The sequence below is a fragment of the Pyrus communis genome, chromosome 5 (genome assembly GCF_041283825.1).
Source record: "Pyrus communis isolate YQ-2024b chromosome 5, ASM4128382v1, whole genome shotgun sequence".
Classification (NCBI taxonomy): Eukaryota; Viridiplantae; Streptophyta; class Magnoliopsida; order Rosales; family Rosaceae; genus Pyrus; species Pyrus communis.
Window position 1 is genome coordinate 34,641,728 of NC_142569.1, and position 70,199 is coordinate 34,711,926.

At 37.0% G+C, this 70,199-nt stretch overlaps 6 protein-coding genes, 1 long non-coding RNA gene, 1 other non-coding gene and 1 pseudogene across 14 annotated transcripts; 4 read left to right on the top strand and 5 right to left on the bottom strand.

The window, feature by feature from the left end:
* Nucleotides 1-382: 382 nt before the first annotated feature.
* Nucleotides 383-11,967, top strand: LOC137726614 (ACT domain-containing protein ACR3). 4 transcript variants are annotated; one of them, XM_088695087.1, is made up of 11 exons: nt 383-676; nt 904-971; nt 2,214-2,283; nt 2,829-2,948; nt 7,895-8,003; nt 8,178-8,223; nt 8,460-8,574; nt 9,351-9,418; nt 9,655-10,275; nt 10,837-10,941; nt 11,465-11,967. In XM_088695087.1, the coding sequence occupies exons 5-11, from the start codon at nt 7,933-7,935 to the stop codon at nt 11,786-11,788; spliced, it is 1,350 nt and encodes a 449-aa protein (XP_088551213.1). In that variant the 5' UTR covers nt 383-676; nt 904-971; nt 2,214-2,283; nt 2,829-2,948; nt 7,895-7,932; the 3' UTR covers nt 11,789-11,967. The 4 variants fall into 4 exon arrangements, with proteins under 4 accessions (XP_088551213.1, XP_068321652.2, XP_088551214.1 ...); XM_068465551.2 differs by lacking the exon at nt 2,214-2,283 and having other exon boundaries at nt 469-676; XM_088695088.1 differs by lacking the exon at nt 2,214-2,283 and having other exon boundaries at nt 538-676; nt 904-960.
* Nucleotides 11,968-21,671: 9,704 nt separating this feature from the next.
* LOC137726465 (F-box protein SKP2A) lies at nt 21,672-25,669 on the top strand. 4 transcript variants are annotated; one of them, XM_068465399.2, is made up of 5 exons: nt 21,672-21,840; nt 22,563-22,929; nt 24,103-24,454; nt 24,542-24,683; nt 25,080-25,669. In XM_068465399.2, the coding sequence occupies exons 2-5, from the start codon at nt 22,640-22,642 to the stop codon at nt 25,451-25,453; spliced, it is 1,158 nt and encodes a 385-aa protein (XP_068321500.2). In that variant the 5' UTR covers nt 21,672-21,840; nt 22,563-22,639; the 3' UTR covers nt 25,454-25,669. The 4 variants fall into 4 exon arrangements, with proteins under 4 accessions (XP_068321500.2, XP_068321501.2, XP_088551216.1 ...); XM_068465400.2 differs by having other exon boundaries at nt 21,703-21,840; nt 22,553-22,929; XM_088695090.1 differs by having other exon boundaries at nt 21,839-21,925.
* Nucleotides 25,670-26,241: 572 nt separating this feature from the next.
* On the bottom strand, nt 26,242-30,752 carry LOC137722819 (chaperone protein dnaJ 10-like). Its single transcript, XM_068461918.2, has 11 exons — nt 30,706-30,752; nt 30,524-30,630; nt 30,109-30,168; nt 29,929-30,011; nt 29,318-29,471; nt 28,776-28,905; nt 28,063-28,221; nt 27,806-27,984; nt 27,457-27,537; nt 27,045-27,185; nt 26,242-26,886 (listed from the first exon to the last, which is right to left on the bottom strand). Exons 2-11 carry the CDS (start codon nt 30,608-30,610, stop codon nt 26,806-26,808), a joined length of 1,155 nt encoding a protein of 384 aa, XP_068318019.1. The 5' UTR covers nt 30,611-30,630; nt 30,706-30,752; the 3' UTR covers nt 26,242-26,805.
* LOC137727166 (U5 spliceosomal RNA) lies at nt 26,250-26,366 on the bottom strand. Its single transcript, XR_011067737.2, has one exon. It is a non-coding gene; the product is annotated as a U5 spliceosomal RNA (small nuclear RNA).
* A 1,753-nt stretch (nt 30,753-32,505) lies between the features above and the next one.
* On the top strand, nt 32,506-34,834 carry LOC137724501 (uncharacterized). The gene is made up of 4 exons (XM_068463243.2): nt 32,506-32,644; nt 33,087-33,393; nt 33,634-33,755; nt 34,319-34,834. The coding sequence occupies exons 2-4, from the start codon at nt 33,135-33,137 to the stop codon at nt 34,481-34,483; spliced, it is 546 nt and encodes a 181-aa protein (XP_068319344.2). The 5' UTR covers nt 32,506-32,644; nt 33,087-33,134; the 3' UTR covers nt 34,484-34,834.
* Nucleotides 34,835-34,982: 148 nt separating this feature from the next.
* Nucleotides 34,983-37,465, bottom strand: LOC137724503 (ras-related protein RABC1). Its single transcript, XM_068463244.2, has 6 exons — nt 37,321-37,465; nt 37,130-37,198; nt 36,828-36,893; nt 36,616-36,737; nt 35,755-35,883; nt 34,983-35,296 (listed from the first exon to the last, which is right to left on the bottom strand). Exons 1-6 carry the CDS (start codon nt 37,463-37,465, stop codon nt 35,189-35,191), a joined length of 639 nt encoding a protein of 212 aa, XP_068319345.2. The 3' UTR covers nt 34,983-35,188.
* Nucleotides 37,466-37,639: 174 nt separating this feature from the next.
* Nucleotides 37,640-42,331, top strand: LOC137724500 (ATP phosphoribosyltransferase 1, chloroplastic). Its single transcript, XM_068463242.2, has 10 exons — nt 37,640-38,901; nt 39,000-39,113; nt 39,816-39,881; nt 39,969-40,076; nt 40,210-40,293; nt 41,089-41,190; nt 41,325-41,438; nt 41,519-41,599; nt 41,750-41,869; nt 41,975-42,331. The coding sequence occupies exons 1-10, from the start codon at nt 38,635-38,637 to the stop codon at nt 42,068-42,070; spliced, it is 1,152 nt and encodes a 383-aa protein (XP_068319343.2). The 5' UTR covers nt 37,640-38,634; the 3' UTR covers nt 42,071-42,331.
* An 11,830-nt stretch (nt 42,332-54,161) lies between these two features.
* Nucleotides 54,162-62,256, bottom strand: LOC137725109 (disease resistance protein RPM1-like; annotated as a pseudogene).
* A 3,496-nt stretch (nt 62,257-65,752) lies between these two features.
* Nucleotides 65,753-67,146, bottom strand: LOC148697221 (uncharacterized). The gene is made up of 2 exons (XR_015963206.1): nt 66,885-67,146; nt 65,753-66,101 (listed from the first exon to the last, which is right to left on the bottom strand). It is a non-coding gene; the product is annotated as an uncharacterized LOC148697221 (long non-coding RNA).
* Nucleotides 67,147-70,199: the final 3,053 nt, after the last annotated feature.

The window sequence follows — 70,199 nt, forward strand, 5'->3', positions numbered from 1 at the left end:
TATTGCCCATCCTTTAAAATGTCACTACTAAAATCATTTTAGGCACATTATGAATCTACCTAAAACAGTCCGTACCGCTTAATTGTACGAGCATTAGATACTTATATCGAAATCTAACTGTTAAATTTTTAGCACGGAATATATAAATCACTTTCGATGAGCTTCGCACACTCCCAAAACCACTTGCAAAGGGTTACAAAAATTGGTAGGAGAAGTAGAGCAAGAGCTGTTTGGTGCCGCATCATTTTATGGACGAAATTGAAATGATTGATTCGTTCATATTTTAAGGATTTAAAAGGATTTCCCCCACTATTCGCCACGCCATGCCCAAATGTTCCTTTCTTTTTTATTATTTTTGAAGAGAGAGAGAGAGAGAGAGAGAGAGAGAGAGAGAGAGTGCGAGGGAGGGAGGGAGAGAGAGAGAGTGGTAATCCAACGTAGAAAAGCATAGAGACACCACCATAACATACAGACACTGCAACTTTACAACAAAAGACTGCATCCAAACAAACACTTCTCAATTTCTCTCTCATATATTCTACTCTCAACTCCTAATAATCTCTCTCTCTCTCTCTCTCTCTCTCTCTCTCTCAACTTTCATCATGTTTTTCTGATAAGCCTTTTGATTACTCCCTGCCTCCAATTCTGGAATTTGATGAAACTTCTCAAATCAAAGGTAATTCTAACGGCGCTTCAACTTCTTCAGATACCCTTTTTTCTTCTTCTTGAATTGAATTCTTGAGAAGTCAAGGACAAATCTAAATTCTAATGCATGAGTGCTCCGTTTCTGTTTTTTTCCTTTCTTTAGTTTTCGAATATTATCCAATTAAAGGAGTTTAATAGAAAATAGAGATGTTGAATCAAAATTTACGTAGATTTGTGTTGTTTAATTTCAATTTGCAGGTTTTGGCTCAAAATCTGGAGGCTGTTTCTGCTGAAGTTGGAAGGGCGAATACAAATGTACATTTCCGGTACGATTTTTTATTTTAAAATAAAAGGATTTGCTGTTTTAAGTTTAGAGTTTGGATTGATAAGTTATGGTGCAGAGAACTTACACTCTTACAGCCTCACAGCTTGTTGAAAGGAATAAGAACCAGTGTAGTTTGTCAAAACTATTTTTTTTTTCTTTTTTACTCAGTACCATTCTCTCTCCTTATTCTAATTTATTTCTTTCAAAAATAATTTATTGGTTTTTCAATTAAAAGTTTGGAATGGACGGTCTTGATGCATTGACATGTGTTCATGGGGGGTGTTGTTACTCTTGGACGGTGGGGATTCGGATGATGGTGGATAAAGTTTAGAATCAAGTCTTTATGTCACCTCAAAACGTTTTGGGCAGTACCACTTGTTTGAGGGCTTTTATATCTTTTTTCACTTTAGAAACGAAACATTCATTTTCGGTTTATTTATATTTTTCTGCAATTGTAAATGAGAGAGATCTTAAATTCAACTATCAGGAATGCATGAGAATTTGATATCCCATTATTATGGTGAGGCCATCGCGTGATGATTTGCCATGGTTGATCTAGTTTTCAAAATGAGTCACAAGTTTTAATTTTGTCTCATTGCATCATGAGATTTAAAAGTTGTAACAGTTTACACTTGTCGTTTCTTTGACGTCTAATTCTCCATCAAAATGTTAATTTTTTTTCTTTCTATGTAGTGCAAATATAGCTTAGACGAAAGCCCAAGTATGGGTATCTCGCTCACTATGTCATCAATTTAACGAAGAATCAATCATTCAATTAGATTGGTGATAAATTTCAATATGTTATGGTTCAACATGAGAGATAATTTTGAAGACCTATTTTAAAAATTACTCAAAACCTGAAATGTGAAATGGGTAATTTGACAGAGAAATGGTTTTCTCACACTTGTTTTCTTCTTATGCGTACACCTTGTTTATATATGTCTCTTTAACCATACGATGTAATATTAATATACAAATGTTGCACCTCGATACATAATTCTTATTAAATATGAGATGAAGTTCACACACTACGTGTATAAATATGAAAGATTTATTTTGTTGTTGGAAAGCATTAAAGAGAGAAGTTGGAGAGAAATGTTAAAGAGGGAGGGAGTGAGGGACCGAAAACATGGGGGTGGGGAGGGTGATTTTTATTTTTACTAGCAAAGGTCACGTACTCTTGTGTGTTGAGAAATATTTGTATTTTAACATGTTTATGAGCGGAGTTATTTGTTTTTAACAGGTTGGCAGGCATCCCAAAAAACTAGGGGTTGGCTCTTAGGAAAGAGAGAGAAAGAGAATGAGCTGAGAGGGTATGGATAAACTGATATAGCGGTGAAGTTTAGAAAAAAAAACAGTAAAAACCTGTTTATACAAAATTACTTTAAGGCCCACATTATTTTCTTTTCTAATATCTTCTTCCAGTTTTGTATTAAAAGGGTTTAGTAGCAATTTTATTAGTTTTTGGTTGACAAACAGTGTTTTCTTAATATGTAGTTTAGATTTTTTGAATTAGAGACATGTTTTGATAACATGTGGATGAGAAAAGAAAAAAAAAACAGAGTATTTTTTGTGCAAAATTACTTAATACCCATGATATTTATTTTACGATATTTTCTTTCAATTATGCATGAAAGGGTATAATAGTATTTTCATTAGTTTTTATTTATTTATTAATAAAGAGTATTAATAAGTAGTAAAGATTACTTCACGCGATGGTATGACAATCTCATGAAATAATATCTCATAATTCAGATTTATTTGAACATTATTAATGCAATACATTTCTTGCTTTGTTATGTGTTGCAAGCGGTAGTTCTGAGGCTGCAGAACTGATCCATTGTCATTTTGTTTGCAGAATTTGGAACCACCATGTGAGGCAGTGAGAGTACTTATCAACCATTTCAGAACACCTGCACTCCTTGGGCTGATTTTATTGTTATCTACCAACATCCCTTAGATCTCTTTTTCACCTAAGGTACTCTCCTTAATATATTCAATGCTATTTAGTAAGTTACCTTTTTTTTTTTGGGTAAATAATTTTGTTGCTTTCCCGTCCACCCAGTAAATTAAAAATGAAATGAAATTTGCAAGCTTTGATTGCAACCAGGGCCAAACTCTTCAACCTTTTCGTCTTGAGTTCAACCCCTCTAATCTTCATTTCTCAAGTATGAATTAGTATAGAATATCAGTTGTACTAAAAAAATAAAAATCAAACAAATGACGATTGGTCGAAATGGGCCAACAAAAGTAAAACAACCGAAAACCCCAATCTTGACAAAAAGAAACTCCTTCGTGACTTATTAGGTCAGGTCAGATACACAATACAATGTAACATAATATGAGGTCACTTAGTACTACGATATGGTGATCTTCATTTTCACTTATAAGTGAGAGATCTTAAGTTTGATTCTCGCCAAAAGATAATTTGAACCACATTATTGCTAGCCTATTATGAGACTAAGCTCACCTCCCCTAGTGTAGATAATTTCGTTTGTTCCAACAAAAAAAAAATATTATAATTTCAGTAAAATTGTAAAACCCCATAACAGTACTCCAGATACACTAAAATTTACTCTTAATACAAGGTGTTGTTGCCACTTCTACGGTATCTAACATTGAGTTTGAATCTCTCATTCCATAAAAGAAGAGAAAGAATAGAAAATATATAAGTAATTAGAAGTGATTCACGTAAGAAAAATAGTAACACTCATCATTAATTACGAATTAATCTTCTCATTAATTTTTGCAACTAATACTATTTAAAGTGGTATTTCTCTTCATTTGTACTATAGGAGTCTCATGTTCGATGCAAATAGATGACGATAATCTATTTTATTTGTGTTGAGTATAATACTTAGTAAGTAACCTGCACATTATGTGATCTAACCCAATTCTCCTTCTCTTAAATGTAGAATATCATTGTATATAAAAAAAGACGATATCACTAATTTTTTTCTAATGAGAAACAAAGAAAGCTAGGCTTGTTTCACTAATCTCCCAAGAGAAACTCTTATACAACAAAGCAAACTTTATTGATAGAATAAAGATACATTAATCAAAGCTCTTATGAAAGGGGCATCATTCCATGAGTTCAAATTTTCATAACCAAAACTCCTTATAGACTATATGTGGCTTATTTAGTTGAGTGACATGTGTCATTTTGATTTAATTTTTTTTATTAAGGAAATAAGTTGAAGAGTTAATACTGGTAAGTAAGATTTAAATAAATGATCAAGTGTTAACAAATATGATAAGTCACAAATAAGTCACATATGGTTTTGAGTGTAAAAGATTTGAACTCTCATTCCAAGGATAGCACTTGTCCACCAAATATGGCCTTCCTTTAATTAGCCGGCATGCACCGTTCGGTATTATGAGCCACTCATATTTCTTGACACAATTAGGTTTGTCTCTTAGTTGTAAGTAAATGTCAAACCATTGATGTCACATCCCGGCCCGAACGAGATCACTTTCCGGGCCCGACTCCACCGTAACACGATATTGTCCGCTTTGGGCCCCCAGCACACCCTCACGGTTTTGTTTCTGGGAACTCACACGAGAACTTCCTAGTGGGTCACCCATCATAGGAGTGCTCTCGCGCGCTACTCGCTTAACTTCAGAGTTCCAACAGAACCCGAAGCCAGTGAGCTCCTAAAAGGCCTCGTGCTAGGTAAAGATGAGAATATACATATAAGGATCACTCCTCTGGGCGATGTAGGATCTTACAATCCACCCCCCTCAAGGGCTCAACGTCCTCGTCGGCACACATGCCACCAGGCTTAGGCTCTGATACCAAATTATCACATCCCGGTTCGGGCGGGACCACTTCCCGGGCCTGACTCCACCGTAGCACGATATTGTCCGCTTTGGACCCCCAGCACACCCTCACAGTTTTGTTTATATGAACTTACACGAGAACTTCCCAGTGGGTCACCCATCATGGGAGTGCTCTCGTGCGCTACTCGCTTAACTTCGGAGTTCCAACGGAACTCGAAGCTAGTGAGCTCCCAAAAGGTCTTGTGCTAGGTAGGGATGAGAATATACATATAAGGATCACTCCCCTGGGCGAAGTGGGATCTTACAATTGAGATCCGTCTTCCCAATCAAATTTGCAATAATATTGCGTGCAAGAAGAAGATGGTCTAAACTCAGAACATAGCAGGTTAAAGAGGAAGTCTTTAACTATTAAGACAATCCACCACTTGTCACATGTCCAATCACTCAAACTTTAAATAAATTATGGGTTGTTTTATTGACACCTCACATTTTGTTGAATACATCCTACTTAAAATGACATATATGCCTTAATATGAATTGACTATTTAGGTAGGTTTTTAAATAAACTTTTATAATCTGAATATTAATGAAAAAAGTTCATTTTTATGAATGAAATATCAAATTGAAAGTCTAAAAACTTTACATGACGTATGACTTCATATATTTTTTTTCATTTTGCATTCAATTTGAATGTTGTCTTACTGTTTCTAAAATCCTATATCCCGATATTTTCAGTAGATACCTATTGAAAAGGGTGCATAGTTTTGTTATTGACGTGCTGAATCACCAGTTCGGTAGATGCTTGTCGAAAATATAAACTTTGGCATCTCCAATAAAAATTTACATTGCTTTGGTTAAAGCTACTAAACTTTTAAAAGAGTACACTATCATTTGACCTCCTAAACTATATTTTCAATAGATATCTATTGAAAAGGATGCATAGTTTTGTTATTGACGTGCTGAATCACCAATTCGGTAGATGCTTGCCGAAAATATAAACAACTTTGGCATCTCTAATAAAAATCTACGTTGCTTCGGTCAAAGCTACTAAATTTTTAAAAGAGTACACTGTCGTTTGACAAACTATTATCCCAGTTGAAACTGACCCCCTGAATTATGTTTTTGGTAAATTAACTCCTTTAACTTTTTGAAATTAACCAATTAACCCCTCACTGTTAGATTCGATAAAATTTCATCTACTTTGTCGTAAAATATAGAGTAAAGGTGTGTTAATATTTGATGGTAAGGGGTTAATTGGCCAATTTCAAATAATTCAGGGGATTAATTTGACAAAAATATAGTTCAGGGAGTCGATTTCAACTAGGATTAGAGTTCAAGAGGTCAAACGAAAGTTTACTTATTTTTTTAAATCATTTGAGCCAATCCCCACTATACATGGGGATAATGTGGGGTATGAGGGTAGCTTAGGTAAGTAAAATTAGTGTTTTTTTTTTTTTTTAATTTTTTAATTTTTATAATAATAGATGTGTTTTTAACAATTAAAAACAAAGGAACTTTAATGAAAAACCATATTTTTACAATAAAAAGTCAATCTTGGTACTATTCACTTTACCCTTTATTTTGCCCTTATCGTTAAAACTCAAAGTTTTCAAACATTTTTCATTAGTTTTCCTTAAAAACAATTGTTAGTGTCACCAAAATTCAGCTTATTTGCGAAAATTGTCACTGTCTCTTTTTTCAAACTTCAACTTATTTGATACTGTCACCAAACTTCAACTTATTTACGAAAATACTACCGCTTTTTTTGTTGTCTCTATAATAAAAATTCACTAAGTGTTTTTCATTAAATTTTTGTTATTTTAAGCTATTTTCATTAAAACCTCCGATAAATCATGGTTGTTAACACTCCAATTCCAAAATTTTCCTTTTGCACTCATTTGAGTGTTTATTCTCTAATATTTTTACATGTATTAACTGGATGATGACTTTGTATTAGAGTGTTAATTAACTCCTTAAATTTATGTTAGGTTCAAAATATGATCAAACCTAAATTGGAATACGATTGTGAAAAGAAAAAAAAAAGAAAAATAATAAGGCTCATAACCAAAGATTTCATTTATCTTGTTTTGTAAGAAACAAAGAGACATGATATTTGAAGCTAGGTTTACTTCACTAATCTCCCAACAGAGAAACTCTCATTCAACAAAGCAAGCAATTATTAATAGAATAATACATTAATCAAAATAATTATGAATTCCAGGGATAGCACCTGTCCACCAAATCAGGCCTTCCTTCAATTTGCCTGCATGCACCATTTGGTATGATGAGCCAATTACAATTCTTCACGCAGTTAGGCTTGTCTCTAAGTTGTATGTATATGTCAAACCAGTAAGAACCGCCTTCCCAGTCAAATTTGCAATAATATTGCGTTGAATTCCAAAAGTTTGGTCGAAAATGGAACTCGAAGGACCCATTAGGGGGTATCACATGAACACCAACATCATCATCCGCGGACTTACAGTGAACAGTAAGGTCGCGACCATTACGCAAATAGTTAATGATTGTGACATGAGTTTTGGGATTGATGATATCGGCGTAACATGTACTTGTTAGCATCAGAAGAAATGTTAACACCACTGAACTTTTAATATGCACAGTCATGCTTGTTTGCCTGTAGTCTTAGTGGATGAAATTTATGAAGGGGCAATGTTCGTTTTCATACAAAATTTCGATTCATGTATGTCTAATTTGTTAACATGCACAGCTTCCTGAAAATACAAATTTTTATACAAAAAAGGAGAGAAATCTAGGCCGTTATGGTATAGCAGTAAAGCCTTCCTTAAATGGCAAGGTCAAAATCAACAGATGAACTGTTTCCTTCTCTAGAAAAATTCGGTTCATTGTATGCTTTGACGTAGGTCAAGATAGTTGTATCATAACCCCATATCGTGTTGTGCTAAGCTCATCTCTTTTATTAACCTTTGTCACTCCGTGTATATTTAAAAAAATTTATGTCTTTATTAAGATGTAATTTTTGCTGTGCCGGGGGACAATAACCCTTTTCGTTTTTTGGTGCAAGCATTAGTGTCAGCGTTGAGTTCAATAGAATGTACAAATATAAAATTGTTTATTAACCAAGTTATAATTCGTTAACAAGGTAGTCTGAGCTGTTCTATGTCACAGGAAAGAATTTGAGGTTGATTGAAGAAGTGGTGACTTAAATGGCTAGAGTTTGTTCGCCATACTTTGATCCTGAATATGAGAACCTGAGCACAAGAATCAATCCCCCAAGGTATTCTCTCTGTGTGCGTATGAACTATTTAATCAAAATTTTATTCAGGTTTCACCGTTTCATTCAGCGAGATTGTTATTTTTTAGAATGTGTGTGAATATTTTCGAATAATAATAACAGTTCCATATATATTGTCTTCTAATTATTTTATGTCGCTGTACGATTTGTTTGCAGGGTCTCCGTAGACAACTCTAGCTGCAGTGACAGTACTCTAGTCAAGGTGATTTTTCCTTTTAATCTTAGAATTACGCTTTCTGCTGACACCAGATTCTCGCAGTCATGTATGAAATTCATAGGTTAATTTAACTCTGAATGGAATACGTGTCTTCCAAACTCCGGGAAAACCAACCAAAGACGGGATTTAATTTGCTTCCTTTTTAAATTACACTCAGTAAACATATATTAATCCAGCCATCATGTTGAAATTGGTGTGGGGGGTATGAAATGCATGTGTAGGTTGATAGTGTCAACAAACCAGGAATTCTGCTTGAAGTCGTGCAAATCTTGACAGACCTTGACCTCATAATCACCAAGGCCTATATCTCCTCAGATGGTGGATGGTTCATGGATGGTATGCATATTTTCTGATTGATTTTTCTGTGATACTTAGTCGTCTTGGCTCCAAATCCTCTTTTGAACTGGTAAATATTTTACTTATTTGTTGGTCCTCTACGGAAAAAAAATTGCCTTGTTGAATCGACAGTTCTTGATTTAAACTCTTTTAACAAGTAAGAGGTCGACCTTTGAATCAACAGTTCTTGATTTAAACTCGTTAACGCATAAACATTTGATTTGTTAACCTGAAGTGTTCATATAATTAAAACACGCTAGAGTATTAACCTGAATCGCTGAGTTCCAAAGACATCTTGTTCTTGTTGTTTGTTGTTGAATCCCTCCACACGTGCTAACAAGAGTTCGTCTATTCGTTTCTACACATTAGGTTACAATACCGAGTAGGGAATATTAGGTGATTATTAGGTGTAACGTAGCACCAATAAGGACCCTTATTTGTATAGAATACATAACCCTGATCACGTATGCGCATCATAAGCCCATTAGGAATCCTTATGCATCTATACTTTATTAATTAAATCCATAATATAATAGGAAACCCCTTTTGCCCATATTACTCAAATTCACTAAAACTTAATGGGCACAAGATATGCTAAGTTGATATTTCAAACCCCAACTGGATTTCCAAGCAATTCACAAGTGACTTGGAGACCATAGGTCCATAAGTAGGATAACTATTCCAACACGATTATCCACCGGGAGTCCGCAACAACTCATTATGTGCACGCGCGTGTATACTAATGAATTTGACATTTTGTGTTCCTTAATAAACAGTATTTCACGTCACGGATCAGCAAGGAAAAAAAGTTACAGACAGCAAAACCATTGACTACATAGAGAAGGTAAGCTCCTTGGTGCTTTTTTAATGCCACATGCTTTCTTGTGTTTATGCGATCATCATCTGCATCAAGATTCTCTGCATTCCAAATTTTGCTTTACTAGAAAATGCAGGCTCGTGAATTGTCCGAATAGCACCTTGCATAAGGGGTTTCCGCTTTTTTCTTTTGGTTTTTATAAAGCATTTCTTTCACGTAATGATATTAAGAGCGATGTTGTCTATGATTTGTGGCATGCATAGGCTTTGGGACCAAAGGGCCATATCACAGACGTGCTGAATGCTTGGCCAGGAAAACGGGTTGGAGTGCACTCTGTCGGGGATCATACAGCCATTGAGCTTATTGGCAAGGACCGACCAGGTCTCTTATCTGAGATCTCTGCTGTCCTTGCCAACCTTCACTTTAATGTAATTGCTGCTGAAGTATGGACACACAATAGACGAATAGCTTGCGTTGTGTATGTCAATGATAATACTGCATGCCAACCTGTGGAGGATAAAACCAGATTATCTACTATGGAGGAGCAGCTCAAGAACATCCTACGCGGGTGTGAGGATGATGAGAAAGTTGGTCACACTAGCTTCTCTATGGGATTCACTCATGTTGATAGGCGGCTCCACCAGATGTTGTTTGCTGATAGGGATTATGAGGGTGGTGGACTGGCAAATGAAGTTGATCACTTTCCTCCCTGCTTCCAACCAAAGATCACCATTGAGCGTTGTGAAGAAAAGGGGTACTCGGTGGTTAGTGTGCGGTGCAAAGACCGTGCAAAGCTCATGTTTGACATCGTATGCACACTCACAGATATGCAGTACGTTGTTTTCCATGCCACCATTTCATCTGATGGCCCATACGCATCACAGGTACATTCAATCTCATGCTCATCTGTTTACCGATTTTCAAGTTCTTGAAACTAAGTTTCTACAACAGATCAATTTTAGGTGGTTGCTTTTCTGTTTTCCTGAAATTCATTCTATGGCGTATGAAAAGAAAATATTCTTTTATACATTATGAGAATCAAGGCAAAATGGGTAAAGGAAGACCTAGGAAGATTTGGAAGGAGACCGTAAAAAAAAGACATGGAATACTTATGTCTAACGAAAGACTTAGCGCAAAACCGAGTGCAGTGGCATTCTAGAATTCATGTAGCCGGCCTTACTTAGTGAGATAAGACGACGTTATTTTTATTGTTGTATACATTCCAAGGGCTTCAAAATTCCATAATCATTAATTTCTTGACTGAGTTCTTATGCTAAGTCTCTAATTTTTTTTTTTTTTTTTTTTTTTTGCGGTTTGAAGAGTACTGATTTTGTCTTCCAAGAGCTAATAAACGGAATGCATCATCTTGTTGACTTCACCATATATTGAAACTGCTTGAGAATAATGATTAAAGTACCTTAACTGATGCATATAGTTAACTGCAGGAGTATTTTATTCGTCACATGGATGGTTGCACCCTCGATACTGAAGGAGAGAAGGAAAGGGTCATCAAATGTATTGACGCTGCAATTCGGAGAAGAGTAAGCGAGGTTAGTGAAAAGTCTATCCAGAATTTAACACTCGTTTAATGCTTTTGCTTCGAGTTAATGCACATTTGAACTTAAGAACATATTTTTTTTAGCTAATCCTGGACTTGCAGCTACACAGCATAAAAGGTAGATATGCATTTAACTTGTATATGTATTCCTGCAATATTATACAGGAGATCAAGCACATAAATTCCTCTGAACTAAATTGTTTCCTCCAATTAAACACGCAATATCCGAAGGAAATTTCTTTTTATTTGAATGAATCCCTGATGGAATTCTCAAAGAAAAAGGATAGTGCATGGAAAAGCTGTTACATAATTTATAAATTCATCCATTAAACCGGGCAAGTGATTGCAACAGAAGAGATCATTTTCTGATTTAAAATTGAAAGCATTAACATATCTTCATAATCCACTGCATCCAATTCATATGAACCAGTATTTGTAAACTTTACTTTATGTTGGAAACAACGAGGACGTGAGTTCTTGATCCGTTTAGACGATTAAATTGCCATGAAATTCAGGGTCTAAGGCTAGAGCTGTGTGCAAAGGATAGAGTAGGCTTGCTATCTGAAGTAACAAGAATTCTGAGGGAGAATGGATTGTTAGTTACAAGGGCCGGCGTCACAACAATTGGGGAGCAAGCAATGAATATCTTTTATGTTAGAGATTCTTCAGAGAATCCCGTGGACATAAAAACAATAGAAGCACTTCGTAAAGAAATCGGGCATACAATGATGTTCAATGTGAAGAAAGTCCCAACAAATTCTGCTGAGGCACCTGAGACTAAGGGATGGGCTAAGACAAGCTTCTTCTTTGGGAACTTGTTAGAGAGATTCTTGGCTTGACAAGAGGTCCATATGACTATGAGGTACATTGAAAATGTACAGAAGAATAAGTCTGTTCAGGAAGTTATCTGGACAGAGTTTCTGCTTTTGTACACACTATATAATATGTATGCTTGTAACTTTGTAATTTATGAACTTTGCGCAACACTTTCTATTTACTTCGTTTTGACATTTGATCCTTTTCTTGATCAGTCTTATGATTATACTTCCATATGCCGCTTTGATATGTCAATCCAACTCTTCCATTATAACTCTGCAAATTTGACTCGTTTAGATAAAAGTTTAGACCTAAAATAAGAAAATTTTGTTCATTCTATATCTAATTGATATGTCATTGAATTAGTATTATGTATCATAATGGAATGTAAGACAATGTATGCGTGCATCTTGTTGAAGTGTGAGATAAAAAGACCCTTATTATTGATTTTATCAATTATTTGATGCTTATTAACCCTACTTTTAGTGGGAACTTTTGATAACCATTTCGTTTTTAGTTTCTATTTTCACCACTGTTATAAAATCCCTATTCAACATTGACTAGGCGTTAGGCAGTTGATCACCGCCCCAATTATTCCCTAGGTTTTAGAAAATTAAGAAATGGCACCAAAGCCTGCTTAGGTGTCCGTCTAAACTGCCTAGACCCGCCTAGACCTGCCTAGACCCACCTAGGCACTGGGAATCTCATTTAGACATAAAATTAATAACTTTCATTTTGCATTTAATTTTTTTTTAATAAAATGAAGAGACTTGTTGAATATTTCGATAAACACTCATTATATGCTTGTTTCCTATGTTGTCAATATGTTCTAATACTTTATAGTTTATATGTCATTTTATTTTGCAATTTATGTATTCCAACACAATTATATATTTTTTCAAGTACAAATAGACACTTATTTATATAATATACAATAAAGTTACTTAAATCCGTTTAGTCCGCCTAAGCCCTCACCTAGCCACCTAGGCGCTGGACCCCACCTAGCCTTCTAAGCGGTAGACCCCAGCCCACCCCTGGCTAGCTCTTAGCAATTTTTAGAACCTTTGGTTTTCACTACTTTTCTTCAAAACTCGGTTGGAAGATCATGGAGTTATCTACACAGTTTATACAATTGTACATGTACAAGAAAATCCATCAATCGACATCAAATCAAGGGTTATGAAGAGGATATCTACGATTGATCCGGCTAAAGGCTGGTTTGGTATTGCTGTGCTTTGAAAAAAAGCTGCTTCTGCTGTGCTGTGAGAATAAGCAGCTGTGAAATAAAGCAGCTGTGAAATAAAGCAGCAGAGTGTTTGGTAAACTTTTTTGTAAAAGTGCTTTTGAAAAAAAAAAGCAGTATTAGAGTGTTTGGTAAACTTTTATGTAAAACAAATGTGAAAAAAAGCCAGTTTTTCAAAGTTAGGTTTTGCAGCTTCTTGTTTTTGGCTTTTTTTCATCTAAAACTGTGAAAAAAAGCTGAAGCTGAGTGTTTACCAAATACAAAAACAGCTCCCAGCTTTTTTTGATAACAGCTTTTTTCAGAATCACCTCAGTACCAAACCAGGTCTAAATCCGGCTAGATCGAATCGTATGAGGACCCCAACAGACGTAGGGCACAACCAAACCTTGCGAAAAGCAAGAACGTGTGAATTTTTTTTTTTTAAATTTTTTTTTATAAAAGTTAAGAACTAATAACAAAATAGTTCGTAAACTGTGACTAAAATTGTGGAGACTCGATTTGACCTAAGAATATGATTAATGAGCTTATTCTTAAATACGTTGAAAGTAATCAATCAAGAAAGGAAGATTTTAGAATTTTTACAGAAAAGAAAAATTACAGAGGCATTATTATGAAATTGGTGTCAGCTAGGATTTAAGTGTTAAAATAAAAAACATGCATTCTTAGAGATATAATGCATGTATTCTGCTTTAATGTGTGGTTGATGAGATTTCTAGCTTAATAACGTTTTTGAAAATTTTAGCTAGCTTTTTAGGAGTTATATTGTAAGCCTTAACTTCCTTGTCTTTTCCTATTTCTCACTTTAAGTTGTAAGCCTATACATACATGTATTTGTAATGCAAAAAAAGGTAAGAAGTTGTTTGAATTATCATATTGGAATTTGATCATAAACTCGTTTTTTTAAGTGTCATGCTCTTGTTTAAGAGTTTGTTGCTTTGTTCTTTTAGTTGTCTACATCGTAGACTAGTACTAGAAGCAAATTTGAGATTTCAGGTCTCTCTTTGCAATTAAAGATAGTGGATCTTACCTATCTGTACTATCTATTCATACATATTTTCCACCACGCTGCACCTTGCATCAAATTACATAGAGAAGCCTCTTAGGTAAGAAAGGTTACAGAAATCCCAAAATTGAATAGAACGAGCCTCAATGGTGATTCAATGACACCAAGTGGATTGGTCAAAAGACACATGACCAGTCCCGATTAAAGCATCAGTAACAAAATTGACTCCACCGTAAATGTGACGAAAGGACACCTCGAGAAAGTCGCAAGCAATCCCCTGAATGTGAATAGACGCCAGGGGTTCGGGATAGATGCCAAAGGAAGGTTTTAGTTGCTTGCAACGGAAATTATTCTTTATTTATTTTATTATATGGAATTCAGCCTATGCACTCAACTTTGAGGTTTGCAATGCAATCAGCCATGCACGGCGGAGTAGGATTCTCTTTTTTTTTTTTTTTTTTTTTTCCATCCTCTTCTTATTTGAACGATCACGGTTAAGTCATGTCAATATCTTATATTAATTTTTTATACCAAGAAAAAGACAAAATAAAAGAATGTGAAAAGAAAGAATGAAAAATGATGGAAAAAAAAGTGGAGAGAATCCTAGTTCATGCACGGCTCTAGCTGGCCTCAAGTTGATAGCAGACACCCCCATAAGAAAACACATAAGAAAAGAAAATTAAAATAAACAAAATGTTACCCAAAATACATAAAGTGGTGCACGATTGACTAAATAATTCTTCGCTGCTCATTGAATTTTATTATTTCACGCATTAAAACCGAAAGATGGTGACTTATTTATTCCTGTCAAAGAGTACAAAAATACTAATCTAATTCTCACACGCAAACCAAATTATAAATGTAACATTAAAAAGACCAAATCATGCATAATGAGATAAATCAAAGAAAGGACAACCCCTACGCAACTAGTTATTATAAGGGTATATACTATAGAACTCTACTCAATAATTGTCACAAAAATTTGATAAAAGGTGAAAGTACATAATAAATGCATGGTATTTTATTTTTGAGAATATTAGAGTAATAGTTTTTGAATTTTAATCCAATTGAAGCTTTGATTTTGAACTAAACATTCGTAATTATTGGTCCTTAAATTTATCAAAAATACGGAATATTAGTCATTTTCATTAACTACGTTAAATTTTCCTTCCAAACCAGTTGCAGACTACAGTGGAGCAACATGAGCTTGATTCCAAAGATTTTCAGATTTTCAAAAACCCCCTTCAAGATTTTCACTTCGTTAACTTCACTATCTCTCCAAAAACTCACCACTCCTTCAAGTACCAATGACCGCGGGTATTTAGTCAGGGATCAAAGTTCCAATTGATTTAAAATTCAGAGATCATTTCTCTAGTTTCTCTTTATTTTTTATTTTATACGTACTTGCTTAAGTATGTTTGTTGCTTCTATTTGATTTATTCAATTCGACTGTCAAAAATAAAAGAGTGTGCATGCATGAAGAGGAAAAAAATGCATGTGATTATCTATTTTTAAAATAATAAAATATATATATATATATATATATATATATATAATTTTCATGGACTCAATCATGCAAACTTTTTCATGTGTAAAGAAGATGATAATAGAATGTATCAAGACGAGAAGGTGTGCAGGATTCATGAACAAGATAGTAAATAAAATGTCTTCCCCCTATAAGGCTATATGGAAGAAGACACAAACACAAAGATATGATATAAAATGTCGATGAAAACTAGACAAGGGCAAAAGAACATACCAAAAGATACGCACGCAATATGCACCCACCAAAAATAATGACCAAAATTTTGATTTCTGACATGCACTAGAAGCACCACTCAAGCATTTCTGAAAGCTGAAGTGAAAGGAGATAAGAATGCTTTCAGTTTTTTGTCCAGGAAAAGGAATTATCTGTGATTTAATTTGTTAAAGTGTGAGACCTAATGATCAAGCATTGATCGACGTCGTTTTGTCGCGTCTACACCAATCTCGCATCGGACTTTGGTAGGATTTGATTTGTCTATCAAATACAACAATTCCACGTCCAACCGTCCAGTCAAGGAGGAATAAAAGTAACCATTCAAACAATTATTATTTTAAAGAATACTTAATTTTTCCATCTCCAGCTACAAGGGTTAAATTTTTCCTTCCCGGCTCGAGCTGCCTACATGCCTTGGTTGTAGGTGGCTTAAGTTAAAAGAACTTCCTTTCTACACGGTGAGTTCTTAGTTAAAACTAACATCTCTATTGCTTGAGATTTGTCAATAACTAGAAGGATAATACATCCCTCGTTTTCAAGAAGGAACGAAGTCCTTATTTCTTGCTAACCTTATATTATTTGACCATTAAGGGATGAAGGTCTCTCTTATCTGCCACAATATTAACGTCAGTAGTCACCAATTTCTAATGGTTGCGCTCTTAACTGAAAAATAGACACTATGGCTCATATTATTTTTTGTATTTTGAGAGAAGCGAAGTCAATGTATATCACGTGCTTTGCTTCCCTATTTTTGACGTTATATGCTATATAGTCTTATCTAAAGCAAAAACAAATGAACTGGACTTGGTTGCTGCAAATTCATCAGCAGCTGTTACTTGCATCCAATTCCGATTAAACACGTATTCAAATTTTGATTTTTTTAATAAAAACTCGAATTCTTCAGCAGTGAAGTTAAATCCAAAACAAAATAAACTAGCTAGCTAGTAATACGATCTGACCTCCCAAGTTAGAAGTTGCTTTTGGTTTCTGCCAACTGCAAAATGACCAGAAGTTTGCCTATTTATCCCATCAATTTGCAGTCTGCTAGTGATTTTTCTCCTGTTGCCGATTTTCTCTATCAACTATATCAATCGTCATTTTCCGCTACTGCATTGCTTACCGTTATCTAATATTCCATGCAAAAAAGTCACATTTTTGTCATTAAGTGTGTTTCGTTATTTGTAAGTTAATATTTCATTTCTTGAAATTGGACATTTTAACAAAAAGTAGGTGAAATATTGTTAAACATGATTTTAGGTGGACGATTGCCCATTAATAATAATTTAGTAGGAATTTTATCAATATAAAAAGTTCAAAGAAAAAATGGGAATTGAAATACAAATTTAAAGAAAAAAATTGGCAAAATGCTCAAAGAATGTAAATAATTAAAGATCAATTGAAAAAGGTGGAGATTTCGTCTTAGTGACAATCTATAAGGCAGCAGCATAATGCATGGGATAATGCTAGGGGGGCTAAGACTAAATTTTGTAAATTAAATGACAAATTTAGTCTCCTTAGTATTACTCTTAAATTATTACTTAAGTATTGATTAATGTACTTTTTTTTTATCGGTGACACATAATTTAGTTTGCAAATTTAGTTGACTTAGCATCTTTTGAGAGAGTCTCTGACAACTCATGTTTTGCACAATTCTCATGTTAATATTATAAAATATTATGTTAAAAAGATGAGGTGGCAGAGAGTCCATTCAACTTTGAGTGAATCTCGTTTGCATTTCTCTGCATCCAAGTGGACTAGATAACAAAGTCTTCTCTCTTTTTTTTTCTTCTTAAAGTTGAAAACGTGATTTCATTTGTTGTATTAGAAAAATTGGTTCTAATTAATGGTTACTTTTTCGTTTGTTAGGGTGTCTTGAGAACCAAAAAAACAACTCCAAACATAAATGAGAAATGCTAAGGAGACTCTCTCAATTTGGTCAATTTAGAGCTCTTCATAGACTCTCTGATATCTCATGTTTTATAATATTAGCACGGAATTTGTGCCAAAAATATAAGGTGACGGAGAGTTCACGAAAAGTCCAACTTTTGAAAGAGTCTCCTTAGCATTCCCCAACATAAGTATAGAAACAAGTTTTCATTTTGTTGTATGATCGTGAAGGATAATGCTAGGAAGACTAATTTTTAAACCAAATTTGCAAATTAAATGATGTGTAACCAATAAAAAATAAGCACATTGATCGACATTAAGTAATACTATAATCATCAACAATTACATTATTTGATTTACACAATGTAATTTAAAAATTGATCTTCCTATCCTCCGGTCATGAATATCAACCACAATTAATTATTGTTTTAAGATGAAGATGATTTTGACCAGGAGAAGAAAGGCTAGCCAATATGCCCAATAAGCCTAGGCTATAACCAATTTTTTGGTTCAAACTTTTTTCCTAAATTATTATAAAAGAGATGGGACACTCCTCCATTACGTACCCACTAAAATAATAATTTACATTTTAACTTCACTTTGGGGGATCTTAACAGATTTATTAATTTATTTTATTTATGGCAAAATGCCTTGAAACTCAGAGCAAGTCCACCGTTGTGGATTGCTCAGGGAGCAATGGACCAAACAGGGCTGGATAGCCCGGCTGCAAGCCTCCAGCGTTGGGAGCCCGAGGGACTGGGCATGCCCAAGCAACAGGCCCGTGAGGAATCGCCAGCCCGCGAGCCCAAGGTGGACCTAACGCAGGGCTGACGTCAGGCTGGCGCCAGTCCCTTTTTTAATTTTTTTCTGTCAGGCTCGTGCGCCTCACCCGCGCGTGGGGGCGCGTCAGCAAACAAGTTTCAGACCATAGGGGCTCGCGGAGCAGTCAGCCTCAGTTACCATTGGGAAGCCACGTGGCTTCCCACGGTGCATTTGATCTGAACAACTCTTTAACTTGGACTGTTCGATCTCAATGGTAATAAAAATAAAAAAAAGCTTATTTAATATCAACCGTTCGATCTGAGATCAACAGTCGATATTACATAGGCTTTATAAATAAATAAATAAACGAAAAAATAGTTTTAAAATTAAGAAAAGTTACCATTGTGACACGTGGCACAATCTGGAGTGTTGGAATTCAAATTTTTTTATATCCAACGGCAGAGATTAATTAGTTGAATAAAAATTAAGAAAAAATTGTAAAAAATCCGAAAAAAATCTGAATTTTTTTTTAAAAAAATAGTTTTTACTTTTCTATAAAGACATTCTCATTATCATCTACCTTACACCACGATTAAAAATCTTATTCGAAATTACAAATAAAATTATTTTGTATTATTTAATAATACTTCGGATAATGACACGTGACGCAACGAGAACGATTAAAAATCTTATCCGAAATTACAATTAAAATTATTTTGTATTATTTTATAAATAAAAAAATACTAATATTTTATTGCCTATTATCAGGGCTATTGAAGTACAATGGTGGAGATGCAAAATGTGATTACTGTTCATTAGGCCAGTTACTGTTCATCAGGGCAGTTACTGTTCATCAGGTGGATAACATAGTGTATTGCCTGGAGGAAGGTTTCACACGCTGAAGTTGCTCTCATAGTTACAACTAATTTTTGAAAACTTAGCTAGTCATTGAAACTCCGAAACTCAATTCGTATCTCACTTAGCATTTATTGTCAGAGTTCATTAACAAATTCATTAAACCTTTAACCAAGCACAAATAGAACCTACTATTTCAGAGACGTGTGGCATGTACATCTTCAAAAAAATTGAGTTTTATTTTTCTTATTTTCGAAAGAATTTTTTTTTTTAATTATAAAATATGGTTTTTTAATTTTTCAGCCACAAGATACTTAGGTGGCACACATCAAAGCAACAATGGGTCTCGTCTCATCTGTGCAACGGAAACAATTTTGAAGGATTTAATAGACAATTTTGATAGCAGGAGGCAAAGTGAGACATAGGTTCAGTTTCAAGAGTTAAATGGAATTTTTTTTAATTTAGAGAGTTAAGTGATCCTCGAGTTCAGTTTAAAGGAGTCTAAATGTAATTAAAAGTCTTTTTTTTTTTTTTTTTAGTAGTAACAAGCCACACAATGGCAACGCGTTCAATTGCCCCCATCAACTTTTTTTAACTTGTTTGTTCTTTCTCTCCATGAGACTTTGGACAGAGCTTTCTATCAACAAAAATGCTATACTTTTTTTTGTTGGAATATTAGATCTTTTTATTAAAAACACCATAAGATAGTACAACGATGACTAAAGAGATATAAGCCAAAACATAACATTAATATCGAGAATAAAAACTGCAACTTACAAAAGATGATCATACACTATTTTTTTGTTCAATACATTTTTACGTAATCTTATTCATTAATTTTTGTTTAATTATTTAATTGACAAAGAATAAAGTGAGTGTATAACGTAGAAAAATGGTGCAGCAGGGGGGACTCATTGTATAAAGAAGGGGATTTAGATTCTTTCCGGATCTCCTCACTAGAGATCCCGAAGATCAATGCATAGTAATTGTTCATTAAAGATCGTACGATCATAATTAAATATTTTTTATATTTTTAAAAATAAATCATCCTCGTTTTGTATGAAAAATATATAAAAAAAAAAAATATGACCGTAAGATATTTGGTCAATGATTACTATATATTTGATTCCCATCCGGAGAGGATCTGTATCCTAAAGAAGGTACCATCAACAATTGAGGGGTGCGTGGGATCGCTTTTAGCTGCGGCTTTGGTTCTAAACAATTGGAACCTTCTGGTCCCACACTTCCACTCCACCCCTTTCCCATTGTACCCTAAAAAACTCCATTGCATTTTTCTCATGTTCTTTTTTTCTTTCTTTTCTCACTTTTCTTTTTCTTTCTTTCTTTTATTTTTAATTTGTAGAGACGGATTAGGCAAAATTTGTTATTCATCAGCATATGCGAGACACCAATATTCTCGTAAAGAAGAAAGGACCGTTGCATCAACCCTCTTTCTTTTATTTTCGGTACAAAATTTTCCCGTTTCGAATTTCCTTGTCACATATATTCTCAATGGGTCACCATCATCATCTCTTCCTCTTGGATACATTTTTTTGTATGTCCTAAAGTGTAATCCTAGACCAAATTTTAAAATTAAATTTACAAACCAAATGATGTGTCATCAATAGAAAATAAGCTTATTAATTAACACTTATGTAATAATCTAATTATCAATATCCACATCATTTGATTTACAAATTTTGATTTTGAAATTTGGTCTCCCTAACATTATTATGACAAATTTTTTTATTACTTAAGAAATGATAAGGAGACTCTCTCAAAAGTATGACTCTACATGGACTCCTTGTCATATCATATTGTTGACTTAATGTTTTATAATATTGACATAAAAATTAACGTTAATTTGTAAGGTACTAAAAAATCCATAGAAAATCTCACTTAGATAGTCTCTTAAGGATTTCTCTACAATTAAACTATAAAAACGAATATTTATTAATATTAATATATACTTTATATGCATAACATATAAACCATTCATCACATAACAAACGTTTGTATGTAAATGCTTCTCCCTCCGCTAAAGGATTCTGATCAAATCATCAAGACCACAGATTTTGGGCGTCACAATTATGGACTTGGCTTCTTTTCCCTCACATTTCTCCTACATTTTCATCCCTCCTATTTATGCGGTCACGATTAAACCATATCAATATTTTATATTACTATTGTTTTTTATCTTATTAGCTCTATAAAAAAAATTAATATAAAATATTAACATGATTTAACCGTGACTATACAAAATATAAAAAGATGAAAGTATGTAAGTGGGAGGACACAGAAGCCGGGTCCCACAATTATACCACCATCAATACTCTTTGCAGTGCCACGTGGCGAATACACGTCGCCTATTTTCAGCCTAGACGCCTTTCCCCTTACAGATTACTCTCTCTCTTACGATTTAAAAGTAAAAAAAACTATATTAAAAGTTCTCTCTTTCTTTATGTATTTCATTTCTGTACTTCACGAAAACCATCGGAGAGACCAGGACAACCAAAACAAAGCCGCACGCAACTTTGATCATCAGCAACAACCTTGTACAGTTCAGGTACTTTCTCAAAACATTAATCCTGTCCCATTTTTTCATGTAATTCTTGTTAGCTGCTCCGTTTTCTTACACATATTGGTTCCTGGTATTGATCGGTTTAACTTTTCAGCTTTCCTTTTTCTTTTGTAAATTTTGCAGCAAATTGGTGTCATTTTTCAGAGCTAAAGTTTTCAATTTCTGTCAAAGCTACACCTTTCACGTTTTGAGTCCAAAATTTAATCTTCACTTCTTCATTTCCTCATCAGTGTCAAAATTGTTCCTTTCTTAATTTTAATTTGAGCTTTGATTGTTTCTCAAATGGGATTTCTTTTAAAATTTAGAAAACAAAAACTTGAAGGGGTCTCTTTGATTGTTGAAAATTTTCCTTCTTTTGTTTGCAACTCAGGTGTAACTTGCAAAGGCTGATCACAAGGTGGAAGATAATAATATAATTTATTTGGAAGTTTTCATTTTTCTCTAAAAAAAAACTTAATGGGTTGATTTTCGTTTAGAAAGTGATGGGTTTAATTTAGTCTGGATTGGGATTACTTTACTATATATCTAATTCTGCTATGTCTCTGCAAGTTTCTTAAGGTGTTGACAAATGGGTTTGTGGTTGTACTCATGTTCCTTGTCGTTTTACCGCTTCCGTTTTCATTTTTGGTTTTCTGTAAATATTTAAGGTGTGTTGCAAATTGTAAATGCTTATCCTTGTTTCTCTCTATTGATTGAGGTGGTGGCAGAAAGGAGGAACTTTTTCTTCTGGTTTGTGAAGGCGGTGGTGGTGGTGGTAGGATTTTTGGGGTCAGAGTTTTAGGAAATGGTGGGAAAAGGAAGCATCAAGGCTGAGGACTTGACCTTGTGCTTTGAGAAGCTTATGATGTTTGCAAGTGCAAGTGGAAGTGCTTCTGTTGGTGGTAGTGGGTGTAGTGGTGGGAAAATGAAGATGGAAGGAAGGGTGATGATCACTGATTGGAAGGATATTCCGATAGAGCTGCTTCTGCAAATCCTGGCGCTTACGGATGATCAGACGGTGATCCTGGCGTCTGGAGTCTGCCGTGGCTGGAGAGATGCTGTTTGCTTGGGCCTTACTCGCCTCTCCCTCTCATGGTATATGTTTTGCCTTCTCTATATTGTGTTTTTGATTGTTCAAAGAAAGGAACAAATATATTGACATCACCTATTGGCATATGACCTTCGAAAATTCAAATTTTCTTGTGCTTGTGTTACTTGTTGAAAATAACTCCCTCGGTTCTAGTAACTTGCAAAATTATCAGGTATTTGGAAAAATATTGCGCTATCCGCCTTGCTATGCAATTATCTGTTCTTGTTTTATCCCTTTTGATGGTGTTGTTGCTCTTTGGAACACAATATAATTCCTTCGGTTATTTTTATGAATTTAAAGTCATCTGAATAATTGTTTTTGGTTTTGCTTTTGCGTTTGTTTTTTTTGTTTTTGGTTATGCAAAAAATGATTCTGTCATTAGGCCTGACCAGGATCAGACTGATTGTATTGCTTACCCATGCTGTCTAGTTGTACAGACTACGATTAATTAACTTATTGGAGTTGGTGAAATTCTATTAACTAAGTACGGAATTTAAGGCTCTGTTCATATTAGTGATGTCTATGTAGATGAATTCTATCATTAATCTCTCGTGGGAGTAGATTTAGTTTGAAGAAATAGATGCTTATGTTTATACATTCTGTTTAATATCTAGCTGGATTTTTGTATGATTGAGCATACAAGTTCTTTGAGAACTCACAAGGTATTTTGAATCCAGGTTAATGTATTAATTTGTTTTAGGTTGTTCGGAAAAGATAGTTGCTGGTCATCATGCGTCTATTTTTCTTTCGTTTTTCTCCTTCCCTCTCCCTTAAACTTACCAACCCAACACAAAGCAGGAGAATATGTAAGTATGTTGTTGATTCTCAACTGACATGGCAGTAATTGGTAAGCTTGCTAGGGTCTAGACTCTAGATGCATTCACTTACGTTAGAGCTCAATTCCTTATATGGAAGGAAGCACAACACCACTTACAGGATGCGGAATCAAACACGGTTCAGAAAGGAACTAAAAATCATGTTAGCATTTTAGAATTATCAAAAGCCTAAGAATATACTTTCGGGGCGTGGAGAACTTAATTTCCCTAGATGCCAATCCTCCTCTGTTTCCAGAAAGGAGATGAGTGATGTGAATGTTTGTATGAACTTTGTGAACTGATTTAAGCTCGTCCGTTTAAGATGTTCTAAATGCCAACTTAATTTGTTAACTATGTTTTCAGGTGCACCAAGAACATGAATAGCTTGGTCCTATCTCTAGCTCCTAAGTTTACGAGATTGCAGACTCTAATACTGCGTCAAGATCATAAACCCCAGCTTGAGGATAGTGCTGTTGAGAGCATTGCAAACTTCTGTCATGACCTGCAGGTCCTGGACCTCAGCAAAAGCTTCAAGCTCAGTGACCGATCCCTGTATGCCTTAGCACATGGGTGCCCAAATCTTACAAAACTAAACATTAGTGGGTGCTCGGCATTCAGTGACATTGCTCTTGAGTATCTTGCTGGCTTTTGCCGAAAATTGGAAGTCTTGAATCTTTGCGGTTGCGTCAGGACTGCATCAGACAGGGCATTGCAGGTAAAGTAAAGATCAGATATTGATTTTATTTATTTTTGTGTGTATTAACTGAGATAGCTCTGTTAATACTATTAAGATCGTGTGCAGGCTATTGGGCGTTACTGTAGTCAGTTGCAGTCTCTGAATCTTGGTTGGTGTGAGGATGTACGTGATGTTGGAGTTATGAGTTTGGCATACGGATGCCCTGAACTCAGAACTGTTGATTTGTGTGGCTGTGTCCAAATATCAGGTATCTGGGTTACAGTAATTGCTGCCTGTTACAGTTGGTTTTAGTGGTCATATTTCATAAATGTTATATTTCCAAATGCATGCGTTGATGTCGGCATTGCAAAGGAGTATATGGCGCTATAATGAAAAGTTGCATGGCCTTGACTGTGCTGCTTCAGAGTTGGTTATCACAGTCCATCGTTAACCTCATGGTAGCGTCACTTCATGATGTCTCAGTGCAATCCCTAATGTTTTGGGGGAAATTTTTAGGACATGAACCGGTTGACCCGAAAATATTATCTGAACCGAAAAGGGAGCCTGAATAATTGAATGATCAGAAATTGAACACTGAAAATTTGTAGTTTTCCTGGGTTTGTTGATGGTGATCACTTCTGATTCCGTTATTCATTGATTGCAGATGACAGTGTGATTGCTTTGGCAAATAGGTGTCCTCATTTGCAATCGCTTGGCCTTTACTACTGTAAGAACATTACAGACAGAGCAATGTATTCCTTGGCCCAGAGTCTAGTGAAGAACAAGCCTGCGGCAATGTGGGAATCCCGGAAAACCAGGAATGACGAGGAAGGGCTTAGGACTCTCAACATCAGCCAATGCACAGCGCTCACCCCTTCTGCTGTTCAGGCTGTGTGCGATTCATTCCCTGCCCTTCACACCTGCTCTGGAAGGCATTCCCTCAACTTTAGCGGCTGTATGAATTTGACGTCAGTGCATTGTGCCTGTGCTGTCCAAGCTCACCGCACCGCCAACGCCTTTCCTCATTCAGCTCATTGAACCGATGAACGAGAATGATGGTAACACTGAAAAGTGTCGCAAGGGCCGAGGTCCCTTGACTACAGTACATATGTTTGTATTGAGATGTAAGATATTGGTCGCAAATGGGAAGCAGCCATTTGTTGTAACGTACGGACTTTATCTTGACTTATGTTATCAGCTTTTAGACATTGAATTATGCAGCATTTTTTAATGCCCGCAAATCATTTTCAAACATTCATTTCGTCCTACTATTCTTTCGAAAACGAGAGAAAATTTAAAAGCAACTTTCTACATGATAATGGTTATATCACTATTCTAAAAATCCCCAGTCGGTTGGTTGCCGTTCCGATTAATGCCTAGGTGTTTGAAAATTAAGAAAGGGTCCATGAACCTACTAAGATGCCTACCTAGATTGCCTAGGCACCTGTCCAGACCTGTCTAGACATCGACTTACTTAAGCAGAAAATAGATAAACTTTCATTTTGTATTTTTTTTTTTTAATAAATTGTAAAAGACTGGTCGAATACTTAAAATGAACACACATTATATGCTTATTCTCCATGTTTTCATTATGTTCCAATACTTCATAATATATATCATTCTATTTTATAACTTATAATGAAATTATATATATATTTTAAATATAAACATACACTTAATTACATGAAATATAATAAATTTAGTTAAATCCACACACCCAACTAGCATCTTCTAAAACCTTCGGTTATATAGCCTTTAACAGAAATTGTTAGAACCTTGGGTTATATACATAATCTTGTACAAAAGTACTAAGTCTTTAACTGAAATTGTTAGGGGCACCCACAGAGGTGCGCCCCTCCAAAAATAAGCGTATGCCACTTTAAGCGACGAGCACACGGTATTCTTTAGTAAAAGGCGAAAGAATAGTTCGCTTTGTGCTCAACGCATGGCTCCGTGAGTGATAACACACGCAAGCTGCTTTATTTTATAATACCGTCTCCAGCTCCTTGTTGCTGCCGTGGTCGATGTGGGAACTTGATAGACTGCTTACAGCTCCTTTTTTGACTCTTCTACTAAACCTAGACTATCCAGCTTGTAATTTTGTCATGCTGTGTTGGCCCTGTTGGAGTTAAAACACCAGCTAGTAAGATTACAAATCTATTTTCTCTGTATTTTACGAGAGAAATCAGCAAACCAAAGTAAAAAATTCATACGAATGTTGGGGATTAACAATATATCACTGTACTCGGATTATATTTTTGAACAATGGAGTTGTTCCTCAATATTATGAGGGCATTGGGTAAATACATTGACACATAACACTGGCTTGCGCCATTCTCTTGATTGAATTGAATATATAAAATCCTCCATTTCCCATATGATGTTATGTATCACTTGCTTTTGTACACAATCTCTTCATCGTCAACATCGAATGCTGGATTACATAGGCATCTGAAGAGTCTGCCGATACCCTGCTAGTGAACAAAGAAAAAGAAAACATCAGCTACGCCTTCTTTCGACTCTTTCTTCGTTCGTCGATGTTGTTATATTTGTTTTTAAACACATATATAGATTCATATATATATGCTTTCGATATATAGCCTTAGGTGTATAGGATCTTATAACATGCCTGAGTGAGAAAAGGAGTTCTATATGATAGCGGTCGTGGTGAATCCTCTTCAGAACTGCTATCTGAACTACTTCCGTCATCATCCGTATCAACAGAACTTTTCCTTCTTGAAGTTCCACCATTTCGAGTCTGCTTTTCCTCCTTAAACCAGAAAAAATAAAACTGTAGTGTCAGCGGATCATTGGTGTGTACATAATATCCAAGTTCGATCGCTGATTAAACAGTACTCCACATGTTAAATGAATTGATGTTTGAGCATCTCTATACAAACATATAAGGGAAATTATATGCATCAGAAACCTTTGCACTCAAGCTTTTCTCTTAAATATATGATCGATCAAAATAACGGTTGCATCAAATGCATCCATGCCAAATTTTGTATAAGGATTTTGCGAAAAATTGTAATGCAGACCTGAAATATCCTTCCCAGATGTTTTAACGCCAGAGCACGAGCTTTAAGTTCCTCCTTTCCAACATTGTTTTCCCGTAAAACCTGAAATCACTTTTCGAATCATGATCTGCACTAATCTTTTGAACATAATTCTTGCCAACAAATTATAAAGCACTCATCCCCAAAGACACACTGATTTCTTAGCTTCCAGTCACAAAAATATTGAAACCGTATTAACTTCAGAAGGGAGAGGCAATAAACTGACCGGGGTAAGAAACATTGTGGGAGATGGAAAAGCAAAACCAGTTCCACGAAAACTTTTACTCGATGAAAGAAAAAAGCACCCCATTGATTGATAGAAACCACTAACCATTTGGCAAACATGCAAGAGCGTTACTTCGATGTCCACCACATTGAGTTTCCACAACGAGTTCAAAAGTGTGTCTTTGTTTAAGCGTATATGTGATGCAACATCATTTTCAGGGCCACTACCATCCATCTTAAATTGCCGACGGGTTTCTTCCTGAAGTTGCAGTAACTGAAAAGCACCTGGATTCAATTTTATTCAACTTAATTAGTTGAAAAAAAATAATTAAAAGTATTAAAGGCAGTGAATGAGGAGCAAACCTTTTGCAGCAGTCATGTGTGACTTCCAGAAATGTCCCTTATTACGAACCCACTCAGCCACGAATGGTACCCCTAGGAATATGGTTTTCTTTCCAAGCTCTTGTGCCGCTTGTCTTGAATATACGTAGCCAATAGTGTGCAGCATATGAACTCCGAAGGCTGCAAGCATGACAAAGCATTAGTAATTTTTTCTATGAACTTACAACTTCCACACTATGATATAATCACGATTATATAATTCATGACGCGAAAAACACCAATGGGGTGCCAAATGAGCAAAATACAAGAATCAATGTCAGTTTCATTTGACAAAGCATACAAAAGTTTTGGTAGAGTCGGTTTCAGAAACTTATCACACATTCGTTCCCCTGAACACTTTCAGGTTTTAATAATATGGATATTTACTGGCTCAGAAACTAGTAGCTAACTACATAGAGCCAGAGTCATAGGATTTAGAAAGACAGAGAAAGCAGGTGTATAAAATCAAATCAAATAAAGATGCAACAGCGAATTTCAAGAAATGCATGACTAATCTTTCATTTTAAGCGGTATAATGCGAGTTATGCAGGATTTGCAGTGATATATAAATTTCTTGTGCAGAACTTAAAAACACCACGTCAAATTTTTTAATAACCGTAAAATTTATGCATATCTTCATTAATCAAATAAGAAAATAAAGGAATTATAAGTAGGCCAATGAAACTTAAGTTGACCTGCATCAGAAAGTCGTTTAGCTTCGGATTCAGCATGCTGTAAGAATCCCTCTTTGTCACCTAAAACATATTGGTTAAGGAAACCTTTGAGCGAGTTAGCGAGCTTTTCTTCTCTTTCTTTCTGAACGGCCTGCATTATATTGATGCATGCTAAGGATGCCGTTTAAGATTAAAGAAAATAAACCAAGTGAAGATAAAGAATGTAGAGAAACTGTTGCATAAAATGATGAAAACCTGAGGAAATTAATGATACAACCAAATTTAAGTTAGGCATGGCTATAAGATTGTCCGAAGATACTAAAACTATTTAGAACAGACGAGAAATTGTAAAGGAGTGGTAGGTTAAGAGTCTCCTTATGGGAACCAAAGTTTTTCAATCTACCATCCCATATAATTTATATATCATGTTTTTGTGACTGTATATAGACGTAACCTGACATCTCATCTCTTATGTATTTCAGTCACATGCATGAGCAAAATGAACAGATGCATTTCTAAATAGAAAATATAGAGGCATATAATGAATTCTGGAAATTACTCGCCTTCAACTTATCATGAACTTTCTCAGGGCTGTCACCTACACCAGCTAATTGAGAAGAAGCCATTGATGCTACTGCTAGATGTCCTATGTAGTCCTCAAATAATTCACTTCCGAAAAGTAAAGCAAAGACAGCAGTGGGATCAAGCATGGTTTCCCTTGGAAGAGAGACATTGAATTATTTGAACATCAGGAAAGATTAACGCACGACAGATAACAATATACAACAAGACTTTTAAGTTGTGTTGCACATAGCACATATCAAATAAGGTAGAGAAGTTTTCGCTTAACAAATTGTTTTACTGCTTAGTGTGCAATCAGAAGTTCTATGGCTTTTTTCCCTGTACATGCTTTGACATTTACATTGAACACTGGTAAGTTTGTCAAGTACATTTTCAGAAAGAATTTTATCTGCAGTTATCAAGAATGTCTTAGATGAATAATGAAAAGATAGTAGGATTCGAAGAAGAATAATTTATCTGCAGTTGTATCATATTCGTTTTCCTTACACGATAAAGAGATCTAGTAACAAAGGCTCTGATAGGATCGCTTAGATATGTGTGTGCGCGGGAGTGGTCGCACGTGTACAAGCATAAGCGAATGTAAGCGTTCTACCTAGATATGCAGTACTTTCCATTTCGATCATATGCATCTCTTTGCACCGGATCACTCAAAACCTGATAAGCTTCACCAAGTACCTGGTTCCATTTGATTCGTAAGAGGCTATAGAATTTTGTTACCTCGAAAAAAGGTAAACAAACAATACAAAAGAAGGGCTCAAAGCAGTGGACTTGCCTGAAATCTTTCGGCAGCCTGAGGATCGTTTGGATTTTTATCCGGATGAACTTGCCTTGCCTGCATAAGTATTAGCTTCTACCTATTAATAAACAGAAGTTTACTAGAATTTGAAAATAAAAGTTGCATTATTTACACCAAGATTTGCACAAAAGACAACATAAACCCCTAAACAAAGATCACTCTAAGTCGATTCAGGTCAGATCGCTTTAAATGTACACAAAGTTATCAAATTAAGGCCTCGTTAGGTGTCCAAGATCAGATTGGATTAGATTTGGTAACTTAGTAGATTCAATGTGCGTTGAAGCTGGCAAGAGATGCATGTCACCGTATCTAGTGAGTTATCGAATCCAATCCAATCCAACTCGAGACAGGAAACGAGGGCTAATTAAGATGATAAATGGAGGAGGAGGACCTTAAGATAATAAGCCTTGCGAATTTCTTCCTCAGAAGCGGAGGGAGTGACGCTGAGGACATCATAGTACTCGGTTTCTTTCACCATTCTTGCTTCAGCTGATCAATCTGAAAACAACCACTAAGTTCAGAAAAGGAAACCTAGAGAGAGAAAAAGTAGAGAGAGATAGAGTGAGAGAGCACATTGGCATTGCAGCAAGTGACTTTTGCAGGCTCGGCTTTCCAGTTTCACAGAAAAGAAAAGAAAGTGAAAAAATGGAATAAGATAAACAAACCGCTTTTTCGCGGGAGCGGAAGGCAACAGTTGTTTTTAACTGTCTGTGTCCCCATAGAGTCATGACCCATGGTGGCGCTTATGATTACGACACCATTTGCCATCTTACTTTCGGATTTTTAGTATGTTTAGATCTGTAATTATAAATTCAAATAATTATATAACTAAGATTTAACGACTAAAACTTTTGTCGTATAGAATACTTCCTTAATTAGGGATTCGATATTTAAGATTAAACGACTAAAGCTTCTTTTATATAAAATACAATAGAAAGATACTAAAAGTTTTACTTTTACAATTTTATTTTTGCGATTTTTTAGTATACTTTAGAGCATAATATATGAGCTTTTTTATCCGTTAGATCTCTCTGATTGGGAATTCAATGGCTAGGATTTAATGACGCTGTATAGAATACACCGGAGATTGGACACATACCAGAATTTTCGTTAACTTAATGATTTTTTTTTTTTTTGAAGGTTTTGAGAGCAGTCGTTGAGTCAGTAACGAGTTGATTTCTTGGCTGTCGTGGGCCTCTTTCCCTTTCAAGTGCAGGTCCATGTACTGTGGCTTTTGCATGGGCATTTTTCATTTAGGCGCCCCAGGTGGGGATTTCATTCAGAGGCTGGAACCCACTTGCACTTCATTCTTTTGAAATTCCTGTCGAAGTGTAGGTTTTTATGGAAACAGATCCTCTTCGGATTTTCTCATTGGGGATTCGAATGATCAATTGATATCAATCTTTCATCAAAGATTGTGCGGTCATAATTGAATATTTTTTATATTTTAAAATCTTGTTTTGCATGAAAATATAAAAAAAGGAAAAAAATTGTGGCTGCACGATCTTTGATGAAGGGTTGCTATCAATTGATCCCCGGGATCCCCAGTGAGGGGATCCGAAGAGGATCTGTTTCCGATTTTTATTACCTAACATTCTTTTTTCTTTCTTTTCACCACAACATTTTAGAATAAGGGATGAGGTAAGACTCAGCTACTTTTCGCTATAATAATATGGTATCTAATTTATTAATTATGAGAGTCGAATTTAAGACTCCTTGCATACAAAAAAAAAGAAGAAGATATTATTGGATCGTATACAACGAAAACTTAGGGTTAGTAACGTCTTTTTCACATGTAAATAAGGGCAAAACTTTATGAATTCTAAAAAATGTGATAAACTATTTTCTTCTCTCTAATATATATATATATATATATATATATATATATATATATATATATATATTTTTTTTTTTTTAAATAGTGCTATCCACACCTTTATTTTTACCTTTTATACACTCCTCAGCAGCTATCGGATCGAATAAATTGAAAAAGATCAATGATCAAATATTAACAATGGCATGTGGAAGGAAAATACATGTGTGAATAACACTTTTCTTTTCAAATCTACAATCATGTCCAGGTGGAAGTTCGAAACAATTCCAACTACGAAGATATATATTAAATTGATGATATATATATATATATATATATATATCAATTTAATAGAGCTAAAGTCCACAATACAAGTACGTCCCCCTCTATTAGGAAGATGAATTCGATGTTATCTACAAAATGCGGTCTTTCTAGCATTTTCCAAATGATAAAAATTAAAATTTTAGTAAAATAGATGAGATCATTTAACAAAAAAATAAAAAATCTAATAGGATCTGCTTTATCAACAAGCCAAAACTGCTCCGTAATGGGTCGATCCAATCCAGCCGACATATTTTGGGCCTCAACCTTGTTCAACTTGTCTTGCTCAGCTCAGCGCTCCGTCTCAGTCTGCTGCGCGCATCTCTCTCTACGCACCGTACACTGGCTGCGAAAAGAGAAGGCAAGAGCTTTAAGCAGGTAATGGTATCTTCCTCTATTTTCGAACTTTAGGGCTGTGAAATTAGAGCAGAGAATTTCATCAGGGTTTAGTATAGTGGGGGGTTTTTCAATTTCACCCTGAAATTCTTGATTTCCGCCATCGAAATTGAAACAAATACCTCTGAATTTGTGCGTCCAAAAGCAAATACTGGGTTTCTTTTAATTTATGACAAATCATTCTTTCTGTGTTGGTTTGATGGAAATATTTTGCTCGCACCACCGCATTGATTGCCGTTAGATGAGTTTAATAGATTACATCTCACTCATTTAACGGCAATCAATGCGCTGGTGATGCTCGCCGCAAATTTAGGGTGGTAAGAAAAATACATTGGTTTGGTTTGTGATCCGCATTTTGTTGTTTTGTATTCGTTTCTGTTTGAACTCATTGCAATTTATGTGTAATGTACTAATTTGATTTCAGACTGGGACTGTTAGAAGATAGTCATCAATATTTTTGTGATTAAAAGAGATGGTATTCGGAACCCTAAGGTCCATCGTGCGACCTCTATCAAGAACCCTAATATCCCGAACCTCAACTTCTTCCTTGACGTCCTTTGCTGCCCGCACTGCGTGCCCGAAACCTGAGCTCCGCTGCATTTCTGGTGGCAGCCAAGCTCCGTGGTTTTTCCCCATTTCCAACTATTTTCACAGCTTGACAGATACTCGTTTCCCCAAACGGCGTCCGACCGACAAGCCACGTCGAAAAAGGGCCAGCGTAAGACCTCCAGGTATGTTCATCCTCAGTTCATTCCTAAGTTTGTAGTTGAACTCTTATAATTTAAGAACTACCTCTTGGATATGATTGAACTGTTGGAAATGTTATGTTTGGTTACTGAGGAAAGAAAAAAACACTTCCTTAGCCCGTCGAGTCTTGCCAATGCTTGTTGATTTACATGTAGGGTTTGGGGAAGTGGTTTAGTTGGAGATTTGACTCAAGTCTAAGTTATGTTGTTATTGTTTGAATGCAGGACCATTGGCTGCAGTTCAGTGTGTTCCTGGTGCGCCAATAGTTCCTAATAGACCCAATGAAGGAAGTGTGAAGAGAAGGAATGAGAAGAAGCGCATGAGGCAACGTCGTGCATTTATATTGGTGTGTATTTCATTAACTTTTTCATGAGTCTTATTATGTTTTAGGCTTCTTCTGCATTATTGTTTTAGAAATACTTGTGTGTTTTACCAAATAGAAAAGGAATCTTATTTTCATGAAGTGTGGTTCTGAACTTGTTTTGGAACAGTAATAATTCAGACATTACTTCTATCATATTTTCTCGTGGATAGTGGAATACTACGACAACCAAGCCTTATCTCATTAGGTGAGGTTGGCCGTATGGATCCTTGAACACCACTGTAGTTTAATGCTATATAATTAGTAACACGTAACTACAGCCATTTTGGTGATGCAGTATTCCCATGGAATGCTTTTGCCGGCATATAAAACAATCTTTGTAGTTTGTCATTTCTGTTGGAACTTGAGAAACCATCACTACAACGGAGTTGTTTTGGCCTGGGACCATCCTTCGAGTTGGGATGGGATTGCAATTTGTTCCGAGTTGCATGACATACAAGCTTATCACTTGACCTTGAATGTTTGTTGAAACCCCTTTTGCCGATATGTTCCTCCTTTTAATATGGAATGCGTTTGAATTTGTGCAGGCAGAAAAAAAGAAAAGGAAAGCTCTGGTGCAGGAGGCTAAAAGGAAGAAAGTTATAAAGAGAGTTGAGAGAAAAATGGCCGCTGTTGCAAGGGAAAGAGCATGGACTCAAAGACTCGCCGAGCTGCAGAAACTGGAAGAAGAGAAGAAAAAGTCCATGGCTTAGTATCGGCGAGCTGCTGAAAGTTCTTGCACTACCATTGAATTCGACTTGGTTTCTTTAGGTTCGTTATTCCCCTTTAGTGGACCTCTATTCTGTTTAATCGTGGTTTGCTTACCCTGAATTTATACGGCAAGGATTGTTTGGCAGATATTCTCCTTAGTGTTTCGTAGACAAGTAAACTGAGTTTTGATTTGCAATTTGCGAGGTTAAGAGGTAGAGAAGTAGCCCCAGCCACCATATAAGTAACAACTGGTGTTTAGTAGGTCATTTTGCTCGTTAGTCGTTACATGTCGAGAACTTGCTTTACATTTCACTTTTAATAAGTTTAACAGACGGAGTAGGTCTCCTTTCCCATTTCGGGTTCAGGGTTTATGGTGTAGGACAGTGTACCAGTACTATAATTCTGCTCAAACAACATTAGAAACTGTAACCTTATCTCCACAATTCCATCGCCATATAAACGAAGCAAAGAAAGAATAGAAGAACAGCACAACACTCACCATGACATAAAACCTGAACTTCGAGCTCTGGAACCGTAAATCTACAATTGTCTGTGTAAACTTTAAATCGCACTGAAACATCAAACATACTGAAATCCATTAGGCATACAGTTCACATAGATTGAATCGAATGGCTTATTGTGAGGTAGAAAACAAAGGGAAACTCGGCGAACAAATATTCAATCTTGATCCTGAACTTCAGTCCCCATCAGCAACAGCCACTTATTGATTCATCAGGTTGAGGAGCTTTTTGCTTGAAGATGTTCTTTTTCACACCTGCTGATCCCTCAGCCACGAGACTCGGTGTTTCCAATATCTGTCCCATAACATGGTACTATCACATCAGCACAAGAACAAATATCCAACTAAACCCATAATATTAACTGTTGGCCAAACAATCATATCGCTACGAACAAACATTCATGTTCATGCTAATATATAAAAAAAATAGCAGACTTCGGAATGAAAAACAGCTTGTAAGCAAAAACCAACAGATTTGACACCATCGAATCGAAGCGTTATGACACGGAAGTAAATTTCTACACACCCTTTCCTCCCCTACACACCCATATTTATTTCTGACCACTGGATTGGATAAACCAGAGGAGAATTAAGGAACATTACCGAATAGGGGTGTGAAAATCATTTTTACTGAATTACAGTAGCAACAACCATTTCCAATGTACCCATGTAAGGCCAAACATGCAGCTACGAGGCAATCCAGTAATCATAAGTAGTGCATAGAGAAATGATGGAAACCATAATTTTGCATACCTTTAAGACAAGCTCCTCAAAGCACTGCTCTACATTTACTCGAGTTTTTGCACTGCACTCAAGAAAAAGGCATCCATATTCCCTAGCAAATTCCATCCCCTCCTTTTTACTTACAGTCCTTTCGCTTTCCTGGAAATAAGATAACTTCAACATGGATTCTGGTGGACAGATGCAAGAAGAAAACTTGTCTTTCCGACAGGCTAATGACAAACTACATAGCATACATGTATAGTAATTTCGGTGTTTAATCGTTATACTGGCATGTTGATTAAGAATTTAAAAGGTGAAGGTAATCCTAATTTCTCCATACCCTTCTATTTAATCCAATTTTCCTTCTTTTGACTATTTTGTTCCATCAATGCTTTTACGAGTCTAGTAAGCGTAAGAGACAAGGAGATCAGTGTTTATACACTCGATCAACACCAACTTGGCCTGAGACCCGAGACCCTTAGACCTGGTTTGGTACTGAGGTGATTCTGAAAAAAGCTGCTATCAAAAAAAGCTGGGAGCTGTTTTTGTGTTTGGTAAACACTCAGCTTCAGCTTTTTTTCACAGTTTTGTATGAAAAAAAGCCAAAAACAAGAAGCTGCAAAACCTAGCTTTGAAAAACTGGTTTTTTTTCACATCTGTTTTACATAAAAGTTTACCAAACACACTCTAATACTGCTTTTTTTTTTTTTCAAAAGCACTTTTACAAAAAAGTTTACCAAACACTCTGCTGCTTTATTTCACAGCTGCTTATTCTCACAGCACAGCAGAAGCAGCTTTTTTTTCAAAGCACAGCAATACCAAACCAGCCCTTAGTTAGATACTGAAAGGTATAACTAACAGTCTAACACCACAATGTCCGAGAGGGCATACCTTATCGACTTTGTTTCCAACAAGCATCTTGATGCAATCTTGACTAGTGGAATACAGATCAATCTCTTTCGCCCATATATCAGACAAATTCGTAAATGTTTCTCTTCGTGTCACATCATACACTGCACCAGACAATACGTAAATGACAAAAAATCTCATTGATTCCAAAACAACAGCAACAAAATAAACACAAAAGAAAAAAACATGCATACCCATTATTATCCCCTGAGCTCCTCTGTAATATGAACTAGTAAGAGTTCTAAATCTTTCCTGTCCAGCTGCATTATGCACAACAATTCATCTTTATTTCAGTGGATTCATTTAAACTTGCCGAATCGACATAGTTCATACTACATACACAACCAAATTAATACAAAATCATTATCTACCTGAACAATGCAATCAAGCAATTCAAAGATCTTAAACTGAAGAACATCACAAACTTGCACAACAAATTTGGAAATTAATCTCCATAAAAAAAGTATAAATTATGATTAAAAAAACAACTAATTACCTGTGTCCCAAATTGCAAGCTTCAATTTCTTACCCCCAAGAGTGACATGCTTTATCTTAAAATCCACACCTGCAAAAATATCAAAATTACAAACAAAAAACAAAGGGATACTTTGTGTGTGTGTGTGTGTGTTTTCCAAAACTAAATGGTAAAAATTAATTATTAAAAAACTAGGGAAATGATGAGGTTACCGATAGTAGGAGAGAGATCCTCGAAGGTGTCGGAAGTGAAACTCAAGAGGAGCGTGCTCTTCCCAACCCCCGAGTCCCCAATCAGCAGCAGCTTGAACAAGTAATCGAACTCCGACTCACCAGACGACGTCGTTGCAGATTCCATCGAAATCAAATTCCACAAAAACACTAAAAAATCCCTGAAATCCTCAGATTGTCAACGGAAAGTAGAGGCGTTTTGCTTTGCTGTATGCAGAGAATCGAAGAAAATGGAAGGGGACTTTCTAAAGACTTCTTAACGAAGTTATTGCGGGGATCGCGTTCGCGTGCCCACACTGGCAGCCGTTGGATCACCGCATGGCGTGAAATTGTCGTCACGTGGTTGCTTTCAGCTTGGGTAACGTGTGCGATTAAAAGAGTAATGCGAAACTGTATTTGTAAATAAATTTTGTTAAATTAAAAAAAAAAACTAATGAAAAAAATCTGGAAAACTTTGAAGGTTAATTATAAAGATAAAATAAAAGGTAAAGTGAATAATGCTGTAATTGACTTTTTTTAGTGTAAAAATGTAATTTTTCATTAAAATGAAGGGTACATGAAGCTTTTCGTTAAAGTTCTCTAAATTAAATGGCATAAGAGATGATAATTAGATTATTATTTAAGTGTTAAATAAATGTGCTCATTTTTATTGACGACACATAATTTAGTTTACAAATTTTATTTACAAATTTAATATCTTTAGCATTGTCGTGAATATAAACATTTATAAACCCTTCTGTTACTCTGTTCGGCCATGAAAGAAATGGAGGGAAGCTTACTCTCGGTCCTTTTGCTTCATGGAATTTTATTTTTCTGTTGAACTGCTCGTGGAAGAGAGACTTTATTCTATTAAATTTTTTTTAACAGATGATTGACATAAATTACGGACAAATGATTGGAATATAGAATTTCAAGTGTAAAAATAAGAAGTTATATGACATAATAACAGGGATTAGAGGAGTTGGAGTGGTATTAGATGAGAGATTTAAAAGTTTTTAGTGTAATTATTTATGATAAAAAGAAAAAGAAAAGAAAAACTTGTAACATGTGTGGTGTCGGCGTCCTATCAAGAATCTCAACAGAAGACACTAGTACTCAAACTGGACTGGAGTGCCATAAGTACAACGTGTAACTTATATCTTAACCTTGTTAATTCTCAGCCGTCAGCCACCTACCTACGGCCTCCCCCTCTCTCTCCTCCCTCTCCTCTCTCTCCTTTCTCTCCTTTCTCTCCATCTGCTGCACCGCCGTCTCCGACTCCTCACATTTCCAAATCCAAACAAAGAGAGCAACAATATGTTGGCATCAAACCTGCCAAAGAGTCCCTTCTTCCCCACCCACTATGTCCCCATCTCCCGCTCCTTCCACATCTCCTGCAGCGTCTCGCAGCTGCAAACAGCGGCGGCGGAAGCAGTGAACGGCCGAGTTTCTGAACGGAACGAGATTCGCCTCGGCCTGCCAAGCAAAGGCCGTATGGCCGCCGACACTCTTGATCTTCTCAAGGACTGCCAGCTGTCCGTCAAGCACGTCAATCCTCGTCAATACGTCGCCCAAATCCCACAGGTTCTCTAACTTCAGGAAGCATCCTTCAAATTTACGTGCTTTTTTTTTTGTTTGTGGGAAAAATTAATTTCATTTTTCATGGATTTTACTGTGTGCAGCTATCGAACTTGGAGGTGTGGTTTCAGCGGCCGAAGGACATTGTGCGGAAATTATTGTCTGGAGACTTGGACCTTGGCATTGCGGGTTTTGATACTGTCAGTGAGTATGGAGAGGTATGTATCTCAATCTGTTCATTCAGTTTTATTATTTTTAGGGATTTTCAATTGTTTACGTAATTTGGTTTTCCTTTGTTTTCATTTTTTGTTGAATTTCGTTACAAGTTTTCGTAACTTGCTATGAATATGGACTCATAATATGTCACGAAATCGGAGTAATCTGTGTATGTTTTGAAATTACTTGCAGTCATTGCATCTCTTGAGGAAATCTTTGCTATTTCCCACGTTTGTTATCTAAAATGACTATGAAGAAGTACATTTATCTTTAAAAACCGTATCATCCGGATTTGGGGCCAAAATATAAAGGAGGAAGCTAATTATTTAAAATTTAGTAGGGCTTCCCTGTTTTAATCCCTTCAGGGAAGACCCCGGAAGTAGTTGATAAACTAGAAAAATGCGTGCAAACTAATGACTCATAAGTTTTTTTGAGTAGGGCCATCTTCTAATGTGTCTGGCCTTTTAGTTTTTGAATGGTGACCTGATCAACTGGAAAAGGGATGTCTTTTTGTTGTGCAGAACTCTTTCATTTCGTAGTTTGCAGGAAAATTTCTTGCAGTAATGTTGTCCTTACTTAAGAAATTTTCAGTATTTATTATCTTTGTTATCCAAATGAATATGATGCATTGATATTTCACGCTTATCACTGATATTACTTGTTTAAAGAGAACGGAAAGCTGATCATCTGAAGTTGTCTTTTAGGGGAATGAAGATCTTATCATTGTTCATGATGCTCTTGATTATGGGGACTGCCGTTTATCCCTTGCAGTGAGTTACTTTCTCAACTTGAAATCTCCAGTTATTCTACTTGTGTTATCTTGAATACCTTTAAATATCCTCTGTTTTGTTTTTCAGATTCCAAAATATGGGATTTTTGAAAATATAAATTCACTGAAGGAGCTAGCACAAATGCCTCAATGGACTAAAGAGAAACCTCTCCGAGTTGCTACTGGCTTCACCTACGTATGCATTGTGTTTGTGATCTTTGTTGTTGTATTATTCTTCACGTTTTACGTTGGGAACAAGTTTCTTTTGCTGTATCCTTGGAAATAAGGGTTTTGTTTGCATTTAGTTTCACTTTTGTCTTCTATTGCAGCTCGGTCCTAAATTTATGAAAGATAATGGATTGAACCATGTGAGTTTTTCAACTGCTGATGGAGCACTCGAGGCAGCTCCTGCGGTAAGAATATGTTTTGTCAGAAGAAAGTTTGTTGGGATGTTTTGAGTTTATGAGGAGCGTTGTCCTATAATGTGGTTGAGTTGCTTTAAGTGTAGTATAAAGCATGACACATATTTGCCAGCATATATATATATATACACACACATATATATGTGTGTGTGTGTGTGTGTGTATTCAATTCATTGTTTCATGTCCTTTCGATGAAAAACATAGGCTATCGATTTATTATCTACTTACCAATATCTAAACATAAGTTGTCACATTGAACATTATACTAGTCCAGACTTCTATTGGATTCTTGTTACTGCAGTTAAGAATCTTGAGATTATGATATTGCTTGAACAGACTGAATCCATGCTTAAGTTTTAGATGACAATACATTCAGTGACTTTGTAGTTAGGTAGTTGACACCAAAGGGGACCACCAACGTTTTGTACTGATATGGACAGTGGAAAATGCTGCGAAGTATAACTAAAATAGGGATTTAGGGTATATGGAAGAACTCTTGACCAACTTTCGGTTTTTTGCTTAATGATTTTCTTCCCTTCATTCCATGACATCTACACGTTTATATAGGTTTCATATTAGTACAGTCAAATGCCATTTAACTACAAAATAGGATAATACTGACCTACTACTCTACTAATTAGGCCATATTTTAACAACTAGAAAATAAAGTTCATTTAGAAAAAACACGTAACATGTACAATGTAACCTGATGTCGTGTTGTTGGCCTCGAAATCTGAAGCTAGGGAGAAGATAATTAATTACTGCTTGTCTCTCTTTTAAATTTAGATGGGGATAGCTGATGCAATTTTGGACCTCGTGAGTAGTGGGACGACGCTGAAAGAAAACAACCTAAAAGAGATTGATGGGGGAGTTGTGTTACAAAGCCAGGTAGGCTTCTTGGTTTGTGGCTCATCTTACCGAGCATGCAATCTCGTAGGTTTAAGCATGCATCTAGAAGGAGCTGGTTTGAAACCCTGCTCTTTCTATATCTTGTCTTATGGTTGTAATTAGAATTTCTTTAGGCAGTTCTTGTTGCAAGCAAGAGGTCATTGATCCAAAGGAAAAGCGCTCTTGACACGACACATGAGATTCTTGAAAGATTAGAAGCACATCTAAGGGCAGAGGGTCAGTTCACGGTGCGTATTTCATGTCTTTAAAAGTCCATTTTTGCCCCTTCAGTTTTTTGTTTTCTTACATATTTATGGGCTTATGGCAGGTAGTTGCAAATATGAGAGGAAACAGTGCAAAGGAAGTGGCTGAGCGAGTCTTGAGCCAGGCATCATTATCTGGTTTGCAGGTGAGATTTGAAATGAAGCATCACTCTAACCATGACCCATAAGTTGCAGTATACCACAATGAGTGGTCTTTTATCACCATTATTGTATAAACGGATCCTTATTTTTCCGTCTGATGAGTCTGTAAATAATGTACATGGTTACACATGCAGGGACCCACTGTAAGTCCAGTTTTTTGCAAATGTGGTGGGCAAATTGCAGTCGATTACTATGCCATAGTCATATGTGTGCCAAAAAAGGCACTCTACAAGTCCGTTCAACAACTGAGAGCGGTGAGCCATGATATTTATTATAAAAGTATTGGTCAATGTTACTTGAAATTTTAAATCTAATTCCATGTTTGACTGAAGAATTTCTCTTTGCTCTAATTTGTGCAGATTGGAGGCAGCGGAGTTCTAGTTTCCCCATTGACCTACATTTTCGATGAAGAGACTCCAAGATGGCGTGAACTTCTCTCAACGCTTGGCCTCTAGTTCTCTGTGGCCGATGATGTGCACGGTTTTTTGTATTTCTTTTTGTAGCCATGGCAGTATTTAGGAGTTTGATGGGCAAACACGTATTGATACCTGCAGATGGGCTATATGTCGGATAAAAATGCACTTAGAGTGGGGTTTAAAGTTTTAAACAATGAAATTCCTTGTACTCTATTATGTTTGAATCGACAACTTTGCTTGTAATCAGAGTGGTGGCGTAAAGATATTTGAGTTTCGTATGCGATTTTTTCTTGTCCTCTATTTCCCTGTTTTGGTTAGACCGAGTTTGCTCTCAAATTTTTACCATTTTTCAGTACCGTTACGTGTAATATTCGTGGATTTTGAACATTTGTATGCATTTTTCTTTTAGAATTGTCCCACCATGATGAAAGTTTTTAAGCCGATTTTATGTGCATTGTAATTTATAATACCGTTATGTGTAATATTCCAACTATATGCTGATTATTGTAGATACAGAGAAGCTACAAATCTTTTGCTGGAGTACATAGGATCGTTTGCATCAATGGTAAAGTGCAGCTTCTTCTTTTCTATCTTGAGCTTCCGCATTCCTGCTTGGCTAAAAGTTGCCCTTGATATTAACTTCTAGTCTGAGGTTGGTTTAATTTCTAGTCTGAGGTTCTTTGTATGGGCTTCCGATGGTGGTGGTGTGGGCGATGAGGGAGGAGGGGACGGGGTTGTAGATCTTCAATCTCGAACTAGTAAGCCGATCTTCAATCTACAGTTACTCATGGTGATGAACTCGAACCTTTCTGGACGTTACAAGTGCCCAATACGATTCCTCTGTGTCATTTTCAGGTAAAAGTAGACTCAAAAGACGCGATTTCTGCTTTTAGTTGAGAGATTCGTTTAGCTAACAAGACGGGCATACTTTGAATTCAACCTTGAAATTGAGCATCAGCCGCACTGTAGATATGCATGAGCTCTTACCAGGCAATGCTATCAAGTTACAATGGTAAACTGGTATTGAAGGGAGCATCTATATACTATAGCAAGCATCTGTATTTTTAATCCGCAAGTTCGATCGCCTTTGTAGCTCTCACAACTAATGGAAAAGACGGTGTTCAAACAATTCGATTGCCCCTTGTAGCCGTCGATAGTGTTGTCAGGGCGGAGGCCGGCTGTATTGGAAGCTGAGGAGAGTTTCTGTATACTAGGTGGCATTTCCTGCTCCCCAATCTTGTTATGTATACATAAAAGCATGATCAAACTTTGAAAGCAGATATTAATTTCATACGGTGAAATGGTTTGCCAGCTGAGGTGATTAGAAATTCAGTTTCTGTTTCATATGATGTATAGAGAATTCGAATTGAAAACTCATTAATTGCTTTGCCCTTCAAAAACCTGATCTGGTTCGGACAAGAAATTTTGAGGACCAAATGTTTTCGTTCGTGAATGCAACATCGTCGCATGGTGTTATGAACATGAATTATAAATGTGGTAATGATAAGTTTGTGACTAGAACACAATATTAAGAAATATACATTGAATATGTATATACACAACCCTTGCATTGTGGTTAATTGTACTTGTGCGCACAATATGGCATGTCTGCTTTTAGAGCGAGAAATTGAACCACAACAGAAGCTACCTTACGACCGTCTGATCTTGATTCTCGGCACCTCTGATCACGATCATGATCGCAGCCATAGCAGCCTTGGTATGATGACGAATGAGTAACAACGATAGTTCAAGTTCAGATGAGCCCTAACTCGTTGATTATGGAGTCCGAGATGGTTCCCACAGCTATATCTTCTTAATTCTTCTTTTCTTGGAGAACAACTTACATGACACGAGTATACTGTTACTTTCCATAACAATAAAATAAAGACTTACACATATCTACCCGGCAAGGCCTCTTCACTTCAATCAACTTCACTTCAATCAACTTTCTTGAGTCTCAAAATTTGAGACTCCAATTTTATTTATTGTGAATTATTAAAATTAAAATTTTCTCTGTTAATTTTATTTATGGGTAAACACTAGACAGTGGGGAAGAACCCCAAACAAACAACTAAACAAAGTCGTTGATACCAAATGGGGACCCTTAAAAACAACATGAATTAATCTAGATCAAACACAACCAGGAGGATCATCAAATTAGCAAATTCCTATGCCCAAAGTATAACTCCAGTTAGCGAGACAATCTGTAAATGGGTAGGATCATCATCAAACTTCCTCAGAACCGTAAGCTCGAGTTATCCAAATGCGTTTTACAGATGTCTCAACAAACTAGTCCTGAGGTCGAACCAAGAAGATTCGCATTGCTCAATCAACATCTTGGCTGCCCGCTTCTTGGACTGAACGTCAGCTGCCTGAGGATTCATGGAAGCCAAGTTCTGCTTTGCTGTCAAAGTCATTTTAAGGAAGGCAGCAAGAACTTCACATTGGATATATGTCAACAATTTGTGATATAATTATATATGTTAATAAATAATAAATGTAAATAGGAAATTAACAGGGTATGAACAATGAAATAATATTGAACAGAAATATTGAAGATCGAGGCTTGCGTACCGCAATGTCCTTGAAACAGAAATTTCGTCCCTACTCAGTGCTTGTAGTTTTACAAACGTTTGCTTCACCAGGATTCAACGATCAAGTCAGAATTCCAGCACCGGAAAACTTTACTTTTGGCGAATTTCTATGTGGTTCTCTCAGGAAGGATGTTTTAGATTATAAAAGAAGAATTGCATTTTCTGTGTTCTAAATGCTATGCAGATAGATGTATATATAGTGGGATTATGCATGTTCGCAACAGGTATGAGAATGTGATGTGACTGTTAGGAGATATCTCATCAGAGGGGTACTGTTTTTTTATTTCAGACTTCATCTGAAAAGATGATTCGGTTCAAATAAAAAATAATTTAATTAAATTCGAAATTAAGTAAAAATAAAATTAATTAATTAGTACACCCCAAAGCCTAACCTCAAGGTGAGCCCAATTTTATTCTCCAATGCCTATCACTCCAATCACTTTTTATAAAGGACAAAACTTTATAAAGTAAGGAAACGTTCTGAAAATGGCCAACGTGGACAATGAAATTTTTATTCAAAATTTCCATCGCTTCATCCATCTCAGATTGCTTCTCAAGGCACTCGTCTCATGTTGTTCTAAGCTGGCGTATATTCACATCATCCTCATCAACCAGCTTGGCAAATTTTAGTCTTCTCAAACACAGCACCAAGAACTCTATCCATTTCATCTCGTTTCTCAAGTGCAGAGTCTAGGATTGCTCTAAGATGGGCTATGTTCACGATAGCCACATGACAGCGCTCTTACAGGGAAGGAATTTTAACAACTGGCTCATCCAAGAATCCCTGAAGAGAAGGTAATTGTGAAATTGTTTCGATATCTCTCTGCGCTTGAAGAAAGGCAGCGGCACTGTTTTGAAGGATATCCCTAAATGTCGTCAGCCAAGTCTTCAAATGATTAGATGGGAACACACCGGTTAACAAAAGAACCTTTGAAGAAAGAAGAAAAACTTCTTGTGCTTCAGGGTTAGTTAAAGCATCAAAACCAGGTCTAAGGATTCCTCAGTTAGTCTGCTTCGCAGAATTCACAGTCATAGTTTGTTGAACATCAGAAGGACGAGTGCCACACCCCAAAAGTAATTTGTTAAAATCGGCCAATAAAGAACTCGACTCGTCCAACAACTACAGTAGGGATAAAACAATGTTGCTAGTCAAGTAGCATAACCTTGTGCGATTCCTCTGTAGAAAACAAGCCTGAATCGAATTGGTTTGTCGGCAAGATCAGAGTTGTACTCGAAGGATGAATGGTCGGAGCTAAAGATATTGAAGAGGTCAAGCTGAGAAGTAATACACATTAAGTACCAATGAATATTCAAAGCAAAGCATTTATTTCTTGCAGTGGCTGACGAGGTGACGAACACTACACTAACAATTTGTCAATATATTATTACCTCAATATTGAGGTTGTGGTCAGCGACTCAACATGATCAACTTTCTTCCTCTTGGGCGGCTGTGCGAGGACTTTGCGGACCGGAGAGGACTTAGTAGTAAGTGCTGCACAAAAATTTGCATTTCCATGTTAGTGTGTTTTAGAGAGTAAAAATGCTCTAACGAACAAGAATCCGATGCTAAAAAGTAAAAAATAAAAAACAATACCCGTCTTTTAAATCTAAATATCCTTCTGCATTTCTCAAATGGACACTCCAAGCAACCTCTTTTTGTTATGTTTCAGTAATCATGTGTATTATGTATCTATCTAAAGAAAGAAATATCAAAATGAATTCCTGGTTTATGCCTGGTTTATGCCTCGGACAACTCCCCCTGTGTGTTTGGTGAATTGAGTGATTAGCTTCAAAGATGCCTTTCTAGAGCCTTTGGTTTTTTAGGCTTTCTATCAAAACTATGGAATGCTGAGCGTGCCACTGTTGGCCAAGACCACATACTGTAGGCCATTCGGGCATGGCTGGGTTGGTTACTTATGCCACAAGTAAAATGACTTCTTTTATCAAAAGATTGTTTACAGAGGGGTTAAGTCCATTTAAGGAACTTTTCTATGCCTTGAGACCAAGGGCTTTTGATTGGTGTTATTTACCAAGTATTAATTAGTTCAAGATTGATTAGAAATGCCTTCATTTCATTAGATTCGATTGAGAAAGCATGAAATAGAAACAAAATCAAGCTTTTAAGACAATAAATACATAGGTTCAACCATATTAAATGCAGTAAATGGACTTTAAAGTGAGTACGAAGTAGAAAAAGAGTAACACTTAATGCATTACAGAATAATAAATGAGTTCGGGCACGTTCTAAACCTCGTTGGATTCAGAGTCTTGCCTATCGGGCACCTCTTCTGGCCAGTTACAAAGATTGGGCCATTTTCTAGGAGGGAGAGGGTCTCAGTTGTGGCTAGGACTTAAATCGATATTGCGAGGAGGCTGCAACAGAGCTATAACTAAGGGAATGATTGAGGATGCGTAAGAAGAATGTAGGGAGAATAACAGAGAGTTTAAGAGTTTTAACAGAGTGTTGATTTGAGCGTCCTTGTTTTCATGTTCTGTTGTAGCATTTACAACACCTCCTCCCTTCTGGATTAAGGCCCCCTCGCTTGATGTGATAGGCAAGTGGTGGTTTCACACTTGACCCTAGGGATGCAACTTGGATTGGGCCAACCTAAACCTGCTGAACCCAAACCAATTTCAACCCATTCATTGATTGGGTTGAGTTGGGTTGATCATTTGCCCGTCCATCCCTAACCCAACCTAACCCGATTAACCAAACCCAATCTAACTGGATTGTAACCCATATCAATTAATGCTCATACTACATCCAAGTGGGCCAAGTCCAAAAATCAACTCCCTTACCCTTTATAATTACTTAAGCTTTTAGGGAATAAGAAGTTTTGATTAGTTAGCCCATATTCGTAGTCTCTAAAACCTAAAGCTTTATAGTAGATTGTCCAACTCCAAAACCTAAATTCTTTATGTCTCGAAGCAATCGCTCATCAACTTCGATTAATTTATGAAATGAAATTTAGGAATTCTTGAAAACTAAGTTGTTACATGATTGAACTCGAAAAAGTTGGGCAACCCGAACCCGAGCTTGAATTGTACAATTTGGATTAGGATTGGGTTGACCTTACAACCCACCTAACCAGCTTGAGTTGCACCCTTGACCCATGTGAAATTACGAGGTTTTACCCCTAAAATATGCTTTTCATTCTCTGAGTCTCTCCCTATAATCACCCCTATAATTGTAGGTTTGCCTCCCACTTTGCCACATCAGCTTGATATTTAACTGTTCTCAGCCTTTCAGCCTTGACCGCCTAGCGCCTTCCTGAATCTTCGCACGGGCCTTGGCCTTCCTTTCCGCATGCTGAATGCTTATTTTGGGTCCCAACACATACTCCTTTATGATTTGAAGATTTCCATAAGAGAAATATAACTAACAGGGACATACTTTCGAGATTAATCATGGAATAACAATGAGAATTGTTATTAGCACTCTAAAATCTCATTTTACACTTCAAACTTTCTATATTAGGAAAGAAAAATACACTTGTGAAAAATGTAGAATGAGATTTTTGGAGTACCAATAACACTTTTAATAACAATAGAGCCTATAAGATACAGTAGAAAAGCTCGAACACAAGGTTCAATCTCAAAACTATCTTTATCAATGTTTTGAGGAACTACCTCAAAATCTTCCTAAGCCATTCTAATTTAGTGACACCAGCTCTCTTCGGCACACAACCATCACGACCTAATCATTTCGTACAAAGCTCCTTACCATTTGAATCCACACCAGTGACAGGATTACCATCTACTGGCAACCCTGTTATATACTGGACATCTTCTAAACTGAAAACAAGTTTATGACCATTAAAAACAAAAACATCTCTTCTACATCGTAGGATTCTACAAGTGCAGATAATAGGGGTAAATCATGGTTCACTGGAAAAGTAGTGAGCTTGTATCGTATCAAAACCGGTGTCTTTAATTCTCTCTTGAACTCTTCTGTCAAGCTTTCATTCTTTCAAATTATTCAAGAGAACGACCACGCTGAGTAGGCTAAACTGCAGAAAAACAAAGTAGTGGAAAAGGCACCTAATTAACAGCGGAAATGGTGCAAGCAAGCAGGGTGCTTTTTCAAAACAGTAGGTTTCAAGTGTTTTTCTCTAAAAATATATTCTGATCAAGGGCTTGTATCTGAAAAAACCCCCCTTTTCAACAATCCATACATTTGCATGTGAAAGAGAAACAAAGCAGAAGAATAAAAGAAAAAAACACAAAATCCGGAGATGCATGCAGCCATACTTATGCAAACCCCAATAACGTTCAAGAAATTACAAATTAAAACCAAGCATGAAAGGATATACAAAACAGAATTTGTGAAAGGATTGGATTGGAAAGCCGGAGCAAAAGGAAAAGAAGAAAAACTTATGCCAAACCCACTATTTTCTCAAAACTGAATCAGTACCCAAAAGCTTTTCTTCTTGTCTTGGCTGTGAATTACAAGTTCTCCTTGGGAACTGAGAAGGCGCGCTCGATTGACGGGACACTTTTCTATTTATGTCATGCGGTAATAATAATGCTAGGGAAGCTAAATGTGCAGATAAAATTTTATTAACTAAATGACATGAAAATTGATGATTCGATTATTAATAAAATGTTGATTAACATACTTATTTTTTATTACTGACACATAATTTAGTTTGCAAATTTAGTCTACCTAGCAGGGCGTTTGTTGCGCCGGACTATCTCGGACTGGATTAGCTTCAAGGACTAAGCTAGACTGGCTTAGACTATACTAAACTTGACTAACTTAGTGAAGTGTTTGGTGCAGTATTGGACTAAGAAGCTGGATAATAACAAATTCTAATATTATTTTATTTAATATATAAATTATTAATATTTTATTATGATCTTATCTTTTTCTCCATCTTTTCCTACCATTTCCGTTCCACTCTTTTCCTCTTCTCTCATCGTCCCACCCTCTCCCTCTTTATTTCCTCTCAGACCTCTCAATTCATGTCTCTTTCTCATTCCTGGTCAAACTCCTTATTGATTCCAGTCTCTATTTCTCTGTCCTCCCTCCCTCTCTAGCTATGCGTTGTTCGAACGGAACCTCACGGCTCCAATTTTCCCGACGAGTTGCAGGTTTCCCGATGTGTTTTTTGGCCAACCCTCATTAAATTGGATGAAGTTAGCACCGCCAAAAAATTCATCACCATCCCTGGACTGAGATCTTAGCTTTGCATGCTCGAATTTGTCATGGATTTGAAGAAGCCCAAACAGGCCGAGACTTCCAGACCATTTTCAGGCCACATTCGACCACATTTTGGCCTCGATTCAAGTAAAATCGTAATCTTGTCACTCCCAGCTTCAATTTGGTATATTTTATATGAAAGTTGGTTGTGAAATGGATCTGAAAGAGGGTTGGGAAGTTAATAATTGATCTAGGTGACCGGCGATGACGAGGAGTCTGTCGTGAATGGTCGTTGAGCATGACAAGGACGAGAAATAGATGATAGTCTTAGCTAGTCCCATGGTTATTGGGGGGTCTCACTAAGACCTCTTAGTGAAGGGTTTTGTCCATGCTAGTCCCCTTTAGTCTCATTAATATTAGTCCCAGCATGGAACAAACACAGTATTGGACTAATAGCTAGTCCAGTCCAGTCCAGTCCGAGTTAGTGATGGCAAACAAACGCCCCCTAGGGTAGTGCTAGAATACTAAATGTGTGGATTAAATTTTGTAAACTAAATGACATGAAAATTTATGATGTGATTATTACTTAAGTGTTGATTAACGTGCTTATTTCTGATCGGTGACATATCATATAAGTTTCAGATTTAGTCTAAAAATTTAATCTCCTTAACATTACTCTTACTTATATGTCATAAGAAGTTAGCTATATATTTCATCATGATTTTTTTAATATTTAACTAAGTTACATTTTTTATTGAATGATTTTAGGGACACCACATTTTATAGACCACATCTAAATCCTCTCATTAGAAAAGGTAGAGTTCACAATACAAAGTGTAATGCTAGGGAGACTAAATTTGTACATTAAATTTTGTAAACAAAATGACATGGAAGTTGATAATTGGATTATTATGTAAATGTTGATTAACGTGCTTCTTGTTTATTGGTGATATATTATTTAGTTTTCAAATTTTGTTTATAAATTTAATTCTCCCTAACATTACCAGGTTTAGCACACGATGGTAAAGAAAATTTACTCACATTTAATTCTATATGGGCTTTAGATTTGCAAGGGCAGGCATTGAATGTCAGCAGGAGGTGATGTGGTTTGAGGAACCACCGAATTTCATAACTGGTGTTCTCTTTGAGGATACCTCTACGTAATATGTATTTTTCTGTTTCTCTTGTAATTAAGTTTTCAGGTTTTGATATGAAGGTTGGGAATTCTAGTTACCTTTCAGAAGTCACTGGAGTTTATACAGGCAGAAAACTTAAGTAATCATAGGATTTTTTGAACTTGGAATGCATAAATGAGAGCTGAAAGCAATCGTGGACCTACATTTACTTGAATGATATACGCATTATGATCCCAACTCCAGTCATCGGAGAAGATGCATTGACACTTCAAAATTTGCTACACTTGTCCTGTGAGGTTCCGTACGTTGTAGAATTATGAAAATTTCTGGGGCATATTATATGCTCGTCCAGAGTCAATGATCCATGCCTGATCACGAATCATAGCTGAAAGTATTGACTGCATAGCCGTAGTTATTTGCTATTGGCGTTGTACGTTGTACCATCAGGTCGTCATTCATATATTCGGGGCTGTCTTTGGGGTCATTATGGTAGTAGGTCAGAGTCTTCGCAATTATCAGATTCATCATTCTCGTCGAGGTCTTGGAAGGGACAACAAAGGAGTCGTTGCCACCATCTTCCAAGTTCAGGCTCTTGGTGGTGTCGTCACACTCCCATATTTAGCAAGAAAAACAAATTGGCAAGGTGGAGGGGTATTTCGAGACATCGAGACCCTAGGATTTCTGGTCTGATACCATGTTAAATCTTAGAGAAACTTGTCAAAAAGATATCAGAAAAACTAAATTGGGGCAATTTTCTGTTATATATGATATTATTCTCGCTTTGAAAGTTATATAGAATGTACAAAGATTTGCATTGAAAGAAGGGCAATAAAACATAGTTAACCTAATTTGCAGTAGGAAACAAATATGTAATTACATCTAATTACACTACTCAAGTGATAGGAGCATATTCGTGCAACTTAAATGGCTTGTTCTCGTACATTTACGTTATGTTTCTTTAGTTATTTTAGTCCTTTATGCTTCTTTTGTGTGTTTCAGGATAATAAGACGTGTTTGACGAAAGGATGCATTGTGGAGTGTTTTGGAGTACTATTGGGCTAAGGATGGATAGCTTATACTTGGAGCCCAAGTGTTGGATGAAATTGAAGGCCTTGTATGCACTTGAGGACACAAAACAATGGCCCTAACCCAATCACATAACACCTTGCCATGGGCTTAATACAAACACCATTCCTTGCCATGCAAGGAGGAGCAATTTGGGTCCATTTCATGCACTTAAACCCTAGCCCAATTACACACCAATTTCAGCCACATGAACACAATCTTCCCTCATTGCCGTGGCCCTTGCAAATCCATCCCATTTTCAGCCATTACACTTCATCATTGCAGCCACATTTCCAACCCACATGCACTCTTTAATCATTCAACCATGCATCACAAAACACCACTCATTGCACATGCCTTCCCCCTCTAATTCACATGCAAAACCACCAACACATGCACCCATCTACATTCACTTTCCTTTGCCGAGCACTTCCCTTTCATTTCAGCATTTCCCCATTGCATTTCCACCTTCCCACTTCATCATTGCACCACAAATCAACACATGCACCCTTTAATTCATTTTCAGCAGAAAATCCACTTCCTTTGCCGTGCATATCAATGCATTTCATTCATTCCACATGCATTTCAATTCACATGCACTCATCATCATTCAACCTAGTGTCACTCCCATTCTTTCCCTACAAACAATTCATTCACATGCAACCATTAAACATTTAATCATTTCACTTCACTTAATGCCGTGAATAACCCATTCCACTCCAGATTTCCAGCATCCCATAATCATTCACACCCCTTTAATTCACATGCACTTACATGCATTCCCTTCACATTCACCCACATTCACATTCAATCATTCATTTCCCAACTCAATGCCGTGCCTTTCACTCCCATTTCCAACATGCATTCACATGCATTTTCAGCACCTACACACCTCACACACATGCAATTCCAGCACCAACAAGCATCATTGCCATGTACCCCTTATGCATTTCCAGCTTTCACATGCTTTCCTAGCTGTTTTCCATCATTAACAAGCCACATGCATTCTAAACAAACAGCCATATACACCTCTACTCCTCCTATAAAAACCCTTGCATTCATTCATTCAAGGACATCTCATTTTCATACACAAGATACCACAAACACATCCAATCTTCCCCTTTGCCGCAAATCCCCTTCCATTTCTACACAATCTCTTCTCGGCTTCATTCCATTCCATACACTCTCCCATTCGCAGAAACCATTCAACCTTAGCCGCTCCACCTTCATTTACAACACACTTGGAACACCAACACCGAAGGCAACTCTTAAGGGATTTCGACATCAGTTTTGCTTCAAGGGTTCTTTCTTCTTAATCCTATGTTCACTCATGTTATATATTTTTATGTCAAACCTTTTGTAAACATGAAGTGTAACTAATCTCTCTCTAGGGATTCGATGTAGCCTTGCAAGATTGCCATGTAGTTAATTCAGAATTCTCATTTAATCTATCTATTTCTTGTTTCATTCTCCGATTTAATTGTGACTTAGTGTGTTGATTTTAATGCTTGATCATCATTTGAATTAACCACAGGTTGTTTAGCCAAGATTAAAGCACACATCATGCATAATCTTGGTGGATATGTGAATGAATGAAGGGAATGTTTTGCAAACATCCTGCCAAGTGTTCCCTTTGGTTTTGTGAAAGTTTCTTGTGCACTACATATTCTTGATTAGGAACCAAAGTTGCACATCACAATTAGGCTCATGATTAGAGACATTTGATCAAATCCACACATCATATGGTTGATCATATCTAAGTGAAACAAACTCAAGAAATAGGTAGATGGATGAGTATAATCTGATTCAACAAGCATGGCCTTGGGTTAGCAATGGTAAAATCGAATCCCTAGCTTCATCTCCATTGGTACTATCTCATTTTATTAGCTGTTGATTCATTCATTTTGTGTTTACTTCATTTCCTTATGCTTTCAAGTTACAACAACAAATCTGCCTACATTGATTAGTTTTATTTCTCTAGTAAAGAGTTCTTGCAAAACAAGTGATTATATAGGTCCAATTAGTCCCTGTGGATTCGACACCCTTACTTGTGCCATTATACTAAACCTATTTTAGCACTAGGAAGGAAGACAACAATCATCAAGCCAACACTATACATTCAAATTATACCCAAAATGTAATATTAACTAGTGCAATTTATGTACAAAAGTCTTAGCAGCTTCGATTCATAATTAAGAAGCATCTTCACACAAAGTGATCTTTGCACTGTACTTCTCTGGAACTTGATTCTGCAAAGGACATTTCAAGAAAAAACCAGAATGACAATCAAATAAAATCTGAATTCGTACATTATGTGGCTCACCAAACTGAAAATACAAGTATATAGCTAGCTTCCTGTGCTTGCGCATCATATAAATGACTTTTGCCATACTTGTAAATGAGCACAATATTCCAATAAGATGATAAAGTAATAACTTACTTTTTGGTGAAAATCCTATGGCAAGTTTTCAGAAGAACTCTGAGATGATGCATTCCATATATGGTTAGTTTTATGGATGTGTTGTACCTTTGGATGATCCACAGCTCGTTTGTGTAAGGACTCCATAAGTTTGGTTGGGACAGATACCAATCTCAATGTTTCTAGATTAGTAAGGTATTGAAGACCATTTGGCAATGTCTCTAATTCCATGCAGTTGTGAAGTACTAAGAAGGCATCACACCTTGAATTGTTATATTTTTCAACTTGGGAAAATTAAGCAACTCCAAATGCGTAAGCTTTGCAAAGCCCATTTGGAAACATAGCTCATTCCCAAGATAGGCATGAACAAGGATAAGCCTTCTCAAGCAAGGTAGTGCTTCCATGTGTGGTAGTACATCTTCTTCAAGTCTAGACCACCGCAGACTGATATCTGTGAGCTTCTTGAGAGAACCAAACCAACTTGGTACTGCTGCTAGTTTGCCACTCAAAAGAAGCCCTTGAAGGTCTGTTGGAGGACCTGGAGGAGAAGCAAGTGCCTCGATTCTAAGAAATTCTTGTTCATTATTTACCAGTAGATACAAGTAGTAAAGGAGCTTCATCTTTTGAATTGAAGCACAGAGATCTATCTCATCACTTCCTTTTATATTTGTAATGCCAAGGTGAGTGAGTTGCGTCATGTTCTCGACAAGTTGAATAATGTCGCCATTTGATTCAACAAATGATAAAACTTGCAACTACCTCAACATATAAATAGTTGAGGGGGCTCTAATCCCTTTAGCATATGTAAATTTTCAAGATACTCCACTATATTGATACATAATTAGATGGCGTAGATTTACCAACTTTGCAATTTCACTTGGAAGTGTTTCTATCTCTGTGTCATTGATATCCAAGGTCTGGAGATTGAAAAGCTGTCCAATGGATTCATAAAGCTTTTGTATTGGAGTTCTACTCAAATTTAAATATCTTAAGTTGAATACATACATAAGATAGTTCGGAAGTTCTTCAATTTGTACATCCTCCAAATCCAGAATCCTTAACAATTTGAATTGAGAAAGGAATGTATTTGAAATAGACTGGGAGAATATGTCAGGGGCAAACACATGAAAGGAACAAAGTTGTGACATACCTTTGCATGAGTTAATTTCTTGTCGAATTATTTGAATAGACAAACGACGAGCTCCAATTTCTTCTTCCACTACTTCTCTCCCATCATACACAACACAAAACTTTTCTTTTTCTGATATGGACAAAACAAGCTCTCGCATAAGGTCATGCATCTTACACGCTTAGCGCATAGTTGGATACCTTACAACTTGCAACATGCTACGAAAATTGAGTTCCATAAAATAGCTCTCAGCAACTTCTTCTGGCATGACCCTTTTAACATGTTCAACGAATCCTTCAGCTATCCACAACCGAGTAATCATTTCTGTTCGAATCAAATAATCTTCTGGGAAAATGGAACAATATAGGAAGTAATGTTTTAGCCGATATGGCAAATCATTGAAACTGAGCAACAAGATTGTCTTCACCGGTTCTAGGAAATGGTCATCTATTAGATGCCAATTTAAGCTATTCCGAACTTTGTTCCACTCTGCAGCTGACTCCTTGGAAGACATAAGACCACCTAAAGCTACGATTGCAAGAGGTAGGCCTTTACATTTTCCCAAAAGTTCCCAAGTTGACAATTCAAGCTCTGGAGGACAACAGTTATTACTGTAAGTTAAGAATGCTTTCTTGTTGAAGAGCTCCCAAGCCTCATTACTTTCCAAGGGTTGAATTCGATGAACATGTGTTTCTAATCCAAAAGAATAACAGGCGATGTCTTCTTTTCCAGCAGTAAGCATTATTCGACTCCCAAGCTATCTATTTGGAAGTGCAATCCTGATTTCCTTCAAAATTTTTACATCCCACACATCATCCAATACAACAAGATATCTTCTAGACTCCAAGTAGGTTACGATTATCTGTAGCAATTCTCTATAGCTCATTGAATACAAGTCTGTAGGGACCCATGCATGACAGCTGAAATTTCTCTTTACACTTTCACTGGAGAAGATTTTTGCAACTAGAGTTGTCTTCCCTGAACCTCCCATCCCAGCCATGGAAACAACAGTTTGTTGTTGCTCGCCATTCATCAGCCATTCTATCAGCAGTTGCTTCTTCCCTTCAATCCCCACAAGTTCGTCGTCCATGATAAAAAGAGATGTTAAAGATGCTCCACATGCAGTGCACTGTGCTTTACAGATTCCACTGTGCTTTACAGATTGGAATATGGTTCCCACGTTAAGGATGTATGATTATTCTAAACAACAAGGACACATGCATAGTGGACATCAAGGCCACTGCATGTGTATATTGACTGATGTTTCATAGATAGCAAGGATGCCACTTCCAGTTGTTTTGTTTATTTGCATGCGTGTGTAGTAAACTGTGTATAAAACTCTGCTGCAATTGCAGCAGATCATTATTCAAAAAAATATAGATTGGATCCAAGTTTAATATGGTATCAGAGCACCGATCTTGGTGACTCTAGAAAGCTCATTCTGCTTCCGCCACAAACACAACCAATCCATCTTCATTAAACACAGCCACCATGGGCGACGAAAAACCAACTGAGACGATACCCCATGTATCTGATCCTCTCATTCTGCATCATTCAGACTCACCAAGCCTTGTCTTAGTCTCACAACTTCTTGATGGACACAACTATGGACAGTGGAGCCGTTCTATGCGAATCACCCTCAGCGCCAAAAACAAACTAGGGTTCATTGATGGATCAATCAAGAATCCCGCAACCACTGATGCCAAGTATCCAATTTGGCAGAGATGCAATGACATGGTCTTGTCCTGGATTTGGCAATCCGTGCAGGGCAACATTGCCCACAGTATACTCTACTGCAAAACTACATCAGCAGCATGGAGAGATCTTGAGGATCGTTTCTTGCAAAGAAACGATTTCGGGATTTATCAAATTCGACAAGAAATTGCCGAACACCGACAAGGACAGCTATCTGTTTCAGATTATTACACAAAATTGAAAGCTCTCTGGGATGAATTAGCATCATATCATGGGCCCATTGCCTGTGAATGCGAGGGATCCAAGGCACATGCAGACAGGGAAGAAAAAGATAAAGTCATGCAGTTCTTAATGGGTCTGAACGAGAGTTACTCAATCATACGAGGTTCTATCTTGATGATGAGCCCACTTCCAGATACACGAAGAGTCCATGGATTGGTTCTTCAACATGAACGCCAATTGGATGTGGTAAATCGACGTGAACCTATCACCCATGCAATGCAAACCAGTCATTCGACAGCACCAAAACGAGGCTATGGTGCCAACAACCCTAATTCACGGAAGATATTCAAATGCAGCTACTGTGACGGAGGACATCCAGTCGAACGTTGTTTTTTTCTTATTGGATTCCCTGAAGGACACAAATGACACGGGAAGAATGTGCAGCCCAGAAATAGACGTGCACCTTCAACTTCCAACAATGTTGAAGCATTACCGTCGCTAGCTACCAAAGCAACAACCTCCAACAAATTTGATGCAACGTTCACAACCGAGGAGTACAACCAACTCATGGCTCTCCTTCGCAATAAGAATAGTACTGATCTGCCCCTTGCACACGCAACAGGTATCTATACACCCAACTGCAATTTTGCACATTATGATCCAACATTGTATTGGATCGTGGATAGCGGGGCCACAGATCATGTTTCTCACTTATCACTCAGCCATAATCACACTAAAACCCAACATGATTTTGTTGGTTTACCAAATGGCGGACAGGCTGCGATTGAAACCGTTGGGTCCATTAAATTGTCCCCCGAGATAACTCTTGATGGAGTTTTACATATGCCACAATTTCATGTGAATTTGTTATCTGTGAGTAAGTTGACCTGGGCATTGAAGTGCATTGTGATATTTTACCCGGGTTTTTGTGTTGTGCAGGACATGGCTACGAAGAGGATGATTGGCCTGGGCAAGCAGTTTGATGGACTTTACTACCTCACTCCAACACAAAACCCTCATCTCGCTCACCATGTCAAACGTACCTCGGCACTTTGGCATCAACGTCTTGGGCACCCATCCTCGGCTCCCCTTCACTCTTTATCCCAGACTATCCCAGAAATTATCTTTGATTCTACATATGTTTGTGATGTTTGTCCTTTAGCAAAACAAACTCGTTCATCTTTTGTTTCCAGTTCAATAAAATTAGTTGCTCCTTTTGATTTGATCCACTGTGATATTTGGGGGCCACATAAAATCCATACACACTCTGGGGCACGTTACTTCCTCACCATTGTAGATGACTTTACCCGTTTCACATGGGTTCATCTTATGCGATTTAAATCAGATACACAAACCTTGTTGCACTCGTTCTTTTCTTGGGTCAAAACCCAGTTTCATCGTGACATTAAAACCCTTCGTGCAGACAATGGGGGAGAATTTGTATCTATGCGTTCGTTTTTAGACACTCATGGCACCCTTTTTCAACACATCTGTGCACATACCCCTCAACAAAACGGGGTAGTTGAACGCAAACATTGCCATCTTTTGAACGTTGCATGTGCCTTACGATTTCAAGCTAACCTACCCTTAAAATTCTGGGGGGAGAGTATACAAACTGCATGTTACCTTATCAATTGCCTTCTAGCACCCTTACTTTCCCACAAATCTCCCTATGAACTCTTGCATGGGACACTACCTACATACTCTCATCTCCGGGTTTTTGGGTGTTTATGCTATGCCACCAACCTTACCCCCTCCCACAAATTTGATGCTCGTGCTCGTCACTGCCTCTTCCTGGGTTATCCCCTTGGCCAAAAGGGCTACCGTGTTTATGATCTTGATAGCAAACGCGTTTTTTCCTCTTGTGGTGTCATCTTTCATGAGCATATTTTCCCCCTTGCTACCTCACCACCAGAAAAAGACCTCGACTTCCCTGTCTTACCTATCCCTCATGACGATCCCACTCCTGCACTCCTCTCAACTCAACCCCTTCCAACTCCTGACCTCCCTCCCACTGCCGATATCACTCCTTCACCCCCAGACATCCCTCCCTCTCCAGACATCCCTCCCTCGCCAGCATCTGCTCCCTCACCTTCGCAACCTCCTTCTCTTCGCCGCTCCGACCGCATTAAACACCCACCTGCCCATCTTCGTGACTACCAGACACATCATGTTGTTTTGCTTCAGCGCAGCGTCATCCCTTCCACCATGTCCGGCACCCGATATCCCCTTCAACGGTATGTTTCTTACTCTCATCTCTCTCCTGCTCACTGCTCTTTTGTCCACAACATCTCTCACTTGGTTGAACCAGCCTCTTATGAGCAGGCCCGTCATGACCCTCACTGGCTTACAGCCATGAACTCTGAGATTGAAGCCCTTGAAGCCAATCACACCTGGACTATGGTTCCTCTCCCTCCTCACCAACGACCCATTGGCTGTAAATGGGTCTTCAAAATCAAGTACCATTCCGATGGTACCATCGAACGCTACAAGGCCCGCCTTGTCGCCAAAGGGTTCACGCAGCGCGAAGGGATTGATTACAAAGAGACGTTTGCTCCAGTTGCTAAACTCATTACTGTCCGCTGTCTCTTGACTGTTGCTGCTGTTCGCAGCTGGTCTCTTCATCAAATGGATGTCCAAAATGCTTTCCTTCACGGTGCATTGCATGAAGAAGTCTATATGATACCGCCTCCTGGATATCGTCAACAGGGGGAGACCATGGTTTGTCGACTCCACAAATCGTTATACGGACTCAAGCAAGCTTCTCGCAGCTGGTTCCAACGTTTTTCATCTGCCATTCAAGAAATTGGCTTCCAACAGTCCCGTGCGGATTACTCGTTATTCACTCAGGTCTGTGGACAATCTATTACTGTGGTATTACTCTACGTTGATGACATGATCATTGCAGGAAATGATGAGGAAGCCATTAGTCGACTCAAGAAGTTTCTTAGTGGTTGTTTCCGAATTAAAGATCTCGGACCATTAAAATATTTTCTTGGTATCGAAGTTGCACGGTCCAAGGCTGGGATCTCCATTTGCCAACGTAAATATACCTTGGATATATTGGAGGAAGCTGGTTTGCTTGGAGTAAGACCTGCCAAGGTACCTGATTTAGTGTTGACAACAACGGGTAGTGATGCTCTCAAGGACCCGACTCGATATCGACGTTTGGTTGGTAAACTGATCTATCTCACCATTACAAGGCCAGACGTTACGTATGCAGTAAATAATCTCAGTCAGTTCATGCAAGAACCCAAACTTCACCATCTTAAGGCAGCACATCGCCTTCTCCAATATCTGAAAGAAGCACCCGGACAAGGTTTAATGTTCTCTTCCCAAAGTGAATTACATTTAATCGGTTACTGTGATGCAGATTGGGCACGTTGCCCCATTACCCGTCGATCAGTGACAGGTTATTGTATCTTCCTTGGAAAGTCACTTGTGTCCTGGAAAAGCAAGAAACAAGTTACAATAGCTCGTTCCTCTGCTGAAGCGGAGTATCGATCCATGGCTGCAGCTACTTGTGAATTAAGTTGGCTGCGATATTTGTTGAAAGATTTACGTGTTGAGCATTCCCAACCGGCAAAGTTATTTTGTGACAACCAAGCGGCTTTACACATAGCTGCAAATCCTGTGTATCATGAACGCACAAAGCATATTGAGATCGATTGCCACACTGTTCGTGAGAGGGTTGAAAGGGGAGAAATTAAAACTTCCTATGTCGGAACGAGAGAACAAGTCGCAGACTTGTTTACTAAGCCACTGCGTGCGCCTATTTTTCAAACGCATCTAGGCAAGTTAGGCGTTATTGACATTCACACTCCGACTTGAGGGGGAGTGTTAAAGATGCTCCACATGCAGTGCACTGTGCTTTACAGATTCCACTGTGCTTTACAGATTGGAATATGGTTCCCACGTTAAGGATGTATGATTATTCTAAACAACAAGGACACATGCATAGTGGACAGCAAGGCCACTGCATGTGTATACTGACTGATGTTTCATAGACAGCAAGGATGCCACTTCCAGTTGTTTTGTTTATTTGCATGCGTGTGTAGTAAACTGTGTATAAAACTCTGCTGCAATTGCAGCAAATCATTATTAAAAAAAATATAGATTGGATCCAAGTTTAATAAGAGAAGACTCCGCTTGGTTTTTCACCCATCCTTGAATTTCATCCGAACTTGTTCCTTCTATTCGATCAATACCATACCGCTGATTCCTCTCCGGAATGTCTTTGATGGTTTTTGTGATTTGCTGTAACCTTTTAGCAATTTGACGCTTATACCAAACTTTCTTTGCAAGAAGAATAGTTTTGTGCAAGCGATTTGCAAATCGACCTCTATACCAACGATACTTTGGAATGTGAAGAGTTTTGCTGAGCCACCTTGCAAATCGACCCCTATTCCAATGATGCTTTGAAATGTGAATGGTTTTATGGAGCAACCTTGCGGATTGATCCCAACGCCAACTGTTTGGAAAGCGAATGGTTTTGTGGAGCAACCTTGCTAATTGGAGCCCGTTTTGCTGCTCGTACATGTGGTACATGAACTCATCGATCATATCTTCAACATCATAGGCCAAATCTCTGACGCTTGCTACCCATGCCTCCTCGCCTTCCGTGTGTGCTTTCTTGCCATCAGCATCCCTTAGAAAGGATTTCATGCTTATAAGCTCTTGCTTAATCTCATCAACTTGATTACGAACACCCACAATGGAGGATGCTTCACTCTCAAGAATGCCTACTGTTTTGCCAATCAAGAGATCGACTGCAGCCGAGGCCATCGATCGCCCTTAGAATTTCAGTGTAAGAGAATCTAGGGAGAGGATTTGTGCAACTGATAAGAGTTGAAATCAGGACCAATATGGAAATCATGTAATAAGATTCCAGATTAAATTTACAACATATCTACCACCATATTGGGAATCATTTTTCGCGACCGTTTCAACTTCTGATGCTTCATAAATTAAAGACATCTCAGAAAACATTTCTTGTTCATAAAAAATTACATTACGAATTAAATTTGACATGTGGGTGATTAAATATTTCTTGAGAATCTCTTTAGTTAGATATATGTGATGCGGTCCGTGTGAAAGAAATCTTTATGTAGTTATCATATTCATTTGTGCAAGTCTACTCCCTCCCAACTCCGAAGAATGCAATGCATGGAATCACCCGCATATATTCCCCTATTAAATTGATTTATATAAAAAAAGAAATTGTTATTAGCACTTCAAAAATCTCATTCTACACTCCTCATAAGTGTATTTTTTTTTCTTCTAATTATAGAAAGCTTGGAGTACCAAATAAGATTTTTGGAGTGCTAATAACAATTCCCTAAAAAAAATGCTAAACTTACATACTTAATATATTTTTCATACTATATTTGTACTTATTTTCAGATAAATATCAAGATGTTATAAATAGGTCAAAGTTAGAGAGATAACCTTTACTAGTGACAGAAGCGAAGCATGTATAAAATATTACACTGTAACTATAGCACAAGAGGATGACAAATAAAGGAGGTAGGAATAGATAATGATGTTATTAATATTTTCTTTCTTTCTTTTTTCTATATTTGTTGATAGCAATCGGAGTGCTCTATTTATAGAGCAACTCTGTACTATTACATGTTGAAAATTTACAACACACCTTTTGAAAAATGATCTCCTTCGTTTCCAAGTCCACATATCAATACTGCCAATGTTTTCATTCATTTGCCAATGTTGCAAATCCAATCTGTGTGGATATTGAAAAAATCTACCAAGATTTTCAATATTATTGTGGGCATTCATTAACCCACTAGCATTTTCAACACAAGAAATAATTTTGGTTTTTTATATTTCATCATCTTCCGTTCTACCTCCCATATATCAATGTCGTTTTCCGTCTAGTTTCTCTAGAAATGTTGTTACATACGTCGACGTGTCATGCACTCTGGACCCACAAAAACAATTATGTAGTGCCAAGTAGTTACAAGCTACTGATTTCAAGACTTTTTCAATATTCCTCTTTTCAACACACACCCTTAATATTGTTTTCTACAGTCTTCAAACTCCCTCTGCTGGCGTGTCATTTTGGTTCTTTCCGGTTAACTCCATCCACTCCTATTATTTTTAAGAGCTGATTTTGAAATTCATCCACAAACTTAAAAATTAAAGAATTTTTATCACAAATGGTCCTTGAGATTAGTCAAACTCATCATTTTAGTCCCTCACTTTCAAAATCAATCAATATCGTTCCTAACAGTCACTAGCCCACATCAATTTAGTCATTCCATTAAGATTTCGTCAACTATTCCGTTAGTTTGTATGTGAGAGACACAAATCCAATGAAATTGTGACATATGGATTTACACAAAATAAGAGTTTTTATTGCAAATGATCTTTGACATTGATCCAACTCTTCATTTTGGTCATTGAGTTTCAAAAACTGATAAATTTGGTCATTGACTTTCACTACACACATCAATTTAGTCATTCCGTTAGAATTTCATCCATATTTTTCGTTTGTGTGCTGATGTGGTCCCATTAATCCAAGCATATGGCTCCATGTGGATTAAGTACAAGAAACTATTTTTTTTTAGAGTAAACCAATGAATGAGTATTCTGCGCTGGTATTTTTCTCCCATCTCACAACCCTAAATTAAAAAAAAAACAAATCAATCTAAATTCGAGAAAATCGAATCCAAATTCAATTCAAATTTGATTGGATTATAATCGACTAGAGAGAATGAGAAGTGAGTTCAAGAGGCCAAGTAGTTTAGTGGTGTCATAGTGCCTTCCTTTTCTTTTTGAGCATACCCTGATCAAACCAACGATAACTATTTTTTCTTTTAGTTTCGATTTTTTGTTTCTTATTTTACTTTTAGTTTTAAATCTTAAAAAAAGAAGTTTCTTGTAGTTAATCTACGTCACCAGATGCTTGGATTAGTGAGACACAATTATTTACGAAACTTTAACATAAAGATTAAATTGACGTGCGGTATTGAAAGTCATGGACCAAATTTATCAATTTTTGAAACTTAGGAACCAAAATGAGGAGTTGGATCAAAGTTAGAGACCATTTGTGATAAAAACCCAAAATTAAATAAAAATAAGGAAAATTTGGAGGGGGAATTTCCTGACCAATGAGTTATGAGTTATGACTCAGTCAGTGATAGGTGGTAACCACGATCTAATTAGAGGCTCAAAACATGAGTTAGCAATTTCTCTATCCAAGACATTTATTTTGTGTTTCAGTTTTGTCATGTCAACGAGCTAATTTCAGTTACCGTTTAGAAATCACAAGAGTTTATTATTGGATTGTATACGTACTGGCAAATAAGAAGAGATGAGTGTTTGCATCTTCTCATGGGAAAGACTGGTGAAATCTTTAGCACTCGTAAGAATTGATTCTGCAAAACAAATACGGTAATCAAATTTTCTGTGGTTCGAAACTCCAACGTGGAAGGATGTACTTCCTTATTGACGGACAAGAAATGTACAATGCAAGGCTTTACCTAGGGAGAGTGGATGAGAATAATATCCTTTCTAATATTGACGATCAGTATGTTAATTTCATGAAAACCAGTCTAACGACGAAAACTTAAATTCCTTCTGCGATGGAAAGAATACTAGCTAGGATAAACTTTCATAAGACAGGCCTGTTGAGGTTTCGGAGTAATGGTCGATTCTGGTGATATGTTGCTCCTTTGAAAGATTCAGGCGTCTTTCTTGTATGGACTCTGTATGTTCGTTGATTCTCATTTGATTTATTTAATCCAATGATGCAAAATAAACAGAAATTTGTAGAGAGAAGAAAGAGTGTAAGTCACTTCCCAAGGGAAATGCTAAGAAGACTCTCTGAAGATGCATTTTCTGCTGTTAGTTGAGAGATTTGTTTAGTTAACAAGACAGGCATACTTCGAATTCAACCTTGAAGTTGAGCATCAGCAACACTGTAGATATGCATGAGCTCTTACGAGGCAATGCTATCAAGCATTTCGATAGTGTTGGCAGGGCGGAGGTCGGCTGTATTGGAAGCTGAGGAGAATTTATGTACACTTGGTGGCATTTCCTGCTCCCCTATCTTGTTATGTATATACAAAGCATGATCAAACTTTGAAAGCCAATATTAATTTCGTACGGTGAAATGCATTGCCAGCTGAAGTGAATAGAAATTCAGTTTCTGTTTCATATGATATAGAGAATTTGAAGTGAAAACTCATTAATTGCTTTACCCTTCAAAAACCTGATCTGGTTCGGACAAGAAATTTTGAGGACCAAGAGTTTTCGTTCGTGAATGCAATATCGTCGCATGGTGTTATGAACATGAATTGTAAATGTGGTAATGACGAGTTTGTGATTAGAGCACAATATTAAGAAATATACATTGAAATAAATATTGTATATACACAATCCTTGCGTTGTGGTGAACTGTACTCTTGGGCACAATCTGGCATGTCCGCTTCTAAAATGAGATAGATTGAATCCCAATAGAAGCTTCCCTACAACTGTCTGATCTTGATTCTCGGCGGCGCTGATCACGATCATATCATAGCCAGAGCAGCCTTGGATATGATGATGAATGAGTAACAACGATAGTTTAAGTTCAGCTGAGACTTAACTCGTTAATTCTGGAGTCCGAGATGGGTCCCACAGCTATATCTTCTTAATTCTCCTCTTCTTGAGAGAACGACGTTCATGACACGAATACACTGTTACTTTCCATGATAGTAAAATAACGATTTATGCATATCTACCCGGCAAGTCCTCTTGACTTCAAACAGCTTCTTTAGTCTCAAAATTTGAGACTCCACATTTAGTTATTGTGAATAATCGAAATAAAATTTTTCTCTGTTAATTTGATTTATTGGTAAACACTAAACAGGGGAAGAACCCCAAACAAACAACTAAACAAAGTCGTCGATACCAATTAGAGACCCTTAAAACAATATGAATTAAGCTAGATCAAACACAACCAGGAGATCATTAAATTAGCAAATTGCTATGCTGATGCATGGACACGGGGGAAGATCAACGTATTCCGTATCTGACACACAGGGATCGGATACGTGGGGAGATACGTACGGATATGCGACTGAGACGTATCCGAGTCAACAGATATGTTGTTGACTGATGGGATACGCGTATCTTACTGTTGAGATACGAGTATCTTACTTTTCGGATACGAGTATCTTACTTTTCGGATACGTTTCAAACTATAATCAGAGGATAATCACACAAAAAAATCAAGACATACGCGTATCTTACTGTTGAGATACGAGTATCTTACTTTTTCGGATACGTTTCAAACTATTTTCAGAGGATAATCACACAAAAAAATCAAGATAATTACACTTAATCCGCACATAATCATGATAATTGACAGTTGATTGAGATTAGCTGAACCGAAACGATTCTTTGACCAAAAATCGAAATGATTTCGTGTATAAAATTCGGATCTACCTGTTTTTCCTTACTTAAAACTGTCATCGGCAACTGCTCCTGTCATCTCTGTTTGCAAGTGCTGCATCGTATCTTATGCATCTGCTGGTGAGAGCTGGTAGCTGAGTTTCGAATTCTATGTTTTTCTGAAGCTTTCTTTTTCTTTTTGTTAATAATATTGATGCTTTTCTGCTCTGATGCCTCAACTTCACTTATTAGAGCCCCCTGTTGCTTTTTTGAAGCCAAACGAAAGGCTTCTTTTGCTTTTATGTTTGTATATTATAATAATATTATTGTTAGTGGCCTAGAATAATCTAGATTATAATATATTTATACATGCTTTTATGTTGCTTTGTTGATCTCTTAGGGTGTGTTTGTTTGAGCTCGTTAGCTTTTGCTAGCTTGGACTAGATTATGTAGTAATCTAGTCCCATGTTTGTTGACAGTCCGGGACTAAGTTTAATGAGATTAGAAGGGACTCGCGGGGACTAACTCCCTCGCTAGCAAACCCGTCGAGAACCATGGGATTAGCTGGGACTAACTCCCTCGCGTCTTCCGCTGCTTCTATGTTCACAAACGCCGAGAGCCATCATCATTCCCCTTTGCCAATTCCCCCTTCCCCTCTTCCTCTCTCCTCGCTTTCTTCTCTTTCTGCTCCGCCGAGATCCGAGCTCGGCTCGAACCTGGCCGCGACGACGACAGTTGCTCCATCCTGATGGTACTGTAGTTCTGCTGCTGCGACGACGACTCAGTAGCAGTTGCCTTCTCCTGCATAGAAGATATTCTAAGCACGCTTGAGAATCGCTGCAGGCCGGTTACGCCGCTCCAAATACTTGTGACTTCGATTGAATCCACAGAATTGGAAAGCTCCCCCCAGTTGGAATCTTGCACCGAACAAAAACCAGAGAAACCAAGCTCGATTCTTCGTTTTGCAGAAATTTTTTGGCAATTAATCAGAAAAAAAGAGGAAAAGGAAGGAGAGTGGGACGGAGAGAACGAGGGAGATAAAGAGGGAGAAAAGGATGGAGGCTTCCAGAGAGAGGGAGAGTATTATTAGAATAAAAAAGATAGAATTAATTAATATAATATTATTAGATATGAATTAAAAAATATAATATTGTAGTTTGTTATTATCCTTTTTTTTAGTCCGACACTGCACCAAACGCTTCATTAAATCAGTTCAGCTTAGTCTAGTCTAAGCCAGTCTAGCTTAGTCCCTAAAGCTAATCCAGTCCGAGATAGTCCGGTGCAACAAACGCACCCTTAGTGTAAATTTGACTAGTGACATTTTATGCGACTATTTTAGATTGATTCTTACGATTTACATGTTGGTAATTTACGAAAATGAACCATCCTGTTAATCATGCAAATGCTAATGTCAACCTAGTTGAAAATGTTGAAAATAATTATGGTACATCGTGTAAGTATGTTAAAAAGCTCGGAAGAGTGGAAAATGGAAGAGGAGGTACTATGTTTCAATGCAACTATTGTCAAAAGATTTTCAGAGGATCCTACTCTAAGGTCAAGTTTTATTTGTTAAAAATGTCTGGAAATGGGATCATCTCTTGCAACAAGGTTACTGATGAAGCTCTTGCAGAAATGAAAAAGCTAGTTCGAGAATGAGGGACTCTTTCCTTTATTTTTTTAAGTCGTTTGGGTGTTTTTTTAGTTTTTCAGGTTTGAAGACTAATTTAGTTGTTTAGTGAATTATCTTTTTAAATGTTTGAAGTTTATCGAAATAAATTTGAACTTGAATAGTATATTTGAATGCTTATTTTATAATATTTAGATATATTTATTTATTTATATTATTTTTAATTGCCGTATCGTGTCTTCGTTTTTAGAAATTTTACGTATCCCCGTGTCGTGTCGTATCATATCCGCGTATCCGTGTCCGTGTCCATGCATCACCTCAAATTATAACTCCAGTTAGCGAGACAATCTGTAAATGGGAATGGGGATCATCAAACTTCCTCAAAACCATGTGCTCGAGTTATCCACATACGTTTTACAGGTATCTCAACAAACTAGTCCTGAAGTCGAACCAAGATGATTCGCATTGCTCAACCAACATCTTGGCTGCCTGCTTCTTGGACCGAACGTCAGCTGCTTGAGGAATCATGGAAGCCAACTGCTACTTTGTTGTTAAGTCTTTCTAAGGAAGGCACCAAGAACTCTATTGGAAGTTGTCACTTGTACTTTAGGGCACAGATTCATGGATTCATGCATGGCTGAGTTTGATCTATTAGTGACATGTTGTCAACTCCTTAATTCATGGAGTGGATTTTTTGCTTTCCAAAGTATTGTGTAAGGATCTCAAGTATGGGTTGGCATCCTCACTTTAGCTAAGTTAAGGGCTAAAGTGATGGTCTTAACCCTACTCTTGTGTCTTCCATACCTTGTCTTGTCCCTTACCTTCTTTCCTTATTTTATTCTTCTTTTGCTTCTCTCGGAACTAGGGCAGGTACTTAGGGTTGGTGTTTTGTTTCTCCCGGGTATCCCCATGTTGTGTTTCTCTATAAGAGTGTTCTCACTCTCTTGTAACAAGATAAGAAATATACAAATCAATCTTTGAAAAGCAACATGGTATCAGAGCAGGAACTTTAACCTGCTCCTGCTATACTGCTTTCCAAAATTCTTCAATCTCAAAAATGTCGCAAGAAAATCCGGCAGCTTCAACGGCGGATAGCTCCCCGGAAGTTTCCTCCGTAAATATGCATGAAGTGGATGTCAACCTAAATCAAAGGTTAAGCTCAGTCGTATTGAATGAGTTCAATTACTTGCCATGGTCGAGAGCAGTGTCATTGGCGCTGGGTGGTAGGTCCAAGTTAGGGTTCATAAATGGAAGCATCAAAGTTCCTGATGCTTCCTCGTCAAACTATGAATCTTGGCTGAGCAAAGATCAACTTGTGATGTCATGGCTCTTAAATTCCATGGAGAGAAAATTAGCTGAAATTTTCAGCTACTCAGAATCTTCTTATCAACTATGGGAAGCAGTCAGGGAGATGTATGGCAGCCAAAATAATGCTGCTCGAGTCTTCCAATTGAAAAAAGACATCTCCGATTTACAACAAGATGGGAAGCCATTCGTGCAACTCTTGGGAAGTATGAAGACCATGTGGAACGAGTTGGAAACTTATCGACCTCATACGACAGATGCAGCGTTGCTACGAAAGAGGGCAGAAGAAGACAAGATCTTCCAACTCTTGTCCAGTCTTGACTCAACATATGAAGATCTACGATGTCACATACTCATGAACACAGAACTATCTTCCTTTCCAAGCGTGTGTGCAACGATTCAACGTGAGGAAGTAAGAAGGAAAGTCATGAACATAA

Excerpts from the sequence above, each read along its gene's own strand:
- LOC137726614 (XM_088695087.1), top strand. The coding sequence starts at position 7,933 with ATGGCTAGAGTTTGTTCGCCATACTTTGATCCTGAATATGAGAACCTG. Across the intron at positions 9,419-9,654 it reads CCATTGACTACATAGAGAAG|GCTTTGGGACCAAAGGGCCA; the intron begins GTAAGCTCCTTG and ends TGGCATGCATAG. Across the intron at positions 10,276-10,836 it reads ATGGCCCATACGCATCACAG|GAGTATTTTATTCGTCACAT; the intron begins GTACATTCAATC and ends AGTTAACTGCAG.
- LOC137726465 (XM_068465399.2), top strand. The coding sequence starts at position 22,640 with ATGGTGGGAAAAGGAAGCATCAAGGCTGAGGACTTGACCTTGTGCTTT. Across the intron at positions 22,930-24,102 it reads ACTCGCCTCTCCCTCTCATG|GTGCACCAAGAACATGAATA; the intron begins GTATATGTTTTG and ends CTATGTTTTCAG. Across the intron at positions 24,455-24,541 it reads CATCAGACAGGGCATTGCAG|GCTATTGGGCGTTACTGTAG; the intron begins GTAAAGTAAAGA and ends GATCGTGTGCAG.
- LOC137722819 (XM_068461918.2), bottom strand. The coding sequence starts at position 30,610 with ATGGTGAAAGAAACCGAGTACTATGATGTCCTCAGCGTCACTCCCTCC. Across the intron at positions 30,012-30,108 it reads AGGCTGCCGAAAGATTTCAG|GTACTTGGTGAAGCTTATCA; the intron begins GCAAGTCCACTG and ends AAATGGAACCAG. Across the intron at positions 26,887-27,044 it reads GAACTCCTTTTCTCACTCAG|GGTATCGGCAGACTCTTCAG; the intron begins GCATGTTATAAG and ends GTTCACTAGCAG.
- LOC137724501 (XM_068463243.2), top strand. The coding sequence starts at position 33,135 with ATGGTATTCGGAACCCTAAGGTCCATCGTGCGACCTCTATCAAGAACC. Across the intron at positions 33,394-33,633 it reads GGCCAGCGTAAGACCTCCAG|GACCATTGGCTGCAGTTCAG; the intron begins GTATGTTCATCC and ends GTTTGAATGCAG. Across the intron at positions 33,756-34,318 it reads AACGTCGTGCATTTATATTG|GCAGAAAAAAAGAAAAGGAA; the intron begins GTGTGTATTTCA and ends GAATTTGTGCAG.
- LOC137724503 (XM_068463244.2), bottom strand. The coding sequence starts at position 37,465 with ATGGAATCTGCAACGACGTCGTCTGGTGAGTCGGAGTTCGATTACTTG. Across the intron at positions 35,884-36,615 it reads TTGGAAACAAAGTCGATAAG|GAAAGCGAAAGGACTGTAAG; the intron begins GTATGCCCTCTC and ends TCTTATTTCCAG. Across the intron at positions 35,297-35,754 it reads TTGAGGAGCTTGTCTTAAAG|ATATTGGAAACACCGAGTCT; the intron begins GTATGCAAAATT and ends GTTATGGGACAG.
- LOC137724500 (XM_068463242.2), top strand. The coding sequence starts at position 38,635 with ATGTTGGCATCAAACCTGCCAAAGAGTCCCTTCTTCCCCACCCACTAT. Across the intron at positions 40,294-41,088 it reads CACTCGAGGCAGCTCCTGCG|ATGGGGATAGCTGATGCAAT; the intron begins GTAAGAATATGT and ends TTTTAAATTTAG. Across the intron at positions 41,600-41,749 it reads CATCATTATCTGGTTTGCAG|GGACCCACTGTAAGTCCAGT; the intron begins GTGAGATTTGAA and ends TTACACATGCAG.